The sequence below is a fragment of the Apium graveolens genome, chromosome 10 (genome assembly GCF_009905375.1).
Source record: "Apium graveolens cultivar Ventura chromosome 10, ASM990537v1, whole genome shotgun sequence".
Lineage (NCBI taxonomy): Eukaryota > Viridiplantae > Streptophyta > Magnoliopsida > Apiales > Apiaceae > Apium > Apium graveolens.
In genome coordinates this window covers 142464399-142536487 of record NC_133656.1, presented here as the reverse complement: position 1 = coordinate 142536487, position 72089 = coordinate 142464399, and the positions used below count along the sequence as shown (strand labels likewise).

Genomic DNA, 72089 nt, shown 5'->3' with positions numbered 1-72089 from the left:
AAGTATTCAATAGGTAGATAATCTACTTAATTAGTCTATCAATGATAACTTATACACCACCACGACCCGATTAGTGGTACTCAATCTCAACATCCATTCCAATACAACTCTCATGGTTGTAATCGACTCATTACTCGCAGAATCATTGCTGCACTACTAGGGTCCACCGTTGACCTACTGTAATCATTCATTTTCCATGAAGTCTTAATAGCTAACTATACGGAGTCCATGCATCTCGTATTGAATTCTTCTAAGGAGGTAACATGATCACCGTTCATGATTCATGAAGAACACTCCTGAACTTGACGTACTTACATGACATGAAGCAGATAAAATTACAGAAGAGTTTCAGTCAAAGCAACGATAGCAGGTGAATACCATTCTTAATCGTATGCCTTAAATAGAAGACTTAAATCAAGGTTCGTCTAGTCCTTTTTGAAACATGGTCCTGGCTTATCTCAAGATAGTATCTTCTAAGATAAATAGCCCGCTCATGGCGATTATACAAATTAAACCTTTACCAAACTACTATTACGGTTGAGTATTGCACAATCATCAGAAGGAATGTCAATCTTCCGAACCGTAATACAACCTTCCCGACTTCAACCATCATCATTGTATTCCTCTCGCACGAGCGCCTATAATTATCCTCTTACATTTAAAGTGTCGGCCACCTCTTTGGCCTTTCCTGATGGTAAAATTTCCTTACAGTCAATGTCATTTTAACCACCTCCAAATAAATTTTCTACCTTATTTCAATCACTGCTTTTGTGAACATGTTTTCCTTAAAATATGATGAGTAAAAAAAAATATCACTATTTTTCCATAAGTTATTGCCTCAGTCTTTAGAGGTTAATCACTGTCACGATTGACTCTCGATCATACTTAGGACATCTTTTATCTTAGGTCCTAATTGCCCTGAACAATTTCGACCTTTACTGGTCTGATCCATACTTTCTCGTGGTTTAACACGTTCCTCACTTGGCATCAATATAATTACGTCATATTTCCTTTATCCATATTTCTATTCTTGAAAATTTTGAATTTTACCTTTCTCCTTGTAAAACCTCTAAGGTTATCCTTGAATCGTTCCTCCTGTATTCCCTAGATACAGGGCATATCAAAATACCATTTACTAATACTAAAACCATTGTCTATATACTTCTGAAAAATTTCTCCACTGATTCTTAAAGGTTGTTGTTACCTTAACCCTTTCCAAATCATACTGTCAAAACTCATACTGTCCCTATTAAGGGTGAAATGCCAACCTTTATGCATTCCCCTAGGATTCGTTTTAAGTTACCGATGTTCTATCCTTAATTCCACCTTTAAAAAGGTACAAGCATCCTTTCATGGATAAATCAAGTCATATATCCCTGATAAGGGTGCCTTATTCAATCATTCCCACCTCGATAGTATATGCCTAGTTTCACAATAACATCTGTATTCAAAATGAGGTCAATCAATATGGCCTCCAAAAGATAGCAGCGGTTATCCGCTTTTCTTGCCTAATTTGGTAACGATAATAAGGATGTTCTGGAAGATATTGGTCGTGTTCAACGTGAACCTCTTCTTAATAATTCCTTATTTACTTTTGTTGTTTATCTCAACAGTCACCTGGGATATCTTTCATACATGGCGTCTCCCTTTCTGGGTATCAAGCCACCGGTCTTACACTTCACATTCTTGAAGGTCACTTCCTTCATCCAATTTTTCCTAATTTCTTATTTTCTTGTCTCCTCAGTCTATCCGTGTCTCAATATTTATCCTTCGAACTATCTCAAGGTTTCCTCAAATCCTCCCAACTTACAGGGGATAAAATATATGTATCTCTTATTCCTTCAACCATCAATTTAACTCATGGTGAATCACCCTCATCCTGACGATTACATACTTTTCTATTTCTATTGCTACGAGTCTTTAGGGTTTCCTCATACCCAACTCCTTTATCATTCCTCACACTCTACTGCCTTTATATTCCTTTCCACTTCAGTTTCCTTTTTTTTTATTTTCCTTTCTCTTATCGTTATTTCATAAACCAACACAACATAAGCATTGATTTCAAACATCCCGTCATTCTGGATTCGTGTCCTCAGAACGAATCTTGACAACTTTTACAACTTAGATTCATAATTCATCATACTCTTCTGCCTTTGTTCTGGCTCTAAAGCTTTTACACTATCTCCATAACCTTGGGAAATACCTTCCTGAAAACAATTGACTGAACTTAAATCAGTTTATTATAATATCTTGCTCCGTGCTTTCCTTTGCCTTTCACCAGCGGGTGGCCTCTCTCTTAGGAGGGTAAGTGACAAAAACATTCTTTTGTGATTCGTCAATCATTTAGAATCTCAAATGATTCCTATATTTCCTTTAGTCAGGCTCTTGCCTCGACCGGGTCAGCTTGTTCCTTGGAACTCTGAGAGCTTAGCGACGTAAAGGTCCTGAAAGAATTTCTCACCGCATTATTTCCTCAGGGTGGTGGTTGGGGATAATAGTCTAAGTTCTGTCTAGAAAGGTCCATAAATTGTCGTATAGGAGTACCGTCTCGGGTCTCCTTTCCTTACTCGACTTATGTTTCCTTAGTCTGAAATGTTTCAACCTTCTCCCATAATCGGGGTTATCTTATACATTAAAAACCTTGTTTTCCACTATATTATGTTATGGGTTCTTTCTTTCTTGATGGCAACCTCCCTGACTATCACATTCAGGGTTTGCCCTAAATCTTATTCCTCAAACTATGGCTCTCATCTAAGTTCTCATCCTTAAGCTCTTGAACTTTTGGAACCCAAATTCTGTAGGAATACCTCATTATTCCCTTATCATCTTTCTCGGTATTAATCTTTTATCTAATTGTTGGCTCTCAGCCTTCATTCATCACTTTTTCTGGCACAATATGATATTTTCCGATAATTCGGACTCTATTGCAATCTCAAACAGCTTTTCGGTACCGGCTCTGGTTACCTTCACTTTTATTTCCATTTTCTCAAAATCTCTTATAAACTCTCCCAAAGACATTATTATCTTGACTCTCTCCTTTTTTACTAAGGGCATCAGCCACCATATTGGCTTTCCCTGAATGATAAAGAATCTCCCAATCATAATTCTTGATTAGCTCTAACCACCTCATTTGGCGCCTGTTGAGCTCTTTCTGCGTGAAAATGCACTAGAGCACTTATGGCTTGTGTAAATCTCGTACTTCTCTCCATACAAGTAGTGCCTCCAATATTTAGGGCAAAACTATTGCCACGAGCCCAAGCTCATGGGTGGGGATATCGAATTTTATATTCCCTTAATTGTCTTGATGCGTACGCGATTACCTTGTTGTGCTGTATAAGAAGCACCCTAATTCCTTATGCGAAGCGTCACTACACATCACAAAATCTCCTTTTCCATCCGGCAACGCCATTATAGGGGTCGTCACCAATCTTTACTTCAGTTCTTGAAAGTTGTTCTCGTATTTCTCTGTCCATTCAAACTTCTCAGTCTTACGAGTAAGCCGCGTTAAAGGGGGCTACTATCTTTACAAACTTGAACGAACCTCCGATAGTGACCGACCAATTCTACCTCTGGTAGTCGACCTAACCATGGTCATCAATTCATCAGTGGTACTTTATTCATTCTTGTCAGGATCCTCCATGGGATCCTCCTCAGCAACTATCCCTTCTAGGACAACATCCTCAACATGAACATCATCCGATCCCGCGTTAGGACGCTCTATCGGATCCATAATCTGATCTCCAATAAGTAATAAAACATCATCGCGTTGTTGCTCCTCAACCTCAGGGTTCGGAGTCCCGCTACCATATACGATAACGAACTACGCTTCTATCACGATATTTATAAGGGTTCCCATAAGGGTTTTAACTGTTAGTACTATGTTAGGTAGTCCGACTATGAACTTGGCAAGAGTTCTTATTATCTTAGTGAACTTATTATTTTAACGTCGCATCATCTCTGAGGTTTATAACGCTTAGCTCTGATACCACTTCTGTAACACCCCCAAATCCGGGGTCGGGGATCCGGGTTGTCACGAGTTCCATTTCCCTTAATAACACCCAATCTTAATAAATAATCAACTACTCTGTACTGTGACCCCACAATAAACACACACACCACAAGTTATAGTCTCAGAGATGAACACTCAAAAATAACACAAGTCCTTATATTCCACAATTATAAACCGTTACACCTTAAAAAGGTTCTGAATAAATTTACATATTCCTTGCCATTATTACAATTCATATTATACATAAGTCTGGTTCATCAATAGTTGAAAACCTAGCCTATTGGTAGCTCCTACCTCAGCTACGGCGGCATCAACGCTTTCAGAAGACTGCGGAACGTTTTCTAACCGCTTGCGAATCGGGAGCTTGGTCTTGTTCATCTTTTCTATCTGTTGTTATGTGATGAAAGAAGAAAGCAAGGGTGAGCAGCAAGCCCACCAAAATAATATGTATAATGATTAACAATATATGAGCCTTCTCATAGTACTCATGAAAGTCTTGGTCAAAAGAAATGAACCAAGTTTGATATCTTAATGCGATGAAGTCGTAAAATATTCAGTATATATACATATATACTTTTCAAAATCTTGGAAGTCCTCTTCCATGCATAATATACACAGAGTTCCAGTTTATAACTGTATAAAAATATCGTTGCAAGGTGATCTCATATATCTACCCTTGTCTCAACGTTTTTCTGAAAATCTTTGATATGCATAAAATAATCATTAACTAGATATAAGTTGAAAATATGAAGTTACAAGATACCCCAATATACTTATATCTTTTCCAAATATTACTTGAACTACCACCGTTCAAGTTATAATCAGTTCAAAAGTTCATCACATAGATGAGACTACAAGACAAGATTTGAATAGATTCAATCTTTGAATATCATTATAAATAATGAAGTTACGAGATACTTCATTAAATCCCGATATATATATACACCTATATATATACATTTCATACACTCCTTGAAAACCTCTGTTATGAAAATTATAAACAGAGTTGCAATATCCAATGAATTTGGAAAGGAGAAAACCTTGGCATAAACCTGATATCTTGCTGATCAGGCAAAGATACCAATAAGTAACCTTTTCTACTAGTAGATGGACGAATTCCCCACTGGTCATCACCCTGACCGCAATAGGACCTTATGCTGGACTGCCACTCAGCCACTTACGCATTTGATGGACTCCCATTGAGCCACTTACACTTTCATGGACGCCCACTGAGCCCATGTTGCTTATGCCGACTCAAATAGATGAACTTACTTCCCGAACGATGGGCAAGTAATCAAGATGTTTTCTCAAAACAGCAACCTCGTTGCGAATGTAAAATACACCACTGAGCCGGATCCCTCAAGTTTTGAACGAGTATTTAAATCCCCTTTAAAAGGAAGATCTTAAATATAAAAATGAGTTTTGGGATCCGCTCTAACTTTTAAAAATCATTTTGAAGACTCAAAAACACTTTAAAGAGTGTTTGGAGTAATGCTGATTTAATAAAATAAATCAGTCCCAATATATTAGAAAATATCTGAATATTATTATTTAAACAATATTCCCATAAAGAATAATCTTTATAAAAATAATTGGAGTAGAAGTTTTAAAACTTATACTTGAAATGAGTATTAAATAACCAAAGATATACTTATACGAAAGTACTATCTTTATTTAAAATAATCAAAGATAAGTTTGATTATCGACACCTTATTCTTTAATAAAATAAAGAACATATCTCAGCAAATAATCGGAGTCATAGATCCTCAAATGAATATTCAAATAATATTCATTAAATAATATAAACTGAGTCATAAGCCCTCGAATGAATATTCAAATAATATTCAATAAATAATATAAAAGAGTCATAAGCCCTCGAATGAATATTCAAATAATATTCAAATAATAAAATAAAAGGAGTCATAAGTCCTCAAATGAATATTCAAAATAATATTCATTTAATAAAATAAAGAAGTCATAAGCCCTCGAATGAATATTCAAAATAATATTCATTTAATAAAATAAAGAAGTCATAAGCCCTCGAATGAATATTCGTAATAATATTCATTAAATAAAATAAAGGAGTCATAAGCCCTCGAATGAATATTCGTAATAATATTCATTAAATAAAATAAAGTTATCGAATAAACCTTATTCGATTAATAGTTTTAAAAACTATATCAATATATATATATATATATTATACTCGGGAGCCTCGCCTCCTGGTTTTAGAAAAAGTTCACCTTTTGATCCCCTATACTAAGGGTATACGCAAATACCGCTTATCTCTAGCATAGGTATTATGCAACGAATAAGCATTTGAACCAACAGATATATAAATCAAGAATACGAAATAGGCATGCATATATACCATATCACATGCTACAATATATCGCAAGAATTTGCTAATAACAAATATGCATTTATCACAAGATCATGCATATACACATATACATCACAACAACAGTATAACGGGTAGAAAACTTGCCTGAGCGACTGGGGGTTACAAGTGGCTCGGGACGAGTCTGGTAACCTATAAACAACATATAAGTTGGAATTAAACCGAAGTCACTTGTAAATCTATACTTTAACCAAATTAGACTCTAACGCTCGCTTTGCGCTTACTGATTCTCTTAAGTCGCTCGAGTACTCTCGGCTCCACCATTTTTAATAAATTAACCATTAAGGGTTTTAAGGAAATTCTTTCGCGAGTACCTTACCAACTGCCTAATCCACTTTACATAATTGTTTCTTACCCCAATTACTCATTTAAGGTCCTTAACCAAGGTTTCAAAGTAAGGCGAGGGGTAATGGTTCGGTCGTGAAATGTCGTTACTTAAAACGGTCGTTTCTCCTAAACCGTACATCGGATTCAAACGAACCACATATCAAAACGAAGCTCGTAAAATGAACTATCTAATCATGGCAATGGTCAAAACCTAACAGGGAGTTCTCGGGTCCTGATGTTAAGAGCAAAAATAGTCTAAAGTAAATCGGACATTACGACGGCTATGTTTACGCGATTTCCCAAATTTTTTACCATTCCAAATCATATCAATCCGACTACCAATCAACAACAACTCAAGATACACATCAATGCTACTGATTTCAGTCATAATAAGCCCAAGGATCTCAATCCAATCATATATTATAACATCTCCAAATTCAACTAAACTACTTAACAATTAAGCTCGAATCATGTTTATCATTCAAATTACTACTCATCCATCCAAACCATCTCCAAACTTCAACATTCAAACTTATTACTAAAGGGTGTGAAGATTTATACCTTTCTTGGAGGGTGGAAAGTTACTAGGAAGCTTTATGGAGCCTCCTACAAGCTTGATCTTTCCAAAGAAATCAAAAACACAAAGTTAGGCTTTAAAGTTTCTAAAAGTCCGATTGAAAGAACTGTAAAAATGAGGGTCTTACCATGCTTATTTGTACGAGACTTGTGAACTAGAGTTGTAGGACATCTCAATACCTTTCCAACGAGCTATAGAACACAACATTTGAGTGAGTATTGAAGGAGATATGGCAGTTTGAAGTTGCTGTGTTTATTTTGGCCGAGAGCTTGATGAAGAAAAGGGAAGAGCTTTTGTGTTTTTTGTGATTTGTTTTGATTTGCCTTGGTTGGTTGACTTTTGTTTTCTTTTAATCATTTTTAACCATGAACTTTGTGTGGTTATCATTCATCCACACCTCCTTCCCCCCTATGTCATGCTTATGTCACCTTGTGATGTCATCATCCCTTACTTGCCCTCTTCTTATTGGTTGGATGACCTCATCATCCCTAACCTCCTTGATTAACTCCTAATTATTTTCCTAATGACCGTTGATCTGTTATACGGTTCGCTTAACTTTCGTTCTCATTTCTCGTTTGAGGAATCATATCCGGGATCTTATCACTTGGGTTCCCCTAAACCTTCCTCAATATTTTATATTCCTTTTTATGATCCCCTCTTAAAATCCTTGTATTTAAATCATATTTATCTTGTTACCTTATACTCACTTCTTTCTGTATCTGGTGGATTTCTGGGAAAAATCAAAGTGTTCGGAATTGGATTCTGACGATCTTTACATATACTTATATACCATATAGAGTACTAATAAAATCTCAGAATATCAATAACAGAATCCCTACATAGTGTGGCATGAAAAGTTTTCTTATTGAGCATAATCAGCAAAATCACTATTCATAAGGGTTTCAAAAATTCCAAAAATTGGGGTTATTACATGAGCCGTTTCTCTTTCGCCAAGGAGCTGACCAAATCATTAGGAGATGTATTCCTTACAGTGAAACGGGGGGGAGCTTGCGAGATTGCCACTCAACGCCTTATGGAGGACATTATGGTGGAGAAAAGACAGCAGCTCATATTCTTCAAGCAGGTTTCGTTTGGATGACATTGTTTAAAGATGCTCATCAGTTCATTTTGAAATGTGATCGATGTCAACGTGTGGGTAATATGTCTAATAGGGATGAGATTCCTCTTAATGTGCTTCTCGAGGTTGAGGTCTTCGATATTTAGGGAATTGACTTCATGGGGCCATTTGTCTCATCTTGTAACAATCAGTATATCTTGTTGGCGGTTGATTACGTGTCGAAATGGGTTGAAGTTAAGGCGTTGCCTACGAACGATGTGAAAGTGGTGCTTAATTTTCTTCACAAGCAGATATTCACAAGGTTTGGAACTCCAAGAGTCATAATCAGTGATGAGGGGTCGCATTTTTGTAATCGCAAGTTCACTGCTATGATGAAAAGGTATAATGTGAATCATCGCATTGCTGCGGCTTATCATCCTCAGACGAATGGTCAGGCTGAGGTATCTAACAGAGAGATCAGGCGCATTTTAGAGAAAGTGGTGTGTCCATCAAGGAAGGATTGGTCTTTGAAGCTTGATGAAGTTGTTTGGGCGTATAGAACAGCATATAAGACTTTATTGGAAATGTCGCCATTTCAGTTGGTTTATGGTAAGGGGTGTCATTTACCTGTGGAGCTCGAGCATAAGGCATATTGGGCTTTGGAGAAGTTGAATCTGGATTTGGATGCGGCTGGAAAGAAGAGGATGCTTCAATTGAATGAACTTGACGAGTTTCGACTTCAAGCTTATGAGAACCATAAAATGTATAAGGAGAAAGTTAAGAGGTGGCACGATAGGGGTCTAGTGCTCAAGTCATTTGTTCCAGGGCAACAAGTTCTTTTACTCAACTCTCATCTCCGTCTTTTTTCCTGTAAAATTGAAGTCAAGATGGTCAGGGCCGTTTATTGTCAAAACTGTGTTTCCACATGGAGCGGTGGAAATTTTTGAAAATGATCAGGCCCAAGCATTCAAGGTAAATGGTCAAAGGTTGAAGCATTATTATGGTGACACGGCAAACCGCAAGGTGGTTAGTGCCATTTTATTGTCCATTTGATCTCGAGATTCTACGTCAAGCTAGCGACGTAAAAGAAGCGCTTCTTGGGAGGCAACACAAGTATGTTGTACATTAGTAGGTAGAAGAAGCAAGAAGAAAAGAGAAAAACACAAAATAATCAGAAAAAGGAAAAAATTCAGGGCCAACTACATAAGTTGGGCGCGCCTGCACTGAACAAGCGTGCGGCCGCGCCGTTTTTCCTATAACCAAGCACGCCCGTGCTGTTCTAGCGTGCAGTCGCGCCGGTTTTCCAGAGAGTGAGCACGCCCGCACTGTCCTAGCGCGCGGCCGCGCCGGGTCCTGTACGAAAAAAAATTATTTCAGCAGTTTATTAAGGTAAAATCGGGACTTTTACTCCAAAATCAATTCCAACCCGATTTTTACTCTTCCACATCCCATAATTCCCTCTCCTAATCAATTCCATTATTCCCACGATTCCCATAATCAATTCCCACTTCTATTCCCTATAGAATTCACACCTCTCCACCTATAAATACATAACTTACACACAACTTCTCCACCAATTCTCAAACTCTCAAACACAAATTCTCTCTAAACACTTAAGCTTTTGTTCTTTCTTTTTCAATCCCGATGACACCCAAGAGACAAAGAACGCAAGTTGGAAGCTGCACCACCGATTCTTCATTTATGGGTAACGTGAGGCCCGGGTTTTCTACTCCTGAGGCCGAGGAGGAGTACACGAGGCTTCTCTCGAAGCCTATTGCTAAGGAGCGAGGTTTTCTGCCATCAGGGAAAGGATGGTAAGTTGTTAGAGATGATTCTTGAGATTGGCTGGGTACCTTTTTGTGAGGCTCCTGCTGCTGTGCCCATGAGTTTTGTGTGGGAGTTCTATGCAAACGCCAAGGTGGAGAATAATGGGTTCATGATGGTGAGAGGGAGGACTGTAGAGTACAGTGTTGATGCTATCAGGGCAGTGATTGAGCAGCCCGCAAGGAAAGTGGGTCAGGACATGTGGAACGATAAGACTCCGGAGGACTTTGATTTGGATCTCATCATTACTACTCTCTGTGTGCCTAAGACTCATTGGAAGTTCAAGAGGGGCACTACTCATTACTCCACGTTCCCGACATCGTGCATGAACAGGTTTTCACGGGCTTGGAACTCCTTTATTTGTGCTAACAACATGCCATCTTCGCATGTGCATGAGATTACTATGGAGCGTGCTCGTCTATTGTGAGGTCTTCTGCAGGGTGATTATATTGACTTGGGGATGGTGATACATCAGGGGACTTTGAGATTCTTGAGGGGAGGTACTACAGGTGATATTCCGTATGCGTCAGTTGTGACGAAGTTGTGTGTGGCAGTTGGTGTTCATTGGCCAGCACATGAGCAGCTTCAGCTTCCCAGTGCTCCTATTGATAGTGCTACACTGCAGAGCATGCAAGAGTGGTATGGAGGGAAGCCCGATCCTAGGGGGCTTGGTTATTCATATGTTCATTTTCCAGGTGGAGTTCCTATGGAAGCAGCTACAGCAGGATGTTCTCAGCATTCCCGTAGAGCAGCTTGGAGAGCCCAATATGGAGAGGAGGCTGGTTCGTCACAACAGCAGCAGCAGCAGCAGGTAGCAGGAGCAGAGATGAGAGTTGGTTTGAGTTCGATGCAGTATAGGCATCTCGCGAGGAGGATGGATGTGATGCACGACATCCATAGTCGGTTTACACATGATCTCACCTAGGCACTTGGGACAGCTTTTAGAGCCATCGGTGTTGACATCCAGTGGCCAGTTTTTTGTGAGGATTCAGAGTATCCGCCTCCAGACATGCCTAACACTCCACCCGTTGAGGGTGAGGATTCCGATTCATAGTAGGTATGCCTGATTCCTTACTATTACCTTCACTAAGGACAGTGAATATTTTAAGTTTGGGGGTAGTAGTTGAAGGAATATAGTTTATGTGAGTCTGATATAGTTTGCATATTCATGATAGTTTTAATTCATATAGTTACATATTTTGCCATGTATTTTATTTATTTATTTTATTTTTGGTAGTTTTATGATATTTTGTTCATGTAGTTTCATGCATTTGCATTATAACATGATCTCATAGATAATTTTCCGATTGATTTGTGATATTGATGCTAGTGTAGTGATATCGTGTTCGGTGATATTGAGTTTTTTTAGATTGATTTGCATGCTAGAGACACTTGTATTTCACTAAGTCTTATAGGTTGTTAGAGTGCTAGATCATAGTCATGATTTATTTGATTGTTGAGATTTAATCGCTTGTTTATATTTGGAATTTAGGGTATTCACTTAATAATAAAAGACATGGATATTTAAAAATTGGAGAAATTGGATTTTGATTGCTAGTTGTGAATAAGGCTAGGTGTCAAATGGCTAGTAGCCGGCTCATATTTATATGAGTAGTCTAGGGTTGAACGAGATGGAGCGAAACGTACTCGTTCAGAAATTTGTGAAAAAAAGGGAAAAAAGAAAAAAAAAGAATAAAAGTATGTATAATTGATCACGAGTGGGCTCTTTAGTATTCGAGTTATTAAGTTCTTAGGGGAGTTTGTGTCTAGTGACCTGCGGCTTTTATAGTCTGGGATTTGCTAACCTAACGCTCGCTACATGGGTACTATTGTATAAGTCTTTTATGGACCTCACTCATTGCACGATCAAATAAGCAATTTGTGTTGTGTTATTGTGAATAAAAGCATGAATCCATAAAAACTCTGATCTAAGAATTGAAGTGTTATAAGTTATTTTGAGTTTAACTTTTATTCTATTTATAAACTTACAATTTTTTTGATAAGTAGTGATTCATGGTTGCCGATCTAGTAGCAATAGTATATCTGTAAGCATCTGCACACACGCACGTCTCTGGTTTGTAGGTTGATTTGAGAGATTTGATTGATCTTTATGCGAATAATTGCATTTGCTGAGGTGTTGCTTATTGGTTGGTTATTTATTCTATGGGGATCATTGCATTCATATTAGTTGCAATCATGCATTTTTATTTCTTGTTCTTTGAGTCTGTTTATGCTTGAGGACAAGCATCGATTCAAGTTTGGAGGTATGTTGAGTGGCATTTATGACACTTTATAATACTCTAATAAGCTTTGGATTGGTGCATTTGTACTCAAGTTATTAAGTGTTTTAACGTATTTTCTAGTGTTTTTGCATTTCAGGCATTATCTAGGTAATCGGGTAAATTAGCATTGTTTTGGTGTTAATATAGTGTCTAGGTGGTGTTGGAATAAAAGCTCGCGAAGACCGGCTCGAATCTGCAAGAAAAATATAAGAAGTCAATTTTGGCTGAAGGCTAGCGCGCCTGCACCGAAATTCAGGGAGCCAGCGCGCCCGCACTGATGAAGCGCGCGGCCGCGACGTGTTGGGATAATAAAATCCTGACTCTATTACAATTCGGTTTTCTGGATTCCTGGGCTGTTTGGACTGCTATATATTGATAACTCAAGATCGTTTTTTAATGAGGAGACTTACCAGAGCACAATGAGAAGACGACAAGAGACCTATAGCACAATTCAACAAAGGCGAAGACGATCTAGTTTATTCTTATGAATCTTTGTTTGAGTTGTAATCTTGGATGCTCATTTCTTGTTTTGTTGAACTATACTCTTGTTTGTACTTGGTTTTATTTATTCGTTATAAAAACTACGTTTTATATACCATGCTTTCATCAGAACCCACGTTGATGATGAGTCTGATTATGGGCTAATCGTTATCATGGGGTTCTAGCGGATTTATTTTATGGATTTCTTTAGTTAAATTGATTGATGTCTTAGTATGTGGTGATTGTATGATATCCTAGTAATGGTTGGGCGTATTCGTCTTATGAGCGTCACAAACTTATAAGATAGTGTGTTAATTCTTAATGAAGTGAAAGTGAATTTAAGGATTTAGAACTTGCCATGCTAGCATAGGTTCATGTATTTGTTATGCATGATTCGTAGGTAATTTTAACCATCTTACTTGCCCTATGTAATCAAGATAGATAACTTGTGCTTAAACCGTTATGTTGTCAAATTCTATAGACATATAGGGTCTCAATATAATTGGTGTATATTCAGCTTCTATCTCTTTTGTGGATGTTTGGTAGTATGGTACTCGCGCAACGAAAGTTGGCGTTTATCTGTTTCGTGTTATCTGATTAGTGTCATCACCATTGCATGCTAAGGGTAAGATCAATAAGGCTATTGGATGAAGTGTTTAATGAAGTTAGAATCCCATGTTTGTCATAATAATTAATTCGATCTTATTCTCGTAGTTATAAATATTAGTTTAATTCTTAGTTATAAACATCTTCAATTAGTTATAGTCTTAGCATTGAATAATAACCATACATTGTCGCTTAGGTGCGTGAATTAATTAGTTAACCAATACAGTCTCTGTGGGAACGAACTAGAAAAGATTCTATACTACTTGCGAACTCGTATACTTGCATGTATTATTAGCGCGTGTTTAGAGACTAACAAGTTTTTGGCACCGCTGCCGGGGACTGCAGTGTTAATTGATAGTTTATGTGCTTTCCATCAGTGGTCGTTAAAGTTCATTGACTCGGACATTGTTCCTTACTTGTTTCCTTGTAATATTTTAGGTACTCTAGCGAGGGTGTATGCATACGCGTTCGCGTACTCGTAAGAGAACACTGGATAAAGCCGGAGAAGAAGTTGTTATAGTTCGGAAGGAAGTTTTTGAGGAAGAAAAGAAGGTAGAAGAAGAAGAGAAAGTCGAAGAACTAGTTGTAGTAGCGCGATGGGAGATCAAGCGGAAAATATGAAGGCTTTGATGGACTATTCTCAGCCTAAGATTAATGATATTTAGTCAAGCATCATCAGACCAGCTATCAGGGCTAACACTTTTGAGATCAAGTCAGGCATGATTCAGATGATACCGAACTCAGTTCAGTTTGGGGGTTCTCCTACAGAAGACCCCAACATGCACATCAGGGATTTCATCGAGATATATGACACTTTCAAATTCAATGATGTGACTGAAGACGCTATCAAGCTACACCTATTCCCATTCTCTCTGAGGGACAAGGCCAAGTGTTGGTTACACTCTCTGCCAGCAGGATCTATCACCACATGGGAGGATCTTGCGCAAAAGTTTCTCACTAAATTCTTCCCCATGGCAAAGACTACTACAATCAGGAATGCTCTTACCCAGTTTGCTCAGCAAACAGGAGAATCTCTGTGTGAGGCTTGGGATCGATATAAGGAGATGCTAAGGAAGTGCCCACACCATGGCATACCTGATTTGGTCATCATTATTTCTCTTGTATTTGGAATATTCTCTTTGTGAACAAATGAAACCTATATCTTCACTAACAAAATTAGGCGTTTCATCAGCTTCTACAAACATAAACAGATAGACACATTTTTTCATAGAGTTATAAATAATAATTATCTTCATCATTTGTCTTCGCATGACTAAGATATGTGCCTTAAATTCTTTTGTTAGTATAGCTGTTGATTCATGGTCGTGACTCGTGATATAGAGTACATGTTAGTATAGCTCTTGAGATAAAAAGTTATATAATTTGGATATACAGATGAAACACGATTTTTTTATAGTTTATATAACTATACTAAAGCACAATCCAATAATGTCTAAAAACATTATAGACATAACTATGCTTTATCTATTTAACGACAATGTAAATTCATTATTTGGCTTGATCACGGGGGTAGTAATTGTACAAATGGATCTAAACATGTAGACTGTACAAGTTTTAATCTTTAACATTTTGCATTGGTATAAATAATCAGATTCGCCTAATGTGGGTAATTTGATTGAATACAAATATTATTTTACAACTCTAACATGATTTTTGGTAAACATTCTTTAAAGTATCTTCTCAGAATGAGGAGATAATCAGCATATTCTTTAAAGACATGTCACAAAATTTTAGTAACATGACTATTGAAATCATAAAAACTAAATAAAATTGATAACTACCATTCGGTTATTCTAAATTGTGGTAACTGTTTAATTCATTAGAAAAGAACTACCCCAAAACTATTGGACTTACTCTCATGTATATATACTTTTGGGTGTTTTTTTACATTTAGATGTATACTACAGATTATAAAATGACTTCACGAAGTGAATAGAGGAAGAGATGGTCAGACAAGAAGAATGTAGCGGAGCAAGAGTTGCAAAATTTGGCTATAACGTGCGCAGACTTCAATAATGACATGGAAGAAGCAAAGATTTTCTACTCAGGGATGTATGCTACAATCAAAAACGGACAATCTGAATTGTTTGCTCATTCCGTTGGCCTTGAGGAACAATTCAAGTAATATTTAAATGTGTATCTGATTTTATGATTTATATTGCTTTATATTAAAAATTGAATGGCATTAGTTTCAATGTTCACAGCGAAATAGAAAATACTCTGAAGAATGGATCAAGGAAAAAACGTGGAGAGTCGTCACAAAGTAGTACTGAAATTCCACATTCTTATACATGGAATTCACTCATATTCCTAGGTGATACGTCCACATCACTACGTGGTCATGAGAAAAACTTCAAACAGAATACGGAAGAAATGATAAATGCATTTCAAAAGTTTGGAGATGGGTAGAAAGAACATCCTAATAATTTGAATGTTCGTGCTGATATGTTGATTGAGGAAAGTGGAAAGCTTCGCATATTATTATATGATTATGCTCTAAATATATAAATTATCTTCCAGTAGATATGTTGTGATGATGTATTGTAATTGTTCAAGTTGGAGGACAATAATAAACGCTTTTATGCAAAAAATCTAAATAGGGAATGATTGTTAATGTTGGATTACTATTATGTTATGTTTACTGTAGATGATTAAAAAAATACATATATACATTGAACAACATTTTATGCAGTTTATTCTATTTACAAATATGTTTTCCTTACATGATCTACATATATCACATTCACATAAATTGAAAGATTTTTATACTTGCTCAACCTGGCCATCGTTTGCTGGTTCGGGATCATTAATTTCAAAGTCTTGTAATCTTGCTTGCTCTGGCCCAATACCTAAATCCATGTTTAGGAAATTCTATATATCTGCAACAGGTCTATCAAATGTTCAAAGGTCATGGGAATCTTGTCTGCCAAGTGTTGACAAACGACGTGCAACTGCATTCCTATGAGGGTGAACCAAATTAAGTTCATAACGGATATTCTTATCATTAAGCCTTGAAAGAATAAGTCTAAAAGTCTGTCTAGTATGTGGTGTAATTCCTTCTTCTTTATAATATTTGCATTCGCAATATGCTTGTATATTGTCGGTTCAATGATAACCCGTTCGTAAGAATCCTGGAATGCACGACGCATGCCTAATAGAATAGCCCACAATGCACTATCCAAATTTTTTTAAGACCTGGAATTGTGCCATAAGTCAGTCTGAGAAGATGACCTCCTGCGTCTCTTACAACAACACCAATACTGTTTCTATTATCGCCTTCAGGAACATTCTGAATAAACTCACTATGCACATTGATATTCACCCAACAATTAGGAGGAAATTGTCATACACGCTCAACATGTTCCATTCTCCTTAAATGTATAACACAACAGTTAACTGTTTATGGGTATAACTTGATTTTATGAGATATTATAAAATGATTCATGCTAATATATAAAGAAAAGAATTCAAGAGATGTGTCTGCTCCAAATAGGTGTAGAGTTTTAAATAATTAAAAAAATAAATAGAAGAGCTGAGGAGATGTGTATATTCCAAATAGATGTGGAATTTTAAATGACTAAAACTATTGGAACAGTTTAGACTGTAATATTGTTTAAAATGTGTCCAAAAGAGAATTAATATGTGGAAAAAATTATATAAGTAATTTTTAATTTTTCGCAAATGATTTAAGCAATTGATACGTATAGTATTACATTAGACACGCACTCTTCAAATATATGGTTCACATGCTATGTTATCGAAGATAAATTATATTGTAGAAGATTATATTATGTAAAATTAAACTACATATGATGAAAACTAAGGTAAGTTTTAAATACATATACAACTATATTGAAACTTTTATATTAAAAGTTTAATAAAATAATATCTATTATTATTAATAATAATAATAGTTTATGAATTAGTTGTCTTTATTAGAACTGTTATAATATCTATTATAATAGTTTATGAAATAGTTATTGTGATTTAATTTCTTTATTAGAAATTAAATAAGTTTGTTTAGTACCAATTTATTAATTATTTTAGAACAAACTTCATTTATTCAAATTTCAAACTGGCAATGGTATATGTGCTTGGAAATTGTGATTATAATATATATAAATTAATACGACTATATAAATCTCAAAGTAATGAATTCCACCCAAATAATGGTAAGCTTTAAACCAAAATTACAATATAATTGATATGTGCCTCATTGTTCAGATCTGGTATTTCAAAATTATGAAACAGATTACACCCACCCTCTAGTGCTGTTAGATTAGCCAGTGCACCAACAGTTTCAGTTGTAACTACGCCTTGCACTCCTAAGGACCTTTCTTATCAAGAGCCTACTGCTTCAATTTTTCAATTTAGGCAAGTTCATTAGAAGTAGTTAGTAAACCTCTTCATGAGGCAAACACATTCACCTGCAAGATACCAAGTTTTAGATACATGGAAAACAAACAAGAAGGCAAGCAACTGACAAAATCTATTGAAAAAATTATAATAAAATGAAACTCTTAAATTCGGATCATCTGACCATGTGTTGGATAGAGTGTATAACATAGTTCTAAGTTCATAAAAAATAAATACACATCTGTATTTTTTCACCTTTTACAACCTAAGTTTAGTGAGCTTCTTAAGTGAAAGCACCTTCTTAAATAAGTTTTCAGGATCACCTATATCAAGCACCTTCTTAAGTGAGCTTTCAGGATCACCTATATCAAGCATTGTCGTAGATCGTGTTCGTGGAGGCATAATCTCTGTGTTGTTGGAGTAGCTAGTGCACCAACAGTTTCAGTTGTAATCATACCTAATCTTGCAGTCCATAAGAACCTGCCTCAATAGCACCCTGCTTCAAATTTTCAGTTTAATACAGTTCATCAAAACAGTTAGTTAGCCTTCTTCCTAGTAAAAAAATTCACCAGAAAGATATAAGGTTTTAGATGCACGACAAACAAACATGTAAGTAATAGAAAGAATTTAAGTTTAAAAAATTACAACCAAATGAAACTCTAAAATCGGATTATCAAAACATGCCATTAGATAGAGTGTATAGCATAATTCAAGTTCATGAGAAATATATACACACCTGCATTTCTCTTCGCCTTTTACAACTTAACTTAAGGTTTGGATCCAATACAACTATTATGTCAAATTTAACTAATATAAAGTATACCAGAATGATGTCAGCGAGCATTGCACATTATACTTGATCAACAGTCACATATATTAGTTATAAAAACTGTCCTGATGAATAACGTGTGTAACACAGTAAGAGTCGAAATAATAGTATTGGTGAATCACAACTTGCATTTGCGGATGCAAGTAATATAATTTAAAAATTGCATACATTGATAACATTGTCACACATTGACACATTTTTGAAAGATGTATTAACTTTAAACTTCAACTATAAGCTAAGAATGCACAACGTAGATGTCAAGATTCTTGTAATCAAAATAAGGTTATAGAAACATGTCATATAGATTGATAGACATAAATTCGAGATACATAAGTTCAATTGAAGATAACACAAATTCATTACGTAAATTTAATAATTCATAGCATAAAGTAAAATCTTGAAAAGCTTCAGTTGAATAGTGTATTTGTGACATTTTGAGTTCCAAAGATGCGCCATCTTCAAACCCTCTGGCCATAATTCACCTTCTTCCTGATAGTTTCCTTAGACTGCTCTAGTGAAAAGTGAATTCCATAAGTCTACTTCAAGCGGAGGTTCGTCTAGAAGGTCTAATGGTTTATTACTCTGTGTATTTGGACAGATTTTGTTTGTTGGTAGCAGGAGATCATTTCCAGCAATGTTACAGTACATGTCTGAGAGCAGAGTAATAATCTCTTTCATTTTTCCTCTCATATCAGTATTGGTGACTATATATACATTTCAGTAGCGGTACTATCTAATTCAGCTGGTCTATATAATGCCTTAAAGAAAATGTAAGCAAATCTGGATGGGAAATATGTAGAAGATAGATTTGATAAAATCTCAAGATGCATTTACATATTATGCCTCTGCAACAGTCTGAAAGATGAGTTAAAAAGGCTTTCCTGATGAACATTGTGTCTAACACAATAAGAAATGAAGCCATAGAACTGGTCACGTGTAACTTTTATTTGATGCTGATGAAAGTCATATAGCTTATCACAGTCAAGAGATTTAAGGACATACTTGATATGTTTCTTTGGTTGTTTACGCTCCCATACTAACGAAAACTTCACAAACAAATTGAAGCTTTCTGTCTGGAAAATAAGGTGAGAAAAAAAAGAGTGATCAACTCTAGTGAAACAGTGAAAATAATTTGATGAGCCATTTGAGAAAGCTTTGTTGAAAGATGTAGTTAACTTGTTACTTTTGAGATTTAAAGAAAAGAAATGCGCAAAGACTTAATGGACACTTATGCTGTGCAGTTGTTTTGGACAAACGGTTGTGAACTTTTCATCTTCCTTCCATGTGTAATATAAATTTTTTGTCTGGAGGAAAAAACTATATATATATTAATTTGTATGTATTTATTCCCAAAACCATATTTTACTTATAAAAGATCATGTAAATCATATAAAAAAATAAACTAAAAATAATCATATAAGAAAATAAACTAAAGATAAAAGAAAGTAATTGTAACATCCCGATATTTTATAATTATTTTTAGTTGGATTATTTGATTTAATTATTTATTAATGTCAATGTGTTGTAATTAAATTAGTTTGTGTAAGTTTATTTTTATATTTATAATCATAATATTGTTTTAAGAGTATTAGTTTAAAAAAAATAGTAAGGCTTTTATTAAAAAAGAGTGAGAGTTTAAAAAAAAGGGAGAAAGAAGGAAGAGAAGAGTTAGGGTTTGCTAAAAAAAGGGTTTGCGTTACTTTGATCGGAGAAGAGAGGAGAGAGGAGAAGAGAGAAAGAGATGGAGATAGAGATGAACATCAAGAACTTTTTGGAGGGTTATGAATTTGGCATTTATGGAATTAGGGTTCTTGTGATTTGTGTTTCTGAAATCGTTATTAGCATTCTCGGTTACTAAGATCTCGAGGTACGGATATCTTTCTTGTATTCTTTCTTTTCGTATTCGAATTCGTGTATGTATATTGCATATTTTGAATCTTGTTAAATTCGCATCCGATTCGTTGTTCATCGTATGATTGTGATTTTATTCTCCTTCGAAAGCTAATTTGATTATCTTCATTTTTCGTTCTTTGTATTTTCTGAAATTCTGCTTGTAAATATGTCAAAATCTGTTGTTTGTGTAATCTATTGCTGAAATTTCTGTTTGTTCGGCCTAACTTCATAAATTCATTATAAATTGAATATTTGTTCAAACATTATGAGCAATACCATTCTGGAAAGCTCTTTTCGATATCTACAATTTACGTTTACATTCTGCTGCTAAATTCAGTGAGTTTGATGTCTTAAACATCAAAATATAATTGTAATCAGGGGCTGATTCTGATCTGCAGTCCGCATTTATTTATTTTCTGAATTCGTTACTTGTTCGTTTTTGACGAGCCTTACCATTCTGGAAAGGTCTCGGAATTTTCTACGACTTTCATGTTTCGTACTTTTTCAGATGACTTCATCTTTATGCAGTAATTTGACATTTTTTGAAACTGATCAGATTTGAGCTTATCAATAATTAGTGGTTTGTTATGTTATTTTGTTTCGTGATGTTGGGTTATAGTTTTTTTGAGGTTATTTGATAAATTTATATATGATTTTGGAGATGTAAGATATTTGAGTGTGTGATCTTTGAGTAATTATTTTGAGTTATATATGTTATTTGTATGACTTGGGAGTTTGTAAGACATCTGTCGTGAGTGGATAATCTCGTGCTTGGCACCTCCTATGCGGTGTACTTAAATTATATGGGAGTGTCGCCGAAGTTGTGGGACACGTATATTCATGGCTAGTATGTGTATGATTTGGCATTTTGGGTAGCACTTGCTTATTGCCGTGCAAGCCCCTGTAAGATATTGGGTAGCATTTGCTTTGTGCTGTGCAAGCCCCTATAAGTTTTGATGACTACATATTTCTGGATTACCGAAAATGTAGGACATCATGTAAGTGTAAGATTATCTCCCATGTTCGTATGTAAGCTATTTTGTGTATTATTTTGTAAGTGTGAGAATATGTGTAAGAGTATGTGTAAGGGTATGATTTCATTTTATCATTATTCTTTCGATTATATTATTTGTGATTATTATGTATAATTGATAAGGATATGTGTAAGAGTATGATAAGTTTTGGGTGGTAAGCATTTAGTTTTGTCTTGTGAGTTGAGTATTCATATTTTTATATTGTCTCATTCACTATTATTATTGTGCTTCATTCAGATATTCAGTTGTGTTCTTAGCCTCGTCATCTTTTAATCTTTGTTCAGTTATGCTTTATTTTATATCCGTATATGAGCCCTTCGCTCACTGCCGGTTCTTTATTTTTCTTGTTTTCCTCCGGCAGGTATTCTCTCTTTTAGGTGGGTTGTTTAAGGGGAAGAGTGCGAGTTCCAAGACTTTGAGGAGTTTTGTATTTTCTTAGATTTTCTTTAGAGTTTGTTGGTTTGGTTGTAATTTAGTTGTATTATATTTCAAGAATTGAAAGTTTTATCTGATTTTAATGGAGTTTGGATTTAAATAAGTATTATCTTGAGAAATTTTATTAGTTGGGTTGTTAAAGTAATTATATAAAAAAGTCATAAATGATGGATATATATATATATTTAAAATGAATGTAAATAGTATATTGTTAAATATGTTATTAATTAATAACTTATGTATTAGAATAGTTAGTCGCCCTTTCTATTTTCATAAATCCACATTTGTCATTCTAAGCGTATTTTTTGATATCAAAATTAAAATTCCGTTTAATTTAGAGAAATACATTTATCAAGTTGTCTTAAGCGCGGTAAATTACTAATAAATTATTTTTCAGCAGATTAATGTAAACAGTCTAATACATAATTGTTCTAAAACTTACATATTCCCATAATATTAATATTAATCAATATTTTCCTAACAAAAAGAAAATAAATTAGTAATATTTTAATTCTTGATTTTTTTATCTATTTATTATATATACGCTTAACAAAAAACCATGACATATCATTCTTTTAGAACCTAATCAACACCAAATTCTGTATAAAATTGTTAACCCTTTTTAGCATATATTTTTTATTTTTTTGACAGTATAAAAATGAATAATTCAAAACTTATTTTTGGTGTCATTATTTTTCTATTTTCAGATTTTAATTTGTCATAACAAAAATTTATAATGATTTTTCCGAAATTGACACTAATTACATGACATAGTAAATTTTGTTTTTTTAAAAAAATGCTTATCTTCAAGGTACGATTTATTTTTATCTTTTCTGGGTATGACATCCTATTTTTTATTCTAGATAGATTTTTATTTTATTTAACTTTACCTAAGTAATTTTTTTTAATAAACTGAAAAATAGATTAATAACAAATCAACAGTGCAACAGATTCTTAAATAACTAAAATTATACTTAATATAATTAAATCTGAAATGAGATCAACTGCAAATAATTATGACAAAAAGTGTTAGAACCAAGACATAGCTGATTGTCTTTGTACTTCCCTAAGTACCGGGAAAACTATTATCTTTTAATTTTATTTAAAAAATTTAAATTCCGTTTATTTTTTAAATTTAAAATAGATATTATTTTTTATCATCAAATCTAGATATTTAATTTTGAATTTTTTCTTCTCACATTTTACCCAATTTAAAGTCTCTTAACTCTTATGTCTTAACATTTTTCTTCTCACGTTTTCAGTAGGTAATGTTATTATATTTAGTGAGACGAAACTGGATAATCGTTTTATTTAATTAATAATATTAAAAGACATAAAGTAAATACTATATACAATATAGTTTTTTGCAATATTTTTTTTTTAAATCAGAAGAAAACAAAATCATTCTTATATTAATATATAATATAAGAATGTAATTTATAGAAAAAGTTTTTTAAAAAAATGAAAAAAAAAGAACAAATTACCAAAAGAAACAAAAAGCCAAAACAACACAAATAACGTTGACTTTGAAATTTAAAAAACCCAAAAAGAACAAAATACCTCTGTCTTAAAAAAAAGCCCAGATAAAGCAAACTGTCGTGACTTTGGGATTCTCAACTTCCATTAAGCAAAAAGGCTAACTTTCTTTCACAAAGAAAGCGACAACGGTTCAATCAACTTTGTTGTCTACAATGGAGGTATTAATCAGTTCTTGATTTTATAGTTTATATTGCTTACATACAGTATATATATATATATATATATATATGCAATGGAGCTACGAATCAGTGCTTGATTTATAGTTTATATTGCTTGATTGATAGAGTTTTATGTAAATATATCTTAACTTAATTGATTACTGTTCTATAGAAATTAAGAACATGGTTTGTTCCGATTCATGTAATGCTCAAGTTTTGTATCTTATGCATGTAGTGTTCTTGTGAAATTTCTGCTCTGTATCAGTTGCATGTAGGTTTTAAGTAAATTTTGTGGATGAAGAAAGAATCAGATTCTAGAGCGAAGAATGTAGGAGATTTAGGTAAAAAATTAACCTTGAATCGATATACTGTCTTTATTTTGGTAAATTAACATAATACTAACTGTACAGACAATGAAGAAAGTATATGTAACTTTCTGGAAGCAAATGTAGAAATTTCTGATTTTGGAAAAATTGCAAGTGTAGGTTTTACAGCGTTCATTTATATAGTTTCAATTTATTTTAAATCTTTAAATATATTTGATTTAATGGTACTTGATCAGAGAGTGCCAGAGAATTTTCAAAGTTTTTGTGGTAGAAGAATTCCAGATCGCTTGAAGATATTTTGTAAAACACATAAATGGCGTGCTCGATATGATTCAGAAGTCGGTAAAATATGTGGTCTTGCTCACTTTATGGAGTATTATGGGATTAATATATATAACTCTGTTCTATTTGATTATTATGGGGATGGCATTTTTAATGTGAAGATATATAAGGAAGTCGCGATTGAAATAAACTAACTGACCATACATCCAAATGAGTGGAAGATAAATAAACCTGAATGGAAAGACGAAGAATTCATGGTCGTGTACGGAAATATTGAGTTTTAGAAATCTATTGCTCTATTAGTTTATGATGCATTTCTGAATAAAAGTGAATCTTATCGTATTTGCATAAATAGTACAGACTTGCAAGATGATGGGATTGATCTAGTAAGATCTATTTTTGATTTATTTTCATATCAGCTCAAATTCATACTTTCATATCAGTGGGTATATGGTGAATACTTGAACAATTATTTGTATATATGACAGAAACTGAAGTCAGGAACAGAGAATTTCTACAAAAACTTGAAACATGGGAACTCTGTCAGTCTGAGGTTTAGTACTAAGGAATGGAAATGCGAGGTAGAGAGGGTTGGAGGCCATTGCAAATTTGGGAAAGGCTGGGCTGATTTTGTATCAGATACAGGACTTGGAATTGGTGATTCTATTGTCATGGATAGAATGTATAATGATATATATAATGTGAACAATGTGAATGTTTGCATCTATAAACATGAAGTTTATGATAAAGATCTCGATAGAGGTAATGTCATAAATTAGCTATTGTAATTTCTATAATAAAATTATTTCTGATTTAAGGATATTGTACAATAGTAAAAACTTATAAATTCTTTTTTTTGGGGCAGGAAACTTGTTTGTGGCAAAATCATTCTTGAAAATTGTGTCTAAAAATACTCCGGCATGTGGAGGATTTGTAAGTAGTTTTTTATGTAATATAGCTGAATAGCATATATATATATATATATGTTTGTGTGTTTTTTGTGTTTGTGTTTTTATGTATAATGCATAAATAGAAAATTATTTATTATTTTTTCCAAGGTTGTACCAAGTTTGGTGCGGTACAAATACAGTCAAAAGCTCCTGACGATAGAGAAAATCCGGGTTGGAGGACATGAATCTTTCATTTCATACAACTAGGCAAATGGATATTTTTATTGCCTTGGATATATGCTAGTGATATTTCATTTGCACGAAAGAGATACACTTTTATTTACTATGGATGATAGCAGTATCATTTCAGCTAGTATTTTTCAGGAAGATGGATTTGAGGTTGATTACCTAAAAAGGCATATTAGTGGAAAAGAGATGATAGGAGGAGATTGGTTTCTATAGGTTCATTTAGATTTTGATGAAGATATGATACTTATCAATGTGGCAATATCTGTTGAAGGTTAAAGTTATACTTATTGTACTGATGGTTCTATATTATAATTTTATAGATATGGAGGTTGAACATGAATTTGTTGGTGGCCAAAGAGGAGAAAGTCTGTTAATGGAAGAAGACAATGGCATCGATCCATTGCAGGAATTTTGTAATTCATTGCTAAAAAAGGAAGAATGGAAATATTATAAAAACAAATCTGAAATTGAAGCAGAAAGAGAAGATGGTATCAATCATATCAATTTACTTTTATAGAATAAAGTAAATTGTTTTTTTAAAATATGTATATAATTATGTTAATTATTAGGTGGATATTAATCTACCCAAGCTTCCAGACTTTATCGTCATTCTTAAATCCGATAACTATGCACAAAATATAGTGGTACGTTTTTCATTTAATGTTGTACACATTTCATATCTTAATTTTTATTCAATTTTTATTTTGCTGCAAATATGGTTCACTAATTTGGAGTTTAAAATTTAATTGATTTATACAGAAATTATCATAGAAGTTGGCTACAACATTTGCAAGTGTGATACCGAAAAATGTTTGGTTTCGGTTCTCAAGCGGTCGTGAAAATCATGTCAAGTATTCAGAGGAGGACCACAGTTTTGTTAACCTTACATGCTTTCTCAAAGAAGTTAGCAGGTATTCAGCTACAATTCTGATTTTCACGCATGAGGTCCTTGGACAATTTATGGTCTATGCACTAAATCCTGATGCAACTGAAGTAGATTATAATTCTGCAAGAATCTTTCCCGATCGCATTTAACTTGTGGAGGTAACTGCACATTTATACAAAGTTTTTACGTATTTATTTTAGGAGACATAATTTTAAATTTCATTCGTCATTATGACTGAACTTGGATACCAATAATTAATTTGTAGATACAATAAGTGGGATTGGTTGCAAATTTATGGTATTCGGTATTGGCGATGCAATAGACTCTGGAGTAATAGTAAGCTTTTAATTTAGCAAAACTTATTTTCCCATAGTATGATATGTATCTCTTTCTCTAGTAATAGTAATTTTTTAACTTATCGATACTTATGATGCTTGTGACAGGCCATACCAGAAAAATTTCACAACTCTTTTGGAAAGTTGATTCCTGCCAAAGTACAATTGATCTTAAAGAATGGAAATATATACAATTGTCAGTACTCTGAATCCACTGGGAAGATTTCTGATCTACTGGAGCTAGTAAATGACAAAATGTTCGAGAGGAAGGATTTTATGTTGCTTACCTACAGAGGATCTAGGAAGTTTGACACTGTCATTTTTTATAGTTCAAAAAATGAGAAAATTCTGATCAGCTGTTCATCAAGAAATGGTACCACTTTAGATACTACATACAATTTTATTTAATGATCAGGATCCCAATTATTAGTCAGATAATATTTTTCAGAAAATGCTAATAGATAATAAAGCAATGCAGTCACACGCTAATAAGTGAAAAGCCAGTGATGAAAATAATAATATTAATACATTTTCTTACTTCTCTGTAGATATTAATGAAGAGCTTCAAGGTGGAATTGAGGAAGTAGAAGAAATTATTCATATGATCATTAAAGATGAGGCTGATCATGCTGAAAAAGTTCCTAAAGCAGGAATTCAGCAAGGAGAAGAAAACTTGGATATGGATGTTGAAGGTGTAGCTGATGATATTGTAGAAGATAATATAAATAATCATAAAAATGATGAACTAATGGCAATGGAGTTCACCGCAACGATGACAGCTTCAAATGTGAACAACACATGTCATGGAGCTATATTGTTATATTTCTCCTTCGATTTATCTAGACCAATTTGGAAAATACAATATAAATTTTACTCGTGTTGTGGCTAATTGATATAATTAAAACAAATTTTTTTCAGTATATCCCAGCAGCTATACAACCAAATGGTAGGAGATGGATAAGCGGTGAAACTGTAACTCTGAGGATGGGGCTTTTAACCTGGAATATTAAGGTAGTGTTTTCTACTGGATTACCTCGATTCTCTGCTGGATGGAACCAATTTGTGACGGATAATGAGCTAGAAATAGACAATAACTTGGTTTTTACTTTTCAGCAAGAAGACCTAATATTCGATATAGTTATTGAATAGTTTGTTTAATCTATACTAAATTTAATATTAGATCAATGTGATCAATACATTTCTGTCTGAAAAATGATGTGTTAATATTATGGATTATATTGCTTGAAATTTGGTTTTCTATCTAAATGAAGGAGGATATTGGATCTAATCTGATTTTAAAATTTTTCAGTTTGTGATGATGTATTAATATTATGGATTATATTGCTTGAAATTTGGAAAAGCTTTATTGTTGCAATGACATCCTTCAAAAGGTTGATTGAGGACTTAAAGATTATAAATTTGCAATCAATATTTTATATCTTAAGTTTAATAACTTGTACAATTTGTACAATTAAAGAAAAGTAAAACCAGTAATCTAAGTACTGGATTACGTAGATAAGTATCTCAAGGAATCATTAATAATAATATCAAGTACGTACAGGAAACTGAAACAAAGTGGATAATAGTACGTAAAACTTGTCCAAAATTATAAAGTCTTCTACATGAAATATGGAAAAAACAATCAAATGTAAAAATATGATTATCACAAACTGATCATGGTCATTATTTAGAAAGAAATTCAGAATTGCTCAATAAAAATCCAATCCATCTTTCGCTCATAATATCAAGCAAAAGAATTCTGTTGTAAACTGCTCTATTACATCTCCTGCGAATTTTATGAAATTAAGAAAGCTTAGAATACGATCAAAATAATATATCACATACAAAAAATAATTTCAAATTAAAATATTCATATCAACTCATATAAATTTGTAATTGTAACTTGTAATATCTGCAATGTAATGTTATGTATCATGCATAAGTAACTTGATAGATCTACCGAATTCTGTTAAAAAATGAAGCATGAGATTACTATCAACATGTACAGACTATAAATACTGGTTAAACTTCGAGAAAAATCACCTCAGAAGAGGTCGACGCAGAACACATTATCATCTGTCCTTGAGATGGTGCTGGAGTAAAATAAGATGTGTCATATGAATCAATGATCTCAAAAATCTTTCTCTTCAAGTTGACATTATCAACACTGATTTGAACATTGAAAATCAACTCTTTCCCAACAATTTCTTTGATTTTGGATGGACATCCGGTACTCTCATCCTTGAAAGATTAACAAATTTTAAAAGAAAATAGTTAGAAGCGTGATCAATGTATATGATATTAAGTAATCTGCAAAGGCATAGTGAAAAGATTAAATTAATGTATATAGAGGTAAAGTATATTTCTCTACAGAAGTGGGATTGTCAAATATTATCTTCGTTGCAGTCTAGCCAACAATTCGTGTAACAACACGATCATGAAGGACAAAATTATTGTAAAAGACATGCATGTACTTTAACAAGACTAAGACAATTTGTCAACCCTAAGTAAGTTGTATTGTTATCTTAATTTGTATTTTATATCATTATAGATTGAGATCTTCTTCAAACTTGATGCACAAATAGATGGAATAGCAGCAAATAGCATCTTTCTTGTAACCATTAAAGTCTGTAAAAATGCAAAGGAGCAGACTGGAGTCTTTTTCCTAAAAAAAGTATCAAGCCTAAGGATTCTATCTGGAAGAAGATCAAGAAGATCATACCTCAGAAGAATTTTGAAGAAGCTTGGATTTGAATAAATCTGTTTAGAGAAAAATATTCTAAGTCAAGATCTCTATAAGTCACAGATTTAATGTTATAGAGAAGTCATTCCAGAACTCCAGAGAGTACCGACGGATAAGCAATATCAACTCGATGAATGAGAAATATCCACTCGACGGATGAGCAATATCTACTCGACGGATAGGCAATATCTACTCGATGGATGAGCAATATTTACTCGACGGATGAGCTATATATCTAATCGATGGATGAGAAATATCCACCGGGAGTGGAGAAGTTAGGAAAGCTACTCGAGAACTCAAGAAGATATCGAAAATCCAATTTGAAGAACTGAAGATTGGAGATATCGACAAGTCATTCCTTCACTAGAGAACTCAGAGTTGTCGACAAGCCTACATTCATTCGAGAACTCAGAGATATTTACAAGTCAAAGTGAAGATGTGAAGACTAGAGATCTCGAAAAGCTGAAGACCTCTACAAGCCAAACTTAATATGGAGTGCTAGAGATCTCGATAAGCCTATATACTTATCGAGATGTCAAGTGTTCTATTAATTCAAACTGGAGATCTCGAAATACAGTCTCAAAGTACAGAATTGCATATCAATTCAATATCCAAGATAAACAATCAATAAATAATCCAACAGCCGGATTGACAAGTCTACAAAAAGCAGCTTGAAGAGTGTGCAAGATCAATGACAAAGATTAACTGATAGAGGAAGATTAAAGTAAACATGGGATGCTAATGATATGCTAAGCCAGAAATGGAAGATTTGCTTTTCTATAATAGAAATGACAAGTGACAGTTTAGAAAAGCTAATAGCATGTTTATTATCCACTGTGTAAACCAGCAGTTAACTGAGTTATAAAGTTAACACTGGTCCTCTAGTTAGAAGTAACAATTTAGATCAAATCTCTTGTATCACTCTCAAGAAAGAAGTTGAGCTCTTTAACATCAAAGAGCTTAGAAATTTTGTAGCAAAATAGTCTTAATTTTTAATATAAAAATTAAGTGATTTTGAAGATTTGTGTACTTTATTTTCTGCAAGTTTAAATTCTGCATGAACACTATTATATACAAGATTTAATTTACTTTGTTCAACCATTAACTTTCAAGAAAAACCTAAAATCAGAAAAACACATTCACCCCCCCCCCCTGTGTGTGATTCATTACCGAACAAAAATTAAAAGCCTCAGTTGAATCTCCAGCAAGTACTACAACCTCGAATCTAGTACTTTTGAAAAAAAAATAATTAAAAAAGTGGATTAAATGAATGATGCACAAAACATAATTGAAGTTGTATCTAGAAATAAATATTTTCCTTAACCTCTTTTCTGCAACAGGAATTAGCTTATTTTCTTTTGGACATTTGAACCTGTTTTCCACCTTCACAACCTCCTGTTGGCAAGTGCAACTTAAATACCACCAATTTCTATTCTCCTCTACAGTAGTAATTTTAATAGCACAATATGTACTCTTGATATGAAAGTCTTGTGAAAGTATTTCTCGTTTCCTCTATAGAAAATCAACATATAATCGTAAATCAAGAAAAACAAATATAGATATATATGGCTGAAAGTTAATCTTAAAGGTGCATCAATTAGTGTCCTTTGTAGAGTTACAAATAAAGTTTTTAAATTCACCTTCTTAACAATGCATACACTTCCTCCTCTTAGGTGCTTATATTTTGTCTTCTTTGTGAGTGCATCATCAAAAAACAATCTGCAATAGCATATGAAAATAATTAAGCAACTATACAGATGACAATTAACTAATAAATATCTAAAACATGGAAATAATATAAAGATACATGTTTCTGACTACTAATCACAAACTCATCATTATAAAAAATTAATACATAAAAGCATGTTGGTTATAAAATAAAAATAGAGTTACCAATCATAGACTCTAACTGGTTATGCGTGTTGGTTAAAACTTTATTAAGAAGTTTAGGACTTGCGGATGAATTGACCCTCACCTCATCTATAAATCTGTAAATATAAACACACAAACATCACATCAGAATATATGTGTAATCTGTATAAACACATACATAATCAATTTAACAAAAAATCAATATCCATATATAATCGATAGATCGTACAAAAAATTATAAAAAATACGCTTAAAAATTAGAATAGGTGAGATTGATATGTACTCTTGATAAGAAAGTCTTATGAAATTCTTTCTCTTTTTCCCTGTAAAGAATCAACATATAATTGTAAATCAAATAAACCAAATATAATATATATGGTTGAAAGCTAATCTTAAAGGTGCATCGATTAGTCTCCAATGTAGCTTTATAAATATAGCTTTTAGATTCACCTTTTTAACCATGCCTACACTTCCTCCTATTTGGTGCTTACAATTTATCGTATTTGTGAGTGAATCATCGGAAAGCAATCTGCAATAGCATATGACAATAACTAAGGAACTATACTTATGAAATCAACTAATAAGTATATAAAATATGCAGAAAACATAAAGATACATGTTCCTGACTACTACATAAAATCAAAGAAGCGAATCATGTGAAAATCTAATCCATCTCCGATATCGACAAAAATTTGAGCGAAAGTAAAACTTATCAAATAGCTGGAGTGCATGCGGCTAGTCTACATATCCGAAAGATTATCTCAAAGTTGGATATTACATTCATCATTCTCAAAACTCAATACATAAAAAATTAAAACGTGCTAGTTATAAAATAAAAATGCATACTTTGATTAGCGATTCTTAACCACTGCTGCAGAATTAATCAACACAACATCATCCTCTGTCCAAAATAAAACAAATGTAGATTAAGAATATATTAAAGCGGATTTTCTGTTGTGTGCCCATGGGCACACAATAAGAAGATATGTGTCAAATTTTTATTGGTTTTTCAATCATAAATGTTGATGGATCCCCCTGCATTTACATCAATTCCACCAATAAAAACACTCCAAATTCATAAAATTTAGTGCTTAATATGGGCACACACTAGACAAATCCATATTAAAATTATAAAAAGGAAAGAGTAAAAAGTCGAAAGTAAAAAAATTGAAAATAGAAGAATGAGAGAGATAAATGTCTGATGTAATTTGAAATAGTGGTTTTTAAAAGTAGATATATTAGAATAGATGGTTTTATCATGGCTAAAATTGTGGATCTTGATTAGCACATATATAATAATAATTGGATAATTTGATTAGATATGAGATAATTAAGGAAATTTGAATTTCAAACAAACCAATTGGATGTGTAAATATAGTAATTGGGCTATTTAATTTGAAATTCAAATAATAACCATATTAATTAAGATGGGCCAGTTGAATTTAATTGGATAGTCCATGGATATAGCAAATTATATAGGAATTGGGTAATGGGTAAATTTTTTACCCATGGGTAAATTAAGGAGTAGTCATTAGGTATCAATATATTCTTAATGTTTACTAGCACTAGCTTTTACAAATTACTTAAAATGCCCTTCTATATTTTCCTCTTCTTAATTAATTTTTTACCCTTTTTGGTCATACAAAATTCAAATACAGGATCCATTTTAATAATCCGACCCGGTTACAACCCATGGATTTATCCAAATTCAATTTATCAATACAAACAATACTATATTTAGCGGATACTCCATACTCACTATCCATGGGTTCCGGATACTCCATATTCACTATCCAACATATTTGTCCTAATTCAACATGGTAACTACCAATATTACAGCAATCACAATTATTCTGCAAAGAATAAAAGGAATGTCCGATCACAATTATCATCTAATATATTTCAATTTCCTTGATTGTAGAGCTACATTATTCTGCTGATTCTTCTTTGTAAACATAATTTTTCATCGCACAATTTGTTGCATAATCAAAATAATATCATACATGTCCATAATTCATGCTATAATTAATTGTTTTTTGATTATAAAATCATTGATTTAATATTCAAATCATGGAAAGCCGTTATTAAGTGCTTATTTGTCGCTATATACATCAATTCCTCTCACTAATTAATATATTACATGAATCAATAAAAGTTAATAGGCATATAAATTATTTATTAACAAATTACACCCTGGAAAAATATAGATATAGCTATAGTTCTAATTGATTCTTTTTATGATTTACAGAATCAATAATCGAAATAATATCATACATGTCCATAATTCATGTTATAATTGATTGTTTTATGTTTATAAATTCACAAATTTATTATTTAAATCATGGAAACCGTTATTGAAATGCTGATTTGACGATATATAAAACAATTCCGCCCACTAATTAATATATTACATGAATCAATAAAAGTTAATAGGCATATAAATATAAATTATTTATTTGTAATCTACACCTTGAAAAAAAATATCTGTAGATATAGTTCTAATTGATTCTTTTTATGATTTACATAATAAATAATCGAAATAATATCATACATTACAATAATTAATGCTATAATTGATTGTTTTATGATTATAAAATCACTGATTTATTATTTAAAAATGGAAACTGTTATTTAAGTACTGATTTGTCGATATATACATCAAGTTCTCCCAGTAGTTATGTCTCATTCACGTATATAAATCATGTTCATCCTTTCACAAAAAAATACATCTATCCACAAACAGTTAGTAAACACTACGCAAACGTAATAAAATCAAGAGTTGTAGCAACAATGTTCAATCAAATTTCTTCTCTCGACCTCTCTAGAACCACATGGAAAATTAAAGCAAGAGTAACTCGAATGTGAACTTCGGTTCCAAACTCTTCTACCGCAAGCGATGCCATCAAGGGATATAACCTCATTCTGCTGGATGATAGCGTAAAATATATATATTTTTTTACTTATAATAGTTACATAAATTTTTACTTAAATATCAATCTCTTTATGAAATATTTGTTATCTTTAACTATTTCTTCACCATTGTTTGTTTATGTAGGATTGTCATGTACATGCTTATGTATATCCAGATTACTGGAAAATGCATTCTGATAAGATAGTGGAGGGTGGTGTATATGTGTTTTCTAATTTCTACACCAAAAAAGCTCTTGGAACGCTTAAACCTGTTTCCTCTAAGTTAATAATTAATTTCTCACCTACGACCACCGTAGATCCTGTTGATGATGATGTTATGATATCTACCCACAAATTTGAATTTGTGGATTTGAGTGAATTATTTGTTGTTGCTCAAGCAAATGGTAGTGCAGAATTTCCTGAATTTTCAACAGGTTTTGAAGACACAATATTATTTTAATATTTTAAAAGTTTTTTTCTATTCCAAGTGTCTAACATTAAGATTGATTGTAGATGTGATTGGAGTATTAGAGAGTTATGAGGAGCTTTCCAAAATTGGTACAAAGTTTGGTCAAAGAGAGATTGTTCATTTTCGGATTACTGATGGAAGGTATAATTTTCTTGGTTCTTTATGATTATTGTTTGTGTACATATATTTAATAATTCTTTCCAAATTGTATGTTTACTATTACTTTATCTATTATTTTCTTCTAGGGATTCCTCCAAAGTTACGGTGTGGGGTAATCTTGCAATTGCAATTGATGCACGTTACAAAGAGATTTCGAAAGAAGAGCCAGTGATTGTCATAGTGACCACTACCAAACTTAAGATTTTTCATAGTTAGTTAAATTTTAATGCATTAACCTATTTATTAATAAAACTATCAAAAATATTACAACAATGAAGCTTATTTTTCAAACTTTCTTGGTTGCAGCCTCTGTTCAGATTAGCACTCTACCTGCTTCCAAAATATATCTGAACCTGGACCACGATATTGTTTCTGAGATGAGACAGAGGTTAAATTATGATGCAATTTATTTGAGTAATTATGACTAATTATTATGAATTTAATGTTAATACCATACTTATTTCATGTACTTCATTCCTCAAATTAGACTCCGTGAAGAAGGTTACGTTCATTCGGGGAAAGCTATATCATCATCAGCAACTCAGTCCGAAGGGTCAATTTCTAATACTATTCATACTGTCACCCTAAAAGAACTCAGTGAGAAAACTGAAACTGATTATCTGAAGGTATTAAATAGTTATTTGCTTTAAACAGTAGTACTAACTACATATGTAATGAAATTGCAACTGCCTTTTTCTTATATAACCTCCAAACAGTTGTATTCATCATATGTTAATCATTTTTTAGATGAATTTCCTTTGCAAAGTGAAAGTTAATAATGTGGAGGAGAGTGACGGATGGTGGTACCGTAGTTGCAGCAAAATGGATTGCTTTGGAGAAGTCACAAAATTGGAAGGAAAATATAAATGCTCCACATGCAATCAAAACAATCATATTCCTCAAAAAAGGTTGTATAATTGTAAAATTAAACCCGTTTACAGTTATATGAAAACTCAAAAAACTACATTAATTGTTAATCATTTTTTTAAATGTTTAGGTTCAAGCTTTTTCTACTTGCAGAGGACTCTACAAAAGCTTTTAATTTCGTCCTCTATGACCGCGCTGCAAAACGACTGGTTGGTAAAACAGTAACAAAACTTATTGCCGAGGGATTCGAGGTGTGCCAATTTGTTAGTATGCTATATTTATTTTAAACCTCAAGCTTTTATTATCTATTTTATAATAAATTTATTTATCGGAATCAATGATTGTTTAGGATCCAGGAACATATCCTCCAAATATTAAGGCTATTACAGGGAAAGAGATTACACTCCGAATTCAGCTCAATGATGATAACATCCTCCTCAACAGTTTAATTTACTATGTTATTGATGCTTATGATACTAATGGATCCACATCTTCCATGTCTGCAAATACGATTGCCTCTGAAATTTCAAACTCAGTATATGTAAGTTTTATTGTAGTGCTCATATTCCATTATATGATCCTTAATATATTAAATTTTTGTATCTCATATTATTCACAATTGATGATTCAATGCCTATACGTTTATTTCAGTCTGATGTGGTAGAAATTACGGACCATGGACATACTTCAGGAGCCGCTAGGTCTACCAGCAAGAAAATAAAATTGGTAAGCAGTTAATTATAATTTTTCCACATATAAAAGTTAAAAACTTCACAATTTTATGATATAACATTAATTCTAATTACACCCATTTGTCGCTTTTTTCAGGAGAAGTAGATGTCATTTTTTTCCTGAATCTTTATCTTAGATGCACAGGGTCATACTGGCGTTTCTAGCTTTTTCGTATTTTAGTCGTACCAATCCATTCCTATTATTATTTCTCAGACAGTTTTAAGTGTAATATTTTCATAATTTGGGTTTTTGCTTAAAAAAATAATTATTTGCTGCTATCTTTGTTTCTATCAATTTTTTAATGCTTTTGAAATAATTCATGTTTCCCATTTGCAAACTAACGGAATCAATTATTTTATTCTTTTCAACTCCATATAAAATTCTGTCTACTTATAGACTTTTAAAACCATACAGTTTATACATTGTTATATAGCCATTATTTTAATATTTAGTTATTGAGCATATAAAGTATTTTAACCAATGAATATTCCCAAATAAACAACTCTCTTTGTAATTACAAATGTTGATGTTAAAAATTAATTTACTCATGGTATGAGACCATGTTTAGTTTAGCAATCAAATCATAAATACGCAGGCCTTTACTAATAACTCATGTACAACTTCCTTTGTCCAATGCAGATTTAAATATGTATGAAGAAATAGTATTTTTTTAATTTATTTAATTATGTATACTTCAGTTTTATTCTTTCCAAATTTATAAATATTCATTTGTATTTCTCTACATTCTTAGTTTCAATTTTTATACCGATTAAAATATTATCTAAATCAGTAAAAATTAATAGGCATATAAATTATGTTTTAGAAAATTACACCCTCTACAAATATAGATCTTGATATAATTCTAATTGATTTTTTTAATGATTTAAAAAATCAATAATCGAAATAATATCATTCATGTCCATAACTCATGCTATAATTGATTGTTTTATGATTACAAAATCACTAATTTATTATTGAAATCATGGAAATCGTTATTAAGTACTTATTTCTCGATATATACATTAATTCCTCCCACTAATTAATATATTACATGAATCAATAAGAGTTAATAGACATATAAATTATTTATTAGTAAACTACACCCTGAAAAAATATAGATATAGATATAGTTTTAATTGATTTTTTTTATAATTTAAAGAATCAATAATCAAAATAATATCATACATGTCCATAATTCATGCTATAATTAATTATTTTATGATTATAAAATCACTGATTTATTATTCAAATCATGGAAACCCTTATTAAGTGTTGATTTAACGCTATATACATCAATTCCTCCCACTAATTAATATATTACATGAATCAATAAAAGTTAATAGGCATATAAATAATTTATAGCCAAATTACACGCTGAAAAAATAGAGATATATCTATAGTTCTAATTGATTTTTTTTATTTACAGAATCAATAATTATTAGTTTAGCAATTTTATTCTTTTCAAATTTATTTAATTTTGTACACATCAATTTTATTCTTTTCAAATTTATAAATATGCATTTGTAATTCTCTACATTCTTAGTTTCAATTTTTGGTGATTCAAACCACATAAGGGTTGTAATTTTTCTATTATCATAAGCAATTTATTAGTTATAATTAAAAAGTTAGTCGTACAATAAAAAATAGTATCTGCTTCTTCTATTAATGGTATTGATATAAGGACATTATTTTAGTTGTACATATTTAACAAAAAGTAGCTAGATTATAGTCTTATAAAATTGATAAAAAAATTATTCACCAGGCTCTATAAATTACTGACTATATATTTAATTAAACTGTAGGGTGGATCATCAAAACTAATATAAACTTCAATGAAAAATTATCATATTTTAATGTAGAAAAACTAATATATTATCTTTTATAAATCTATGCATAATAGTCTTTTCACCTAGAATACATTGAAAAACACTGTTTGTCTCCTCTCTTTAATTACTTTATTTGCACTTGTGCTAATAACAAGTCCTGAGCTGTGTTTTGGTTTATTTCAGAATCTTGCGATTGCAATTGATGCACGTTACAAAGAGATTTCGAAAGAATAGCCAGTGATTCTCATAGTGACCACTACCAAACTTAAGATTTTTCATAATCTTAAAAACTGGAAAAAAACTAATTTGCATTAACAGTTCTAATACCTGATACAAAACACAAAAAATTAGTTTGCTCAAAACTCCATAAAGCCATTACATTAGACAATTTCAATTCCAATACTTAAATCCATTAAATCCAATGGACTAATTTCAAGAATAATAACATGAAAGAGGAATGTCAGCTTGCATTGTTTCTCAGATACATATAATCGAATAAATCTCAAAACAAAATCAAGGTTTACTAAATACTACTACTCAACTACTATATCAAAAGTTACTGCATCTGCAAGCAAATTAAGAACAACTATATCGTTCACTTTCAGTTCGTTATCCCGCACAAATTTGTTCCACCCGGCAGAGAACCTTCTCTGTCCATTAGTCACATTAATTCCAATATTCCAAATTCGCCCAAGTCTACTAAAAAAAACCATCTTTCCAGATTTCCAATCTTCTACGATAGGATGCAGGGTCCCATCAATGTACTACAAAATTATTTATTCCAATTCTTAATTTTGAGAATTTAAAAATTTCCAAACTGTCGACACTAAAAACAATATATTGAAAAACTTACCAATCCGTGACAGTTTGTACCCACATGAGATCTCCTAAGAGTAAATGCAACTCCTCCAATTATGTTTTCGCCCATTTCCTCAAGTCCATCTTCAATATCGTTGTCTCCATCAATATTATCAATAATATCAAGATTGTCTATGTGAGTGTATTCGGTCTCACTGTCATGACCATCTTTATCATCACTAATTTGGAACATTAAATCATTATTTAGTTCTTCTCCTTCTTCTGATATTAGTTTTGTGTAATCTATGTCATCCACGTCTGAAAATATAGTAATAATATACATTATGCTTCATTATATTATTATAATGATATATTAAATAGTGTAAAAATTTATAAAGTACCTAAATATTCTTCTTTCCACATATCTTTCATATACCAATGTTCAGGTGTAATATCAGGTCTCGAATATATTAAATCATATTCCACCTCCATCCCATCGCTCCTGTAAATTCTCATCCTGGCTTTATGATTTCCATCAATTGTGATTAAAAATGTATCACGTCTCTGTAGATTATATTGCTTGAAGATTTTTCCCACTTTTCCAATACCCTGTGTTTTAATTTTATATGCTACTGGAAAAACAGTCTCTCCGCAAAGTATTGTATTCACGTTAGAAAGCATATTATCATAAAAGAGACGAACCAGCATTGGTGGAACCTGTCAGGTAACAGTAGTTTAGAAAATATTGTAGTACATATTTATGCAACGATAAACTAAAAAATTAATGTTTGTACCAATCATCTTACAATTTCTTTGTAATGCCACGTATGTAAATGCATTACATGTAAAAAAGATACAGTCCTATCTTCAGTTCCTGTTCAAAAAATATATACTTAGCAGGATTCATAGATGGAGCATTAATAAACTATTCTCATATAATGAATATTATTATTAACAATAAAGCACAAATAGGAAAAAATTACCTAATATTATTTCATGCGGTCTTATATCATCACTTTTGAGCAGGCATACATGAACAAAGTGTTCGTCCAATTAAACAAGTGAATCGAACACAAGAATGTCAAATATTTCTACTCCACTATCCCTCACAAATTGTTTCCATCCATTACCAAAGTAACAATCATTGTGGGATTTCTCAATTTTTACTTCCCACATTTTATACAAAAAAACACAATTGTATTGTATCTCCATCTTTCCATTGTCCATATAATTCTGACAGTTTTCTCGGTAATAGCTGTATCAGTAAAATTATCAATAAATTAAACATTTATAACACAGAAAAGTTAAAAGAAAACATTTAAGAAATAACTGACCATTTTACTTATCCATGGCGCTATATCAGATGGTCGGATGGTGTGTTCGTAAAAAGTTAATTCCCTTCCAAGTACGCTAAAAAAATACCGCATCCTCGCCTTCTCATCCTCCAAATTATCCAAACCGAGAATGAACTCTTTTTCTTTTATATTATTAGGTATATTCACACAATTTTTCGAATAACACCCACAATAATCTATTGCAAGACCAGATGAATTATATATCTCAATAAAGAACTTTCCACCTCCAATATAATCCAACAATACCGTATACATTTGTCGGACGTTATGACCTTTAATAAAATTTTCAAATCCAAGTAATTTTTGATTTTCACTATCGTAAACTCCTTCCCAATTAATTCCTCCTTTGCAAATAAGAAATATTTGTCGAGGAAGTTTGGCACCAAATTCCAATGCGAATGGTTTTGGTACTCTCTGTCATCAATATATATGCAAACAATTAACTTTATATTTTTATTAATTTGCCAACTAATATATATTGAGTGTTATATTACATACCAATGAACCAAAAGAGTTATTTTCAGAAATTCCGACTAAGAAACTTTTCCCCTAGCTTTAAGGCCCTCTTCCGTGCTTGATAATTGATCTTGCATAATCTGATAATATTGAAATCATTACGTAATTTTCAAGAAAAACTAAAATTACTAAATTGTTTCAAACAATTTAGTACTTTCAAACTATAAATATATATATGTATATGTTTTGCACTTTCAAACAAAGTATAAACTAACCTGCATCATTTTTTGCCCGAGAAAGATTGTACAGTATAAGTTATGACTTGCAACTAGAGCTGAAACACGAATGCCAATGGGTTGACAATTCATCTTGGTTTTTGTAGGATTTTTTACATTATATATCTCCAATATATGCAGCTTACTTAATTGAGACAATGATTTTCAATCTAATAAAATTAATATCTTTATGAAGATTTAACCAAGATTGAGATAAATATATTTTATAGTTTCTTTCAATATAATGGATATTTGTGAGCAATATATTTTCCATGTAAGACAACTAATATATTTGTGAACAATACATTTTCCATGTATTTAGCTTACATAAGATTTTACATGATTTTGTAGAATCACTAAAAAACTTTATGAAGGTTTGTTATAAATCAATCGATATCTTTTGTAATTTTTTTTTAGAAAAATCTAGGCTTACAAATTTTTGTAATTTACATGTTTTCTTTTAAAACATATGTTTGTTTCCAAAGTTAAACTGATTTTCCGGATACGCAGATTCTAACAACCAATTGTATAATTTATAAATAATATAAAAATAAAAGAAATAACTATTTTAGCTTTGCATTTTTTCACAATATAAAGATATGCTAAAAATTGCGATATTGCACTAAATTATTTTAATTTTTTTTTGCATATTTCAAGAAATTCCCGTGTGCGAAGCACGGGCTATCTTACTAGTTATAGATACTCAATAATCCTAAAAATGAATAGGAAAGTGAACCTCAACACTAGGAGCGAACCATCTGAGGCTAAACCCAGGGTTGATAAAAACTGAATCAGAGACAATCCGAGTCAAGAAACATTTCTGGAAAATATTAAACTCAGCAGCCACTGCTTGTAACCATAAATTATCTTGTTCCTCCTCTAACAAACACACAGCACCCGGATTTCCCTTAAACACAGAATCCGTAAACGCGTCTACCTTTCTAGTCCTGGAATAACTTGCAACAATAAATGGTATGTAAAAGTATATTGAGAAAGATATTAATAAATGATTTATCACACAGTACTTGACCAGCTTCTTTGCCATTTGCTGCAATTATTTCTTGATCAATGCTTACAAGTTAAGAGGGACTTTCCCGAGTCAAGTAGTAAACAAATAGGGAAAACGGAATGATGGTGAGTGTACAATTAACAAGAGTGAACCTCCTTTCGTGAATTCAAAGTACAAATTGGAGAAAGTAATCATCATAAACATGTTTACTATCCGTAAAGCTTTTAACTTCAAGTAAACATCTTATCATTGTCTTCTTTGTAATGTAGCTTTACCCAGTGAGCTTCTTGAACATGGTTTGCCACTAAGAAACCTATCAAAGTTGCAACCTGAACTCTGCACAAAGTTCTTAATCTTCCTCCATCATATCTATAAAATGTGGAAACATATACGTCAACCAGAAGTGTTGTATATGTAAGACGTCTATGAACGTCCCTTCTAGTTTTATGTATTTTTGATACGGGGTATTACAAATTATTACTCTCAAGAAGAGGGAACCCCGAAATATGATTGTCAATGAGGAGCAACCACAACTCCTTGTAGCTTACAGTTTAAGGACTTGAAACATGAAAATCCATTAAATTCTAATGAGGGTATAATTCACTAAGAATACATAGAATAATAAAAAGATTGATGCAATTATAATTACACTTCACTGAATCCAAAATAAATATCTCTAATTCTAGGGTTACAAAAAGAGGTCTGATTTGCAAACACAAAATAAACAATTTTGAGGAGATCATATGATTCATTATTAAATCCATAACAAAGCTACCACTACTTCTAGTTACATCCATTTTATTTCGGCAGTTGGGGATGCTCGGGGGAACCTCACTAAATCTGCCAAAATCATTGACGCTCCTTCAGGATCATTAGTCACACCGTAAGAAATTTCCATCCTTCTAAGCGAAGAAGAAGATGCAAGCAAAATCTTATGAACTGAAGCTCAGAGGAATCAACTACTAAATATATTCCCACATTTTCAAGTTGGTTAAAATTCAAGTCAATCAAGTTTGGTGATTGCAAATCTTGTACAACCAATGACACCATAAGTTCCCTGCTTTCTGTCAAGTTCATACTGTTCCCGCTCTCCTACATACAAGGTTAATATAAGAGCATAGTACTCATGAACATGTAGATTTCATTTAGTGCTTGATCTTATTTTAGGAAAAATATTTATGCAATCAAAATTATGTTACTAAGAGATATATTATAGATATTCATAGTAATCTGTTGATAAAAAAATCTTTATTTGTAGATAGTTATGTTATATGAATTATAAAAAAAATATCTAGTATTGACGAATATTTTTTTTCTAGTAACATCCATTACATAATTCAAATATGCGCACGCACATAACACTCAGACTTTAAATCATCTGTAAACCTTGAATTTAGATTTGACAAGTTATCTTGACCATCGAGGAGACAAATAACAAGAGGGTTATAAATATTAAAAAACCCAAATTTTTTGATCAGGACTGGTGATAAGTGGATTTAACATCTACTTGGAATGCTTCATTACAGGCTTAAGTTGGTGTTTTGGACTCAAGTTGTTGGTATTTTTGATGTGTTGTTGTGTTATTGTATTTAAGGCATCAGTTATATGAAGACATGAGTTTTTCAAGGAAATATGCTAAAAAGATATCAGAATTGGAAGCCTAGTCCATTCTCAATTTGTAGATAATCTCGTTAGCTTCGCGTGGGCAGTTGAATCGCCTAATTCTGACGAGCAGAACTCAAGATATGGCCAAAAGAAGATTTGTTAGAAAATTTCCAGAATGTCAGCGCGGTTGCGCCCGGTTTCTGCCCCAGAATCCTGATTTTAGTCGAAATTGAAGATTTTGAGAGTCCTGGTCATCCTGGAGCCTATATATACCCATAAAAAGACGTTTTTAACAAGAAGGATACACGAGACGGCTACGGAGAAGAAGAGTTTTGTTTTCTTTAATTTAGGCGATACTTGGATGCTCGTTTTCGATTTATCTTTGAACCCTATTACTCTTATATTGTTTATTATCATGCTTTCATTGGAACCCATGGTGATGATGAGTTCGATTATGAACTAATCGATATCGTGAGGTTCTGGCGGATTTATTTATGGATTTATTTAGTTAAATTGTTTCAATATCTTGGTGTGTGGTGATTGATTGATATCCTAGTATTGGTTGTGCTTATTCGTCTTATGTGCGTAGCTAACATATAAGATAGCGTGTTAATCTCTATTGAAGCGACAGTGAATATAGAGGTTTAGAACTTGCCATGCTAGCATAGGTTCATGTATAATTGTTATGCATGATTCGTAGGTAATTTTAACCATCTTACTTGCCCTATGTAATCACGATAGATAACTTGCGCATTAAACCGTTATGTTTTCAATTCTTATAGATATATAAGGACTAAGCATAATTGGTATCTATTCAACTTTTATCTCTTTTGTGGATGCTTGGTAGTAGGGTATTCGTACAACGAAAGTTGGCGTTTACTAGTTTCGTGTTATCTGATTAGTGTCATCACCATTACATGCTAAGGTTAAGAACAAAAAGGCTATTGAATGAAGTATTTAATGAAATTTGAATACCATGTTTGTGTCATATAGTATTTAATCCTCTTTATTCTCTTATTTAATGTTATTTAGTATAATCTTTTAGTTTAATCAAAACCCAATTTGTTATATGTCTTAACATTGAGCGATAATCATACATTATTGCATAGGTGCATAAATTGAACTTAACCTAAACCAGTCTCTGTGGGAACGAATCTGATCTATATCTTATACTACTTGCGAACGCGTATACTTGCGTGAATGTTAGCGCATGTTTTCGCCCTAACAACTAGATACAGTTTAATATTATTATAGACGATATAAAAGCATTGGTATGATGTGGCTATCAAAGAGACAGAAGGAACAAGATGTAATTGATAAACGAAGTGGAAAAATAAATTGTTATATGAAGAAAAACAAGACAAATATTGAAGATAATAGATAAAAGTTATGATCCCTTCCATGGAGAGAAGTGCAAGTCTTTAATACACGGTGAAAAAAGAATGAGAAAACAAAAGTCTAGAGAGGAATAGTACGTACGTACACATCTATGAATAAGAAGTGAAATTTTAAATTTATAGGGGAAACTAGTTCTCACCAGATCTATGCTGAGCCTTTGCAGGTTGGGCGAAATTCTGATTAAGCAAATAACATTTTGAATCTGAACCAAATCATAAAATCCAACATCTTCAAGCATAAGAGTTTTCAAGTAATCCAATGTTGGCATAAGCACCTTCATAATCGCTGCACCTGGTTCCAAAATCTATCAAACAACACACACATATATGCATGTATATCAGAAAAAAAAACTTAAAATACAGAACATGTGGTCAAATTAAAATCCAATTAGTGAATGATATTATCAGTCAATAAACTTTGTTCGATGTTAAGTTTAATTACCTTGAGAAAATAACCGTCAAGATAAATGAAACATATTCTAGTCATATTGCCAACTAGCTTTTCTAGATCTATAATTTTGTTTGCTACTTCTTTTAAAAAGAGAAAAAGATGATTCATCTTCTGGGTGCATTCAAACCATTGGTAATCAATTTCTCCACAATGGTCTATAATTAACTCAGTTAGATTGATATAATCTTTGAAATGACTTCCCAAATGTTCAATCCCAGTGTAATATTGCAAATGCAACTTATCAAGTTTGGCCCCAAATGACATTTCAGTAGTAATTATGACCCTGAAAAGCTTAACACTAATTAGGTTACAAAAACCTTCAAATTTTGGTGGTGGTGTGAGAACACAATTTTCCAGAATCAAATGAGTCAACACCGAGCAGGAAAATAAATAAGATGGTATTTTGTAGGCACTGGATGAAAATTTTCTAAGTTTCACTTTTCTAACTTCATTGTTTGATATGTTTTTAATCCGTAAAATCGTATCCGAATAGTGATGATGAGGCAGATCTTGAGGAATGTTGATACAAAACTTCAAAATGGGACCACTATGTGCTAAAAGAACAACACTGATAGTTCTTGAGAACTTCATCTGGTAATGTTTCTCTATTTATCTTAACAGACCTCTTAAGACGCAATTCCTTGAAAAAGTCGTCACTAAAAACTAGGTTTGGGTGCCTTGGCCATATATCCTTCAATGTTTTTGAGAGAACACTCATTCTTGCTGCATCGTGAACCGGCATTCGCTTTAGAATGAGGTGTACTAAGTTACTGGGTAAGTTACTGATAATATCAACCGCATCTCCGCAATTAAGTTGCTTTTTGTTAGCATCACTCGCCATATTTCTGATCTAAATGCTAAAAATGTAAGGACCAAAATGAACAGGATAATGCAAAAAAATGTAATGCTAAAATATAATTTTATCATAGAAACGAATTTAAACAATATTCATTCATGAGACCCATATATACAAATAATTCAACGAAAGCACTATCACATTGAAACATAAAAAATGGGCAACCAAATTTCCTCACCAGTTGATAAAAAACTTACAAATTAATGATCAAGAAACAAACATCAAAAGTCATATTAGATATCAATATGCATACTAACATTGAATTAAAAACTATCGAATTACGATGAGAACTTTGGATAACATTTTCTGAACATTTGACAAACAATCACAATATCAAATCATACATAGCAGACACAAAAACCCTACAAATATACTCCAATTATGTAACATAGAATATAATCCACGTATTAATCCACTACTCCTATTTAACACTTCATTTGTCCACACTTGTTTGTTTCTAAGATTATAAAATAAGAGTTTTGTTATAATAATGATAATCAAATCTTACTAAGGAAGACTCGTAATACTTACTAAGAAAGACTCGTGATACTTATCAAGAAAGACTTAATTTAATATTGGAAACTTGTCAGGAAAATTAAGATTTTATTAACCTGACTAAGAAAACTTACCTATTAAGTTTTCTTAGTATAGTTGATAAAACTCTACTATAAATAGAAGTTTTTTCTAGTCATTTGTACTTTACCAATCACAGAAAAAGTAATAATACTTTTGAGATCTCTCTCTTTCCTTCTCCAATTCTTACTCTATAGTTTATTTATATAGCATTATCAGCACGAGTCTCTGCCAACTGAAACTTGATTCTCGAAAGAGGTACGACTTATTCTGACTCACGAGTCTCTATCAACTAAAACTATTTCATAAAAGAGGTACGATTTATTTTACTCATTTTATTCTAATTATTGTTACATATTTATTTATGTTACTAATTGAATACTATAAAGATGGCTATGCCGTCAAGTAATACTACTATAAAGATGACGTAAAGATGACGATGTCGTCAAGTAATAATCAAAAGTTTTCTGGCCGATCATGCCGTTGTAACTTTTGTATAAAGTTATTATTTCAACTTGCTTGTTTAAATATTATGTGACATATTATATCTTGTTTAAAATCTATTCAGAATGGCGAATCTTGCAATATTAGAGTTTCTTGCCTTGGATGTATCTGGTGATAATTATCTATCTTGGGTAGTCGATGCTGAAATACACCTTAGTGCTAACGGGTTAAAAGACACCATAGAATCGGGAAAAACTCCAAGCGTTGAACAAAATGCCAAGGCTATCATTTTTCTAAGACATCACATTCATGAAAATTTAAAATCTGAATACTTAACCGTCAAAAACTCACTCACCCTTTGGAATAATCTCAAAGTTAGATTTGATCACCAAAAACTTGTTCATCTACCTTATGCCAAGTATGATTGGCTTAACATAAGGTTACATAAATTCAAATTTGTTGTTGAGTATAATTCTGCCTTATTTAAAATAAGCTCCAAACTGACCTTGTGTGGTGAGAATATTACTGATGCTGGCATGATTGAAAAGACGCTCTCAACCTTTCACCCCAATACTATGATTCTGGCGCAACAATATCGGGAGCGCAATTTTCAAAAATATAGTGAGCTGATATCTCTCCTTCTTAAAGCTGAAAAGAACAACGAGTTGTTATTGAAAAAACATCAGATACGTCCCACAGGCTCTGCCCAGTTACCTGAAGTACATAACACGTCATTCCGGAAGAATGGACGTGGGAAAGGGCATAGAGGAGGACGAGATTACGGATGGAATCATGGACACGGAAATTTTCTTGGTCGATTTCGTAATCAGTATAACTCTGATCACCTGAAGTGGCAGCGTGATGGATACAACAACTCTGGCCACCAAAAGTGGCAGAATGAGATGTCAATTGAAGGCACCACCAGAAGGGAATACTAGAGATATCTGCTTTAGATGTGGGGCTCATGGGCATTGGACTCGTACTTATCGTACACCTAAACATCTTGTATCTTGTAGAACTTTACGAGTCATCTAAAAGGCAGAATGGACAAAGGATGGAAATAAACTTGGCTAGTTATAATGATGAACCAATCACAAATGAAGAAGTAACAATACTTTTTAATCTCTCTCTTTCTTTCTTCATTTTTTACTCTACAGTTTAATTATATCAAGTTTACTATAATTTAAAGTAGCAAATGAGTTTTGAAATCTAGTAACAAAAATATTATAAGCAAGAGGGGAATTTGCGAACCAGGACACATGAAAATGCAAATGCTGGTAAAGTTACGATTTTAGCTTACAACAAAAAGAAGAAGATCCTAGATCGAAATTATTTTAGTCTCGAGTCATCAAGAGTCCCTCAGGCCCTTGATTCATTACAGAAAGTTATGACTTAATTTTTAAGCTAAAAGTGAACCTTCCATGACAGTAACGGATTTTCCTCGAATCAATACTCTCTGATTCTTCTCATCCACATGCAGGTTTATAATGCCGCCTCTAGGAGATGCCTGTTACAAGAAATTAGAAATCAGATATTTATTTATTTTTTTATATTCAAGAATGGAGATCATAATTTATATGCATCTGCAGATGCATGTGTGCGCAGCTCATGCGTGTGTGAGGGAGAGTAAGATAGTGGTGATAAATACGAGACTCGGTTATAGTGATCACCAGAGAGGAGCTAAATCTATCTCATGAATGTGAGTTTGCATATGTCATCTGTTGCCTGCGTATCGATAGTTCTAGTATTTGTATGTAAATGTGTGACAAAATGTAAAGGTAGGGAGAGAGACAGAACTTGATATGCGACCAATTCAGTATTTCCCAGCTTTTGGCTCCAATAGGGTGCTAAGGCACAGTGTGCACTCCCACAAACAGGATCCTGGATATATAATGTAAGACACAATGTATCGATTTTCAGTAGAGGTATCGCGTGTGAAATGATTAAAATTCATATCAGTGATTATTTCATTGAAAAATAAATCAGTTCCTTCATGTATTTTAATACATAAAAAGCTTTCTCACTTGTGTTTGCAAGACTTGAGGCTGCTTTTCATTTAGGTGAAACAAAGTTCAGTTTTGGCATTATATATGATCAATTTGTCAAAATTTAGTAAACTTGAAGCTGAAAAATGGCAACAAATACCTCCTTGATCGCAAGTTTGGGAGAGAAGAAGCGACTGTAGAAGTCGAAACCAGAATTAGAAGGTGCAACTGCTGTGATAATTAATCCTCTGGCAGGTAGTTTTTGTATCTCATCAAACTGTGGTTGGTATTCTGAAACCGCCTTTGCAGAATGAAGTACAACCTGCCAATCCAAACTTCAATATCATACGGTTTAATAATAAAATAGAATCAGCAGAAATGGAGCTTTTATATCTCAACCAGCAAAAAGGATGAACACATTTTCCACTTTCCACCTGCAGTCGCATTATATACTTTGTAAGTTTAGTTGCTAGATTATGTTTAGAGGAAGTGATACATACAAAGAGATCATCGTAGGGAGTTTTCTTAATTTCAAGAGTTGAGATGCTGCTCAAGCTTGGAGATTGCGTCAAATTTCCAGGGCAGTCATAATCAGACAACGGATGGGCAGGAAAAGTCAATTCAACAGAGAAACCATGACATTCATTACCATTCGCTAAGGGTGCACTGATCGAGATTTTGGCATCCGGTACTCTCTTAGCAGTTAAAATTCCAGAGAGAGTCATGAACTCTATTACATCAGCATCAACCAAACCAGAGTTGAAGAGGAAGTGGGATGCTGCTAAAGTCCCGGAGCCACAGAGTTTAAGCTGTACACAGCAACAATACTTATAAAGAGAAACCGCAAGAATGTGTCATCACACTTCACAATTTCTTTACTCAAAATTCAAAACAACTAATAAAGAGTTAAAAAGATGTGTAAGAAATTCAAAGCGGTTGAAACAAGGCCTATCAGATGTATTTATAAACAATACAAGTGTTATTATTATTATTCTTTAACAAGTAAAAGATTGTGAAATGAGGCACTCTTGCTAATTTTTCACAATAACTTTTACTTGTGCCTAGCAGGATTGTATATGCAAAATTAGATAATAATTTAGATAATGCAATTACGTATCAACACAGTCATCTTTAAAGGGGTAGATAAAATGGTGTCTCAAGATCAAAGTCGAATAACAACAAAAAAACTCAATAGTCCTAATAAATAATACCAGTAATAAGAATAAAAAATATAGAGAAAGAAAGAGGACCTCAGCAACAGGAGTGAACCATCTGAGCCCAAATTGAGGGTTGGAAGAAGCAGAGTCAGAGGCAATCCGAGTCAAGAAACATGTCTGTGAAATATTGAACTCAGTAGCCACAGCTTGTAACCATAATTCATCTTTCTCCTCTTCCAACAAACACACAGCAGCCGGGTTTCCCTTAAACGCAGAATCCGTAAACGCGTCCACCTGTTTCAATCCCACAACAAAACAACCCCGGATCATATGTTTAACTTGCAGAAAATTAAAACTATGTAATTATATAGAGATAAAGAGATTGAGAAATGAAATTACCACACAGTACTTGACAAGCATTTTTGCCATTTGCTAGAGCTCTTTCGCGATGAACACCAACTTGTCAAATGTGTTTTTAATGCATGTGTTGCTGATATAAGTGTTTAGTATTTGCCAAATTGAGTTGATAAACTATTTGACTCTAGACTAACAACTAACAACCCCCATTGTCGTTAATCAGAAAATAGTATTAATGAGTCATTTTATTTAACCCTTTCACAACTTCACTGGTACTCCTTTGTCAATTGTCATCATATACAGCTCCATTTCAACTTTCCCTACATTTGTCCAGACTTGTTTTTTTTTTTTTTTTTTTTTTTTTTTTGCTAAGTATTTGTCCAGACTTGTTTGTTTCTAAGATTATAAAATAACAGTTTGCTATAATTTAAGGTAGCAAATAAATTTCGATATCCAGTAACAAAATTATAATAAGCAAGAGGGGAATTTGCGAAGGAGGACACATGTAAATGCAGATGCTGGTAAAATTACGATTGTAGATTACAACAAAAAGAAGATCCTAAATCGAAATTATTTAATTTTGAGTCATCAAGAGTCTCTCCGGCTCTTGATTCATTACAGAAAGTTATGACTTAATTTTCAAGCTAAAAGTGAACCTTCCATGACAGTAACGGATTTTCCTCGAAGCAATACCCTCTGATTCTTCTCATCCACATGCAGGTTTATAATGCCGCCTCTAGGAGATGCCTGATACAAGAAATTGGATTTTAGATTTTTATTTCTTTCTTTATATTCAAGAATCGAGATCATAATTCACATGCATGTGCAAATGCATGTGTGCGCAGCTCATGCGTGTGTGAGGGAGAGTAAGATAGTGGTGATAAATACGAGACTCGGTTATAGTGATCACCAGAGAGGAGCTAAATCTATCTCATGAATGTGAGTTTGCATATGTCATATGTTGCCTGCATATCGATAGTTCTAGTATTGGTATGTAAATGTGTGACAAAATATAAAGTTAGGGAGAGAGACGGAACTTGATATGCGACCAATTCAGTATTTCCCAGCTTTTGGCTCCAATAGGGTGCTAAGGCACAGTGTGCACTCCCACAAACAGGATCCTGGATATATAATGTAAGACACAATGTATCGATTTTCAGTAGAGGTATCGCGTGTGAAATGATTAAAATTCATATCAGTGATTATTTCATTGAAAAATAAATCAGTTCCTTCATGTATTTTAATACATAAAAAGCTTTCTCACTTGTGTTTGCAAGACTTGAGGCTGCTTTTCATTTAGGTGAAACAAAGTTCTGTTTTGGCATTATATATAATCAATTTGTCAAAATTTTGTAAACTGAGAAATGAAACAAATACCTCCTTTATTCCAAGTTTCGGACAGAAGAAGCGACTATAGAAGTCGAAACCAGAATTAGCAGGTGCAAGTGCTGTCATAATTAATCCTCTGCCAGGTAGTTTTTGTATCTCATCAAACTGTGGTTGGTATTCTGAAACCGCCTTTGCGGATGGAAGTACAATCTGCCAATTCAAACTTCAACATCATAAGGTTTAAATAATAAAATATAATCAGCAGAAATGGAGCTTTTATATCTCAACAAGCAAAATGAATTAACACATTTTCCAGTCTCATCACCTAAGTTTTCACCTGCAGTCACATTATATACTTTATAAGCTAAGTTGCGAGGTTATGATGAGAGGAAGTAATACATACAAAGAGATCATCGTAAGGAGTTTTCTTAATTTCAAGAGTTGAGACGCTGCTCAAGCTTGGAGATTCCGTCAAATTTTCAGGGCAGTCATAATCAGACAACGGAAGGGCTGGAAAAGTCAATTCAACAGAGAAACCATGACATTCATTACCATTCTCTGAGGGTGCACTGATCGAGATTTTGGGATCTGGAACTCTCTTAGCAGTCAAAATTCCAGAGAGTGTCAAAAACTCTATTACATCAGCATCAACCAAACCAGAGTTGAAGAGAAAGTGGGATGTTGCTAAAGTCCCATGACCACAAAGTTTAACCTGTACACAGCAACAATACTAATAAAGAGAATCGGCAAGAATTTGTCATCAAACTTCACCATTTCCTTACTCAAAATTACTCAGAAAGACTTGAAAAGCTGTGTGACAATTTCAAAGCGGTTGAAACAACTTTTGTCAAATGTATTTATAAACAATAAAAGAGTTATTATTATTTTTTAACAAAGAAAAGATTGTGAAATGAAAGTACTCTTGCTAATTATTCACAATAACTTTTACTTGTGCCTAGCAGTACTGTATATGCAAAATTAGATGATAATATAGATAATACGATTACATATCAACAAGAACACCTTCAAGGGGTAGATAAAATTGTCTCTCAAGATCAAAGTCGCACAACAATGGTCCTTTCCTTTTTTGAAAAAAGCTCAATAATCCTAATAAATAATACCAATAATAAGAAATGAATAAATAGAGAAAGAAAGAGGACCTCAGCAACAGGAGTAAACCATCTGAGGCCAAATTGAGGGTTGGAAGAAGCAGAGTCAGAGGCAATTCGAGTCAAGAAACATGTCTGTGAAATATTGAACTCAGTAGCCACTGCTTGTAACCATAACTCGTCTTTCTCGTCTTCTAACAGACACACAGCAGCCGGGTTTCCCTTAAATGCAGAATCAGTAAACGCGTCCACCTGTTTTAGTCCCTGATCATAAGATTAACTTGCAAATAATAAACAGTACGTTGAGAATGATAGAATGAAATGAAATTACCACACAGTACTTAACGAGCTTCTTTGCCATTTGCTACAGCTCTTCCTTAAAAACCACTAACTTGTCACTTGTGTTTTCCGTGTATGTGTGGTTCATATAAGTGTTTGGTGTTGATAGATTAATGCAATTGTCTTCAGAGTAATTGGATCCAAATTGAGTTGGTAATTAACGACTCCAGACTAACAACTAACAACCCCGTTGTCGTGAATGAGAAAACAGTAGTATAAATGGGTCATTTTATTCAACATCTTTCATAAAATTTAGTAACACTTGCTAATTTTAAAATGGATATGGATTTATGACTTGCAACATAACTTACCGCGTTTGTTATCAACAGAAACTTCGGAAAGTAACACGTGTTTTTATCTTACTGCACTTATTACTAGCGAAAAGTATGCTACCTACGACAATCATCTGTTTGTATATGAAAATTGGCCACACAATATTTAGCTAAAGTAGTATTTACCTAACGTAGAAGACGGTCAAGACACGATCTCTTTTAAAATTTGGACAAGAAATATATGAACTTAAGTTAGAAGACAGTCAAGACACGGACTTGTGTTACATTTATAAAGCTAAGTATATAGCCTTATGGTGGAAACAGTTGAGACTTTGAGACATGTCTTGGCTATTGTCTGATTCCAGCTGCCATTTATAATTTTATTTAGTTCTCAATTTCTTTTTGGAATGAAAATCAAATAGTGCAAAGAACTTAGAACTACTGAGTAGAATTCTTAATGACACAGTGGCTATCTCTCTCATTTTTTGTATAATCGTCTTGTAATAATAAGGGTCGAATGTTCTAATTTCTGCAATAGTCCATTTCCGGGGAAAAGAAGCAAAAAAAAAAAGACTTCCATAGGTTCCAAAGTGCTTTCGAGAATCAGTGCCACCTCTAGGTGATGACAAGTAATATCCAGAAAACGGAAAGAGAACCAAAAGCACGGTAAGAGAAAAGTAAATGCTATTCTATATAATTGTTACAGAACAAAGAGAATGATCTCAAAATTTCGGTCTTTAAAAGATGATTAGCTCCTGCTCATTTTAGGCATTCCAGGTATACCAACAAATTTACACTAAGAGAGAACCTTCCATCACAGTAACTGCTTTGCCTTGGAGCATTACCCTTTGATTCTTCTCATCTAGATGTAATTTTATAATGCCACCTCTAGGTGATGCCTGAATTAACAAAATAAAACATTGTGATGCAGTCGAATAGTGAGGAACAAGCTCCAGATGCTTTGAATATCCAATCAGTGTGCATATCTGTGTTTGAGAGAGATAGGCAGAGTGCACAGGGAGAAGACTAACCTGATATGCAACAAGATCACATTTTCCCAGCTTTTGGCACCAATAGGGGGCCAAGGCACAGTGTGCGCTGCCTGTCACAGGATCCTGAAATCAAATGTCACGCAAATAGAGATTACCAACTTTACCACAAGTTAGCACTCAAGACAAATGTTCAACGTTTAGATAAGCCCTTTCTGTTACTTAATAGCTTGATGCATGTAACCATAGGGGTGAACATGTCACGGTACATAAAAGCAGCACCTTTACTCAACCTGGATTCAGCTAAATTGCAGCCTTAAAATAGCACAGGTCTCTGTATATTCACAGACAATAAGCACCGCAATGAGGCTAAGGATACCTATTCGAATTCAGTTTTGGATATGGCATTAGATGATCAAGTGATCTAGCTAATGATGTGGGTGAAGTTCAAACTGAATATGCAATCTCTAAACATCAGAAAAGAAAGACAAGAAGGCATCTGGAAGGAAGACAAGTAACGAAGAGACTACCACACACCAAGTGAACCGATGCTATGACCAAAAATTAAAAGGTTTGGAGCTTGGAGAAGTATTAGGGAGTCCTGATGTTTAGCTTAAAGCTTACCTCCTTAATCCCCAGTTTAGGACAAAAGAAACGGCTATATATGTCAAACCCAGATTCAGAAGGAGCAAGCCCTGTAATAGTCAATCCTCTGCAAGGGAGTTTTTGTATCTCTTCAAACATCGGCTTAAATTCAGCAACAGTCTTTCCAGATGAGAGCACAACCTGCAAATTTATATAAATTGAACATCCCTCAGATGCAAAATTTATCTTTCCCTAAGCAAGATACACAATGGCACTTGTATTATACCATTTTACTGTTAAGCTTATATGTCAGCCCTCTTAACAACTTCCAACAAGAATGTGCATTATTAATGAAGTGCAATAAAAAAAATTGAGCACAGCCACACACTTACAAGAAGGTCATCTTCTGTAGTTGTCTTCTTGATCTCAACAATGGAAGCACCATTTAAACTTTGGGAAATTTTTGAAAGCTCAGCAGAAATATATTCAACCAGTGGCACAACAGGAAAATCCAACTCTATACAAAAGTCATCACCTGCATCAGTGCTGTTCAAGTGTGATGAAACTGAAATTTCAGGCAGTGAAACCCTCCTAGCAGTCAAAACTCCGGACAGTGTTATGAACTCAATCACATTCGCTTTCACCAAACCAGACGAGAAGATGAAGTGGGATGCTGCCAAAGTGGCATGCCCACAAAGTTCAACCTGTACGCAGACATTTACATACATATAGAGATGAATAGTATCAAGTGCTTGTGATTTATGATGAGCTAGCCACAAATGCCTGATTGAGCGATTGGTAAACTTGATACAAACAAATCCACCACCTTTTTTATTTCTTAGTTTGTACACATATTATTTGCATTGACCCTTACTAGATTAGAGCAACCACTACCTGTGGCTATCCAATAAAACATTGTCTAATTTCTACACTTGTCAAATAAAATTCTAGTAGAATGAGAAAGTACCAATAATATTAACATGGTACAATTAAGTAAAAAACACGGTCATTTACTAATTACACAAGCGAAGTGATAATGTAGTACAAACACATATGCTTCTTTGTTAATACACTCAATTTACTCGAAAAACCATTTTTGGATCCGAGAGATAGCTCACGGCACTCCTTCTATAGATATTTGAAAAGCCTATCTCATAAGATGCTTAGTTGTCCAAATTAACTTTTATAAATTACTGAAATTTTCACTATCCGAATTCGAGACACCTGATAGTAAAAAGCCAAATGAATCTTTATGCAAAACGAATGCACAAAGAATTGAACTCCTAACAAGATTAATATTCCTAGAAAATTACAAAAGCCAAAAAAAGAGACAAAAAAAAGTGAACCTCAGCAACAGGAGTGAACCATCTGAGATGAAACCGAGGATTAAGCGAGTCGGAGGCAATTGGAGTGAAGAAACATGTCTCAGAGAGGTTGAACTCGGTAGCTACCAATTGTAACCACTCCTCATCTTTTTCTTCTTCCAACAAACATACTGCAGCTGGGTTTCCCTTAAATGCTTTCTCTGTAAACGCATCCACCTGAAACGTTTTCTTTTTTTAGCAAATTCACTCTACAAGCAGTTGCGGAACCAGAATTATCCGAAACCTGGACTAAAAATATTATTTGAACGTTTTAAAGGGCAAACCGAAGCTGGAAAAATAAATTTACTGATTTCTAACGGCCCATTGGAAATCTATTAATTTTCGAAGATTAGCTGGAATTGTACAAGGCATATTCATTAACATACGAATTTAAGATACATGTATAGATTGGAAGAAGACAGGGAATAAGATTACCACACAGTATTTTACTTGCTGCTTGGACATTGAGATTTGCAAGAACAGGAACTTAAGAAGCAGTTAAAGTATACACATCTATGTATTTCCCAAAATGCTATATATCCCCGATAAATCCCGAAAATGTTTCCAAATAATACATATTCCTGATTTTATTTGCGAGATTATATGTATGCACGAAAAGTTCATTTCATTTATTGGAAAGTAGCCAATAAAACTGAGACAACTCAGTTTTTAGGATCATTTCGGAAACAATTCGTTCTCATATGTATTACACTGTCTGTATATGGTACTTATATGCTAAATTTGATATAAGTAATACTGGTAGTTTATTAGTTAACATGCTCATCTTATTTTAGAAAACAAGAAAAGTATTAGTGATGTTTATCATATTCTTTATATGTTTTATACTAGGCAATACGTAAAAGAATCCGCAATGTAGCGCGAAAAGCAATAGTGAAAGCTTGATGAATCTAAGCTAAAGAAGATGAAAAAAGGCTAATAAATCACCATATTTCAATTAAGAGAGAGAGAGCATTACATTCTGTTTTTAAGAGTGAATATTCATATCTATACAACGGAAGCAAGACACACTATATAGACTTACAAACTAACACAAGAATAACAAACTTTGTAACAAATTTTCCCTCCATTTTTAATCTGTGACTTTGACTAATATTGACTTGACTTAGCTTAACTTAGTTTGACATTCATCTATATTAACATCCCCCCTCAAGATGGAGGGTTGAAACAGGTTGCACACTCCAATCTTGGACAAGAGAAACTGCAGAGAGAGAGAAGACAAAGACTTGGTAAACAAGTCTGCAGGTTGAGATGCTGAACTCAAATGAGCAACTTGAATAAGACCCTGTTGAAGCTTGGAACGCACAAGGTGACAATCAATCTCAATGTGCTTTGTGCGTTCATGAAACACAGGATTTGCTGCAATGTAGAGAGCTGACTTATTGTCACAATACAAAAGAACAGGTGTAAGAGAAGAACATCCAAGTTCAGTGAACAGTTGAACAAGCCAGTGAATTTCACAGCAAACATCAGCCACGGCTCTGTACTCAGCCTCTGCAGATGACCTTGAAACTGTATGCTGCTTCTTAGCTTTCCAAGAAATCAAGGATTTACCAATAGTAACACAATAACCAGTCAAGGACTGTCTTGATTGAGGACAAGAACCCCAGTCAGCATCAGAGTAGGCTGTAAGAACTAAAGAACTAGAGGCTGACAACAAAATTCCTTGACCTAAAGTATGCTTCAAATACCTTACTACTTTATAAGCAGCATGGAGATGACACTATCTAGGAGAAGCCAGAAACTGAGATAGAATATGAACTGAATAGCTGATGTCAGGTCTAGTAATTGTAAGATAAATCAAACGACCAACAAGCTGTCTGTATTGAGTAATATTGTTGATAAAGGGAGAAGTGTCATCAGCTAGCAATGTGTGATGTTGTTCCATGGGAATGAGAGATGATTTTCCATCCAGTAAGCCAACTTGAGTCACCAAATCCAGAATGTATTTTCTCTGATTCAAGTATATACCAGACACAGACCTAGCAGCTTCAATCCCCAGAAAGTACTTTAAAATACCTAAGTCCTTTATTTTGAAATGCTGAGCTAAGTAAGATTTGACAGAAGCAATCAGAGGTTGATCATTGCCAGTAACAAGAATGTCATCAACATAGACCAAAATAGCAACAAAGGAGTCACTCTTAGAGAAGAGAAATAGACTGTAATCTGAGAAAACTTGAGTAAAACCATAAGCCAACAGCACTGAACAAAATTTCAAGAACCACTCCCTAGGAGCCTGCTTTAAGCCATTTAAAGACTTAAGCAATTTACAAACAAGGTTTGGAACAGACTGGAGCTCACTAGGAATGACATAACCTGGTGGAATGGCCATATATACTTCCTCACTTAATTCTCCATGTAAAAAGGTATTTGTCACATCCATTTGTGTGACAGGTCAATTTTGAATAGGAGCAAGGGCCAACAAAACTCTTACTGCTAGGAATATGTGTATTAGTTTGATGATAAGTTAAATAAAATACTTAAGTAGAAATCTAGTGTTTGTAGCCTCAACGGATAAGACCATCTTGGCTATCCGTTGAAGGAGTAGCTTTACTTAGCAATAAGTTTAGTATTGTAGCACATTTCATTCTCTGGATTCAAGTTGTAATTCTTAGATGTTGTAGGAAAGTATCAGTCATGTTGACTACTAGTGGATATGCAAATAGGAGGGCTAATTGTAAATATTTCATGCCTTGTAATTTTGTATAAGTGAAGAAGTATCAACTGATATTGAAGACCTTCAACGGATAAGAAACAAAGCTTCAACGGATGTCTCTAATGCTTCAACGGATAAGTGCTTCAACAAATAAAGACTTCAACTGATAATGCATCAACGGATAAAGCTTCAACGGATAAAGCCTCAACGGATAAGGCATCAACGGATGAAAGTTTCAACGGATGCTTAGTTCATTAGCAGTTGATAGTGACAATTCATAAGTTGACAGAGGCACATGGGTTGACAGAGACAAACTGGAATGTGGAAGCCTCTTGGAGGAATCAAGAAAATGCAGCATTTCCATTCTGGTGCAAACAAGGAAGTGTTCAAAGATTCACAGATTATCCTAGATTGCATTGGATAGAGAAATGAAGAAGAAACATGTGAAGAGCCTTTTTAATTGTATTTTACAGTTTTGTCTTCACTTGTAAACTTGGTGATATATATAAACCAAGTAGCAGCTAGTAATTAGAGATGAATTTTCCAGAGCTGTTTAGAAAAATCCAGAGAGAAAATCATCTAGTTTGTACTAGGAAGCGGCTATGATTTAATTCTTTGAATCACAGATTTTCTGAAATAACACATCTCTGGTGGAACAACAAATCCACCAGAAAAGATTTTAAGTTCTCTGTGTTCTTTACATTTGTGTTTGAATATATATCTGTCTGCATTGGCTTCAAGCAATTCACACACACTTGTTCTCAGAAACACTTAGCCTTAGAAACTGCTCAAAACTTGAAAAAGTTTTGAGATTTACATTCAACCCCCCTTCTGTAAATCTCATTGTTAGTCCACTGGGAATAACAATTGGTATAAGAGCTTGCTCTTAACATACAAAGAGTTTAAAGATCTATTCTGCTAACATCATGAGTAATAAGGATATTGGTGTAAAGATTCCAATCCAGGAAAGAGATAACTATCATCACTGGAAGGTGAAGATGCATTTACATCTTCTCTCTCAAGATGAAAGCTACACCAACTGCATTGAAAATGGTCCTCACATCCCACACAAGGTGGCCACAGCTGCTACTGCAACAGTTGCTGTTGGACAGTCTATTCCCAAGCCAAAGGCAGAATGGACTGTTGAAGATATTGAAGAGGTCCACAAGGACAAGAAAGCCATGAACATTCTGTTTAATGGCCTGGATCAAGATATGTTTGACAATGTCATCAACAGCCAAACTGCTAAGGAAATTTGGGATATTGTGCAGCTTATCTATGAAGGCACTGAGCAAGTTAGAGAAAACAAAATGCAGCTTCTCATTCAACAGTATGAATATTTTCACTTTGAAGAAGGAGAATCATTGAATGATACCTTCAACAGATTTCAGAAACTGTTGCATGGATTGAAGCTGTATGGGAGAGTGTACCAAGTCAAGGACTCCAATTTAAAATTTCTAAGGTCTCTACCAAAGGAATGGAAGCCTATGACTGTTTCTCTAAGAAATTCTCAAGATTATAAGGACTTCACACTTGAAAGATTATATGGAATTTTGAAGACATGTGAACTTGAGATGGAGCAAGATGAGCTGTTGGAAAAGGGAAAGAGAAAAGGAGGATCAGCTGCACTTGTAGCTGACAGTGAGAAGGTTGAAGCCAGGAATGAGGAAAAGACAATGCCAAGTCTCAAAATTGGTACAAGCAAATCAGAATCAAGCAAGGGTAAAGAGCAAGTAACTGAGGATGAAGACAATTCTAGTCAGGATGACTCTGATGATATTGATGAATATCTGGCTTTTCTGTCCAGGAGGTTTGCAAAGATGAAGTTCAGGAAAAATATAAAATTTACTAAGCCAAACAAAAACATGGTGGACAAATCCAAGTTCAAATGTTATAACTGTGGCATGAGGGGACACTTTGCAAGTGAGTGTAGGAAGCCAACCTCTGATAAAAAGAAATTTGAGCAAGTTGATTACAAAAAGAAGTATTTTGATTTGCTCAAACAAAAAGAAAGAGCTTTTCTCACTCAAGATGATTGGGCAGCAGATGGGGTCAATGAAGATGATGATATGGAATATATCAACCTAGCCCTGATGGCTAATTCTGATGAAAATGAAACTAGTTCATCAAGCAACCTGGTAATTACTACTGATCTCTCTCAGCTTTCTAAACATGAATGCAATAAAGCCATAAATGATATGTCCAATGAATTATATCATTTGCGTGTTTCCCCGAAATCACTAGCTAAAGAAAACACTAGGATCAAAGAGAATAATGTGTTTTTAAGTGATAGGAATGCTGTGTTAGAGGATCAGGTAATTGAGCTTGAAAAGATAAAGCTTAAATGCTTGACTGTTGAGAGTGAACTAGAAGAAGCTGTTAAGAAAGTAGAAATTCTTTCTAAACAGTTAGAAAGTGAGCAAGAGGTAATCAAGGCATGGAAAACATCTAGGGATGTTAGTGTTCAGATTGCCAAGGTTCAGGGAATTGAATCATTCTGTGAGAATGCCTGGAAGAAAAACAAAAAGGAGTTAGAATTAATTGATAGATTGTCAACGGATGTGGAATCAACGGATGATGAAAGTTATCCGTTGAAGGAAGAAAAGGAGCATCCGTTGAAGGCTCATCAATTAAAACAGGAAAGTAATTTTAAAAATAAAAATCTCAATAAGAAGGATGATTGAACTTTCAAGAACTTTGTCAAAGAAGGAGCCAGCACATCCAAAGATGCCAGTAAGGTGAATATAGGACACATGACTTTAGATCAACTGAAAAATAGGCTTAAGTTGGTTGAGGATAAGAAGGAAACTAAAAGAAAATCTAAAAGAAATGGGAAGGTAGGGATTAATAAATATAACAATTACACACCTGATAGGTATGCTCCTAGAAAAGGCTGTGTGCATTATAAAAGTGTTAATCACCTATCTGATAATTGTAAATCTGTTAAAAATACTCCCATGCCTTCAAATCCCTCCATGCCTAACATGTCTATGTCACCTCTGCATGTCATGCATGTTATGTCTCATCAGAATCCCCATGCACATTTTGCAAACATGCCATATATTAATAATCCTTATTTTACTGCATTTAGTATGCCTCAAATGCCATACAATATGCCTATGTGGAATAACATGTTTGCACGATCTATGCCTTATCAAATTCAATCAAATGTGCTAAATGATTTTGTGACTAACCCTACACTTCAACCAACCACATCTGAAATCAAGGTTGACCCAAAGTTACCTAAGTCAAAAGATGCAGGAGGAATGAAGTCTAGGAAAAAGACTAACAAGGCTGGACCCAAGGAAACTTGGGTACCAAAATCAACTTGATTGATTTTGTTGTGTGCAGGGAAAAAGAAGGAATCTATGGTACTTGGACAGTGGCTGTTCAAGACACATGACAGGAGATTTCACCCTGCTCACAGAGTTTAAGGAGAGAGCTGACCCTAGCATAACCTTTGGAGATGACAACAAAGGATTCACTATGGGATATGGCTTGATTTCAAAAGAAAATGTCATCATTGATGAAGTTGCATTGGTTGATGGTCTCAAACACAACTTATTGAGCATCCGTCAACTATGTGACAGAGGGAATATTGTTTCCTTCAATTCTGAAGCCTGTATTGTCACAAGTAAAAAGGACAATAAAGTGGTTCTAACTGGAGTTAGAAAAGGGAATGTATACTTAGCTGACTTCAACTCTACAGATGCAGAATCCATTACTTGTCTTTTCAGCAAAGCAAGTGCAGTTGAAAGTTGGCTATGGCACAAGAAGCTGTCCCATTTGAATTTCAAGACAATGAATGATCTAGTCAAAAAGGACTTAGTTAGAGGAATGCCTCTAGTTGAATTCACAAGGGATGGACTGTGTGATGCTTGTCAGAAAGGAAAGCAAAAGAAAGTATCATTCAGTAAGAAGCTTGAATCTGCAATTGATGAACCATTACAACTGCTACACATGGATCTCTTTGGACCAGTCAATGTATTGTCAATTTCAAGAAAAAGATATTGCCTAGTGATTGTAGATGATTTCTCAAAATTTTCTTGGGTTTATTTTCTTGGATCAAAGGATGAAGCCAGTGAAATCATTATCAATCATATCAAGCAAGTCAACAATCATCCTGATTTCAAAGTAATGAATATTAGGAGTGACAATGGAACTGAGTTCAAAAATTTAACCATGAAGTTGTTCTGTGAAGAAAATGGGATCATGCATGAGTTCTCAGCTCCAAGGACCCCACAACAAAATGGTGTGGTGGAAAGGAAGAACAGATCACTAATTGAAGCTGCAAGGACAATGCTTGAAGAGTCAAAACTCCCAACTTACTTTTGGGCTAAGGCTGTTAACTGTGCATGTTACACTCAGAATATTTCTCTAATCAATCAGGCAAAAGGCATGACTCCCTATCAATTATTCAAGAGAAGAAAACCAACTTTAAACTTTCTGCATATCTTTGGTTGGAAATGTTACATCTTAAGGAATCAATCTGATCGCAAAGGAAAGTTTGATGCAAAGGCTGATGAAGGAATATTTGTTGGTTATTCTGCTGGAAAATCATATAGGGTCTACAATCTAAGAACCAACATTGTCATGGAATCTGTGCATGTTGTGTTTGATGATAAAAAGATTGATGGACTAACAGATGAGGGACATCATGAAGGACTCAAATTTGACAACATTGAGATATATTGTGATGATAGTGAAGATGAGAATGATGAAGAATGCATCTCAAGAAGAATTCAGAATCTGCCTTTGGATAATGCACAGAATGTTGCATCCGTTGAAAGTCAAAATTCAGCTTCCGTTGAAAGAAGCAATGTAGCATCCGTTGAAAGACAAAGTGCATCATCCGTTGAAGTTCATAATGAAGCATCCGTTGATCACAGTCTGTCAACAGATAATCAATTCACTTCATCAGTTGATAGAGCTCCCAATTCATTTCAAAGGATCAGCAACTCAGGGGGAGTTTCAACCAATCAACATTCTATCTCACATCATGACAATACTGAGGCAACCTCATCTAGAGCTAATCTACCACCTCAAAGGAAATGGACCAAGAATCACCCTTTTGAACTGATCATTGGTGATGCTACATCTAAAGTGCAAACTAGAAGGGCTACTCAAGATGAATGTCTATATAGTAGCTTTCTATCACAGGAGGAACCTAAGAGAGTGGAAGAAGCTCTATTAGATCCAGATTGGATTTTAGCAATGCAAGAGGAGCTAAACCAATTTGAAAGGAACAAAGTATGGAAGCTGGTACCCAAGCCAAAGAACAAGAGTTCTATTGACACAAAATGGGTATTCAGAAACAAGATGGATGAAAATGGCATTTTCATAAGGAATAAAGCCAGATTGGTTGCTAAAGGCTATTCTCAACAAGAAGGAATAGATTTTGATGAAACATTTGCTCCAGTTGCCAGACTTAAGGCCATCAGAATCTTTCTAGCCTATGCAGCCCATGCCAATTTCAAAGTCTATCAAATGGATGTCAAGAGTGCATTTCTAAATGGGGAATTGGAGGAAGAAGTTTATGTAAGCCAACCTCCAGGATTTAAAGATCCAAACTTTCCAGACTATGTGTATTATCTGTTGAAAGCACTCTATGGACTAAAGCAAGCACCTAGAGCCTGGTATGAGACTTTGTCAAAATTCCTTCTAGTTAATCACTTCACAAGAGGTACTGTTGACAAAACTCTCTTCTTTAGAAATGTTGATGGCTCTAAAATACTTGTTCAAATTTATGTAGATGATATTATATTTGGATCTACAGATGATAAGCTTTGTAAAAAGTTTGCTAAGTTAATGCAAAGTAAATATGAAATGAGCATGATGGGAGAGCTAACTTATTTTCTTGGTTTACAAGTTAAACAAGTTAGTGGTGGAATTTTCATTAGTCAAACTAAATACATTTATGATCTTTTAAAGAAGTTTGACTTAATGGATTGTTCATCTGCAAAAACTCCCATGGCCACTGCCACCAAGCTTGAATTAAACAAGGCTGAAAAGTCTGTGGATATTTCAAGTTATAGAGGCATGGTTGGCTCACTTTTATATTTAACTGCTAGTAGACCTGATATAATATTTTTTACATGTCTATGTGCTAGATTTCAAGCTGACCCTAAAGAATCTCACTTAGTGGCTATTAAAAGAATCTTCAGATATCTCAAAGGGACTCCAAATCTAGGAATTTGGTACCCTAGAGAGTCTGGTTTTGATCTAATTGGCTACTCAGATGCAGATTATGCAGGCTGTAAAATAGACAGGAAAAGCACAACTGGCACCTGTCAATTTCTAGGGAACAAGCTTGTGTCATGGTTCAGCAAGAAGCAAAATTCTGTTTCTACATCAACAGCTGAAGCTGAGTACATTGCTGCTTGTAGTTGTTGTGCACAGATACTATGGATGAGGAATCAACTATTTGACTATGGTTTGACTGTTGACAAAATTCTTATATTCTGTGATAACACAAGTGCCATTGTCATTACTGAAAATCCAGTGCAGCACTCAAGAACCAAGCACATTGACATCAAGTACCATTTCATTAGGGAACATGTGATGAAAGGTACAGTGGAACTTCATTTTGTTCCAAGTGAAAAGCAGATTGCAGACATATTTACCAAGCCACTTGATGAATCATCATTCACAAGATTAGTAAGTGAGCTAGGTATGCTTAATTATTCATAAATTTATGTCCTCTATATAATCTGTCTTGAAGCCTGAAATGAATTTGCAGCAAGAACAAAGTTGGCTTTTAGTAAAACTTATTCTATCAACGGATATTCCATATCCGTTGAAAGCCAAAATTGTTCTATCAACGGATGATCATTATCCGTTGAAAGACAAATACATTTCTGGTAATTTTATCCCTCAACGGATAAAATAGTGTTGATCATCAACGGATAACTATTTACCTTATCCGTTGAAGTGTCACATCAGTTACTTTAAGTGAGTCACAGCCGTTGATTCTTTTACTTAACCGTTGATACAGATATACACTATTGTATATATTTGTATTAAAGGCAGTTTTCAGAATTTCTACAGTTTTCTTTATTCTTAAACGACTGTAATTTGCTTGAAAGTATCATTTAATCATTTTATTTACGTTTTAATTCAAGAAAGTATAAAAGCCCATTGAATTCTATTTTTCACTTTACGCTTTCTTGCAATTTTTATTCTCCTTCTCTCCCAAAATTCTCAAGTTTTTCTCTGCAACCTCTACTCACAACAATGGCACCAGTAGTCAAAATCAAGTCTCAAACAGGATTTGTTTATGAAAAGAATAATTTCGTAGCCTTGGTTGAAAAGAACGAAGCCCATTCTGATTATCACAAGATGATGGACTTCATCACAAACGGCAAACTAAGCTATGCAATGCTGGAAGCCCCAACCATCTACTGTGAGGTGATTGAGGAGATTTGGACAACTGCAGAGTTCAACTCCACAGATATGACTATGGCCTTCTCTCTCAAAGGTAAGGATTATTGCATTAACTGTGATGATATACAGTCTTGCTTTAAGCTGCCTGAGAATAATGCCATGACACCACACACTGATAAAGATGTATCTGCTATGTTAGATTCCATAGGCTATGCTTTTGATTCTGCTAGTTTAGGTAGTATTAGAAGGAAAGGGCTTAGGAAAGAATGGAGCTTTCTTGGAGATGCCTTTATTAAGGTTTTCTCTGGGAAGATTAGCAATTTTGATGTCATAACTTCATCTCTTGTTAATATGCTTTATATGCTAGTTTCTGATAGGTACTTTAATTTTAGCAACTGTGTCATGCTAGAATTAGGTTCCAGATTAGGTAACAAAGCTAATAGACCACATAACATCTACTATGCTAGATTTTTTATGTTATTGGTTAACCATGTTGCTGAAGGATTGGTTATATCAAATGAGAATAATAAACTCAAATGCTGGGCACAAGAGAAAAGGGTCCTTGCAGACCTTTTGAAAATGAACCTCAACAGCCAGGTGCCATTGGTATATTTGCCAATCATGAATGCACCACAGGTAAGTGAGGTAAACACTTCTATAACTCCTACTATTTCCAACCCCATTGTTTCTTTGTCTTCCAGTGTGGCAATGGAATCTGTGTCTTTGTCCAAACAGGTTCCTACCAAAGCCACCAAAACTAAAGTTTCAAAACTCAAGTCAAAGAAAACTACCTCTGTTGTTTCTCAAAAGACAACAGTTGTAACAACTACCATAAACCCTGAAGGGAGTGAACAGGGTGTGAGTGGTTAGGAGAGGGGTGAACATCAAGAAACCCCCCCAGGATAAGGTGGGAGAGGTGATTGGTACCCAAGCCAGCCAAGCCACAGTCTCTCAAAAGACTGTGGTGGTTCAAAAGGAGTCAAACACATCCCTAGTTACATCCTCCCAAAAGGGTGCAACTATTGAAAATTGTCCCCAACCAGGGACACAGACCAAAAGAGGAAGGGACACTGAAGCCACACATTCACCAATTAAATCCTTTTCGAGGAAGAAGAAGGCCAAGACCCTAGTTTCCACACAAGGGGCACACACAGCACGGATACATCCACCTGTATTTGTGCCTTCTCAAATTTAGCTTGATGTAATTCCAGAAAATGTGGAGTCACAGCCCCATTCTCTCATAATAGAAACACATCAATCATCAAACTCTCCATCACCCTCTCTGGATGTGGATATGATATTAACATCAATTCCTGATTCTCCCTCATTAAAACTAAGGGAGGAGCTCCACTCAAAACCTGATGATCATCATCTTTTAGATGATTTGTTGGATCATCAGCCAATTCTTTCAGATATAGTTGAAGAATCTGTGTCACCTCACTTAAAATCAATTCACACAGATTCAACAATTATGTCACTTTCTATATCTACATATTTTCCTTCTTCAACGGATATCTCTCATCCGTTGACAAGTGGTTATTCTTCAACGGATAAGCTTAACAGCAGTTATCCGTTGACACCATTAGTTTCCACTTCAACGGATACTCCCTATCCGTTGATGGTCTCTACACACATAACAGAAACAATTCCAACTGTAGAGGACATGGTTACTGTACAATCACTTTTAGGTTTGAGGGAAGGGAGTGATCTTTTGAGTGAGAGGCTGGGTTGCTCCCAGGAAAAAGGAGAGGTTGAGAGTCACCATATGCATGCTATTTCTTCCAGCATGGCAAAAGTAAGTGAAAGGAGTGCCACCTTAGCAGGTGAGGGTGAGGGTGTGAGGGTGTGTGTGAGCCGGGGGAGCCCCTGTTAGTGTAGGTGCCCTAGAGGCAATACATTATTCTTTTAAATCTTTATGTCAGTTGATCATTCAATAAATATATTTATTATGACCTTAATTACTGCGATATTTTGTTAGCATAATAAATGTCCTTAGAATCATGATACAAATTGTATAGTTTAAGTACATGACTTGAACTTGAGATTATATAATATATCATATTCTTAAAGGTCCATAGTCGAGTATTATTATATAGGACAATAATAATACATAAATAGACTAGTATGTTGTTTGACAAGATAACCACATCTCATTGGTTATAAGTATGGGGATACTAAAGTCAATACATAGGTACATGTGAGAGTACATGGTACTGGACAGACCAACAGTGAGATTCTTCATGTTTAATAAAGTCATAAGAAAGACTCACAGTGATAATGGTGTAACGATCCTTTGACTTGAAATCATTATATTTCTATACGAGGATTAATATACTTTGACTACATTAAAAGTTACTTTTAATCGGGTGATGATAAAAGTGGACATCGGGTATATCATGAGTCGTATGAGAAATATGAATGATAGATAAAGGATTTAACCCTCCTATAATTAGGAGAGATATTATTGGCCTCTTGATTGAGTGAGATTATAAAAGCATGGTCATGCTCAAATAATGATTTGTCTTGATAATCTACTCATGGATCAAGTAAACCCGGATTAAATGTTGAAGAGGATGACTAAATACATGCCTCGAGTTTAATCTATAATATGTATGGTTAAAGGGATTATATTACATGAAAAACATTAATCACGAAAGGTTTTATCTAATCACGATTTAATTATTGTTTAATTGGGTAACAATGATGTATTACTAGATACCGCTCATTGTTTATAATTTTATTAGAGAATAAAATTATTGCCAATTAAATAATAGCCTATAGGGTCGCACAAATAGAGCACTTAATGGAATAGTTAATTTAAATTATGGATTTAAATTAATTGATGATTATTTGAATTTTATTATAATTGAGTAAGACTTAATTGAGATAATATAAATTCAAATTAAAAGGAATATTTTTGCCCATAATAATTAAGTATGACTTAGTTATTATTTAAATAATAGAAATTCGTTTTTATTATTTAATCCAATACCTACTAGGGTTGGGCTTTGTTGTTATGGGCCTTTTTAATCAGCCATTATAAATACATAATGATAGGTTAAAGAGGCTTGTACATTTTTGAGAAAACCCTAGCAGCAAAGAGAGGCAGAGGCAATTCAGATCGTCAAGAAGGAGGCTAGTACATCCATTCCGTAGTCAAGTTCGTGAGACGTTCTTGAAGGTGCTCGTGTGGATACCATAGAGGTGTTTCTCCGAGAGGTAGACACAAAGCGTGATAGCTAGGATCTCCGTTGAGTTCGTGAAAGTTAAGCTCTTGAAAGGTATGATTCGTTATCTCCATAATCTGCCCATAATTATACATGGATCCTGTTTTGTGTTTCGAATTTTTATTTTATTTACGTTTATCCGTTGCGTTTTATACCTTCGGAACCCAACAATGGTATCAGAGCTACGTGTATAAGGGGCTGATTTGGTTACGTGTTTACTGTATTTTTACAAGTATGCATGTGTGATGAGTCTGCCATGATAACAGTTATGTTATATGAGTCTGCCATGATAACAGTTATGTTATATGAATGATATGATGAATCTGTTAATGATCTATATGATGATACTAGTATGTTTAAGATCTGTCATATCTCATATGTATGCGATCTCTTAAAATATGTATACTGATACATGTTTTTGGTAACTGGGATATGGATCGTGTGTATACTGATACATGCTTCTGGAATAGTATTCTGATACATGTTTTGCTAGTATTCTGATACTTGATTTTGCAATATGCTTTACTTATTTATTATTCTTGATTGGATCATGATAAGTGATAAATAGTATGTCATCTTTATATGATCTAACATGTTCTTTAATGGTTACTTGAGCATGGTGCATAGTTATGGCCTTAAGACCTTAGTTGTAATGGTTTATTCTTTTGGTTTGTAATAAATACGACTTGCATGTCGTTTTCTATTTGTATTTGTTTTATCTCGAATGTAACTTTTATCCTTTTTGTAAGTTCATTAGTATAATTCTTAATGTAACATCCAAGAAGGACAAGGGAAAGAGGAGGAATCCAATGGAAGCCAAGGAGACAATGGAAGCAATAGAGAAGACATATGTAATAGTTATTTTTACACCATAGATTGACCTTGATCTTTTCATTAGCCTGAAAAGATTACATAGGATTGGGCCATAACTATTGCACATTTACTTTACGCACTTTTCATATGATGTATAAATAGTATGTGTAGAGTAGAAAATGCATGTTTTAATTAGATTAATGATGCATGTATGTATTAGATACATCACCCATGCCATGCCTTTAAACAAGATAAAATCTGTAACGACTCAAGATTTAAAATTAACAAACGATCATGAGATTCTCGTGTTTATGAAACACGGAATAAAATATAAATTTTCTTTATTTATGACATGGGGCGATTTTGTCAACAACGGGTTCATAGAACTTGTAAGGCTGTGGGTTTTAAGCGAGACCGATGTGACTCCTCCACTACCTGGAAATCAAACCATTGACGAGTATTGATTTGAAGTATTTTATTCAAGAAAAAATTGGGAATCTCTTTATGATGGGATCATGATCGTTCTAAATTAAAAATCCCTAAGTAAAAATATTAAGTTTTAATCAGATGCTTTCCAATGAATGAACACTCATTAAATCCTAGATCGATAAGGGGAAGGGCTGTCAGTGGCAGGGGACTCCTATCTATCGTGGTGAAATGCGACGAATAAAAACGGTTGTATTCGGACGTTGTATCATTGGGTCTAACTTAACTGAGTCATCATAATAAGGTGAATATAAACGGTTATATTCAACTATTATGAACTTAGAAGCATAGAGTTTGGTTAAAAATCTATTAGATAGATAAGATCAATTGTTGTTCACCAAATTATCCAAGAATTATATATGATATAATTGACAACTGTTGTCTACCTAAATAATCATGTTTTAAGGATACCAGTGGTTGACTTAGA

General features: G+C 33.6%; 4 protein-coding genes and 1 non-coding gene across 8 annotated transcripts; 1 reads left to right on the top strand and 4 right to left on the bottom strand.

The window, feature by feature from the left end:
- Positions 1–14549: 14549 nt before the first annotated feature.
- Positions 14550–14656, bottom strand: LOC141694564 (small nucleolar RNA R71). The gene has a single exon (XR_012563856.1). It is a non-coding gene; the product is annotated as a small nucleolar RNA R71 (small nucleolar RNA).
- Positions 14657–47718: 33062 nt separating this feature from the next.
- LOC141691081 (uncharacterized) lies at positions 47719–48531 on the top strand. Its single transcript, XM_074495826.1, has one exon. It carries the CDS (start codon positions 47719–47721, stop codon positions 48529–48531), a length of 813 nt encoding a protein of 270 aa, XP_074351927.1.
- A 318-nt stretch (positions 48532–48849) lies between these two features.
- LOC141692371 (uncharacterized) lies at positions 48850–51473 on the bottom strand. Of its 4 annotated transcripts, XM_074497184.1 has the most exons (6): positions 51135–51473; positions 50829–51029; positions 50079–50387; positions 49739–49900; positions 49391–49474; positions 48850–49100 (listed from the first exon to the last, which is right to left on the bottom strand). In XM_074497184.1, the coding sequence occupies exons 1-6, from the start codon at positions 51162–51164 to the stop codon at positions 48993–48995; spliced, it is 894 nt and encodes a 297-aa protein (XP_074353285.1). In that variant the 5' UTR covers positions 51165–51473; the 3' UTR covers positions 48850–48992. The 4 variants fall into 4 exon arrangements, with proteins under 4 accessions (XP_074353285.1, XP_074353283.1, XP_074353284.1 ...); XM_074497182.1 differs by having other exon boundaries at positions 50829–51473; XM_074497183.1 differs by lacking the exon at positions 48850–49100 and having other exon boundaries at positions 49107–49474.
- Positions 51474–51590: 117 nt separating this feature from the next.
- LOC141692372 (uncharacterized) lies at positions 51591–54240 on the bottom strand. Its single transcript, XM_074497185.1, has 6 exons — positions 53862–54240; positions 53582–53782; positions 52825–53133; positions 52470–52631; positions 52130–52213; positions 51591–51839 (listed from the first exon to the last, which is right to left on the bottom strand). Exons 1-6 carry the CDS (start codon positions 53889–53891, stop codon positions 51732–51734), a joined length of 894 nt encoding a protein of 297 aa, XP_074353286.1. The 5' UTR covers positions 53892–54240; the 3' UTR covers positions 51591–51731.
- A 456-nt stretch (positions 54241–54696) lies between these two features.
- Positions 54697–57670, bottom strand: LOC141692373 (uncharacterized). The gene is made up of 6 exons (XM_074497186.1): positions 57515–57670; positions 57062–57256; positions 56108–56419; positions 55755–55916; positions 55173–55256; positions 54697–55040 (listed from the first exon to the last, which is right to left on the bottom strand). Exons 1-6 carry the CDS (start codon positions 57542–57544, stop codon positions 54933–54935), a joined length of 891 nt encoding a protein of 296 aa, XP_074353287.1. The 5' UTR covers positions 57545–57670; the 3' UTR covers positions 54697–54932.
- Between the last annotated feature and the right edge of the window lie 14419 nt (positions 57671–72089).

Bases quoted from the DNA above. Each gene is read 5' to 3' on its own strand.
- LOC141692372 (XM_074497185.1), bottom strand. From the start codon at position 53,891: ATGGCAAAGAAGCTCGTTAAGTACTGTGTG. The intron at 52,214-52,469 runs GTATTTGTTTCA...TTATATATCCAG, and splicing joins CGAAACTTGGAATAAAGGAG to GATCCTGTTTGTGGGAGTGC. The intron at 51,840-52,129 runs GTTCCGTCTCTC...TTCTTGTATCAG, and splicing joins CTGAATTGGTCGCATATCAA to GCATCTCCTAGAGGCGGCAT.
- LOC141691081 (XM_074495826.1), top strand. From the start codon at position 47,719: ATGGCGAATCTTGCAATATTAGAGTTTCTTGCCTTGGATGTATCTGGT.
- LOC141692371 (XM_074497181.1), bottom strand. From the start codon at position 51,065: ATGATCCGGGGTTGTTTTGTTGTGGGATTGAAACAGGTGGACGCGTTT. The intron at 50,388-50,828 runs GTCCTCTTTCTT...TGCTGTGTACAG, and splicing joins GGTTCACTCCTGTTGCTGAG to CTTAAACTCTGTGGCTCCGG. The intron at 49,901-50,078 runs GTATGTATCACT...TTGGATTGGCAG, and splicing joins CTCCCTACGATGATCTCTTT to GTTGTACTTCATTCTGCAAA.
- LOC141692373 (XM_074497186.1), bottom strand. From the start codon at position 57,544: ATGTCCAAGCAGCAAGTAAAATACTGTGTG. The intron at 56,420-57,061 runs GTTCACTTTTTT...GTCTGCGTACAG, and splicing joins GGTTCACTCCTGTTGCTGAG to GTTGAACTTTGTGGGCATGC. The intron at 55,041-55,172 runs GTTAGTCTTCTC...TTGTTAATTCAG, and splicing joins GTGATCTTGTTGCATATCAG to GCATCACCTAGAGGTGGCAT.